The sequence below is a fragment of the Prosopis cineraria genome, unplaced genomic scaffold (assembly GCF_029017545.1).
Source record: "Prosopis cineraria cultivar Desert tree isolate PC_DT_omini unplaced genomic scaffold, ASM2901754v1 PC6, whole genome shotgun sequence".
NCBI lineage: Eukaryota > Viridiplantae > Streptophyta > Magnoliopsida > Fabales > Fabaceae > Prosopis > Prosopis cineraria.
Genome location: NW_026555337.1, coordinates 32,443,172 through 32,515,260, shown reverse-complemented (window position 1 = coordinate 32,515,260; position 72,089 = coordinate 32,443,172). Strand labels below are relative to the sequence as shown.

The window sequence follows — 72,089 nt, the reverse complement described above, 5'->3', positions numbered from 1 at the left end:
GTGCTTGGGACTAGATTTCTCTCTCTAAAGTGTTTTTGTTACTGAGTGAGTAGAGGAGATGGTAGGAGAAATCATAGGTATTAGCATTGATGAGGGTGTGGCAGGCTCTCCAACATTTGGAATGAGTTGACCAACAAGTTTGGTAAGACTCATATCATCAATATCTTTAAAAAGCTCCTCAAATGATATAGTGTTTCTATAATTTTAGCTGTATCTAAGGATTTTAATAGAGAGGGAATATAAGGGAGTGGCATATCATCAAAAGGATGAATGGGCTTTGAAGTGCCATGATAGCTTTGATATTCAGGTTAGGAATTAGTGAGTTGAGCTGAATTTAGAGGTCGGTATTTTAGGTAAAGGTGGATGGATGACCCTTGATGTCTTTGAGAAATAAGATTTTTTGCTCTTGAGAAGAAGGGTCAATAAGTGAGGGCATTCAGAATGGAGAGTGAGGTAGATTGATTAAAGTGTGTTTTGGAGGTTGAGGATGAATCCACTATGTGTACTGAACCTTCTCTAAATCTTGAAGGACCAGCCTCATCTTCTTGTCCGACAATCCTTCCTTGTGTCTTTAAAATTCCAAGGTGATCCATGATTCTATCCAACTTGCCATTTAAATATAGCATCATGTCACCAAGTTTCTTAATGTCATTTTGAAGATGAAGTATTACTTGGTCAAGCTTTTCTTTAATTTCATTGAGGATTTTATAAAGGAAAGCATTTGACATGTTAGGTGGAGTGGGCATCTAAGGAGGAGGATGAGATGAAGAAGCTCTAGCAGCTTTATGTGTTCCAGTAGTAGCTTTCTTATGTAATTTCCTTTTCTTCCTTGTTGTAATAGGATCAGCGAGCTCTTCTTCCTCTTTTGGAACAAAATTGTTCCCTTTTATCTTGAATTTCATTTTATATAGAGCAGTATCCTTAAATTCTTCTAGCTCTAGCACTGCTCCTTCAGTGTATTTGACTGAAAATATTTTTAGAATGGCAGATATGACTAATGCAAAATAAAGATTTCTGTCTTTCTTTTATTCCTTCTTCCTCTTAGCATTAACTTTAGAAACATGCAGCATCTTAGTCAATATGTAGTGACACATTAATTTTTTTGCTTCTTAATCAATCTAGTCAAGAACTCAATCTCGAACTCAGTGTAAGTGTTAAAGGTGTAAATGCCCTAAGAAGGGAGTGAATTAGGCTAATTGAAAATTTAAATGAATTACAGTAATAATAAGTGAGATGAAAGAATGAAATCACCAATCACGAGAGTTAGATAAGCAAAGCTTGACACAAGTGATTTATCCTGATTCGACTCCTACTACTTGAGTCTATGTCTAGTCCACAGGAACCTCCTGCGATTTCTAACTTTATTACCAAGATTAATTTGGGCTCTTAGTTGCCTCAATACATCAACAGACTTCTTAATAAGTCTGAAACTCTCCCCTTTATAAAGGTAATGATAAATCCCCTTAAACTCCCTGAGCTTAAGTTTCTCTTTTGAAAATGTAAAATAAGGATAAATAGAGTAAGTTCAAGAATGAACTGCTACTACTTTTAAACTCTCTTTAAGAGTAAATATATAATCAATGAAGCTCTTTATCAATAAATCATATATAAAAGGTGGGTAAACTTTAATGCTCAAATAAACATAGAATGTTCTTATTGGTTTATGTTGTTCCTCTGCTTCTTCAGGTTTCATAAAGGGGTCTATTTATAGTTGAGGATCATAAATGATTCGTTAGACTCATAAATTTTTTCATTGGAGGTTTCTTGTGATTTGTTTCCTTCTTGCTTTGTGTTTCCTTAGATATCCAAACTTCTCTAAGGTTCTCCAATGGATTAGGCAATGGACCAATGCTTTATGGCAGAGAATCCTCTTTTGTACAGTAACGGCTAAAAACATTAAATGCTTCTGACAAAAGTGGTTGAAGCTTATACATTTTGGTATAACAGAAAGCAAGCTCAGTGATAAGATCAAAGATGAGAAAACTGAATAACTTCAAGAAAATAATTGTGTTTAAATATCATCTGATAAGGATAAAGAGTGAACACAATTAATTTTTGATAAAAAAAGGATTAATAGATGAGTTCAGGTGACCTTCAGAATAGATATGAAAAACAGAGCAAAAAGATTTATAGTAGTACCAGGGTTATTGTGTCCCAACAACAGTGTTACAGTGATGACCAGACTTTGAAAGAAGGTCATGCTACAAATGTTTTTTGATAATTTTTGAGAGAATAAGGATATTTTTGAAAAGATTACTCAGCACCGATGTTAGAAGGAAATAACACTAAACTAACATAATCAATCAAACTTCTTCATAGGACAAGAGAAAGGACAGTACTGGTGTTAAAATGTTAGCATAGGTGTTACATAAACTGGAACAAAACTTAGTACAAGTGCTAACCAAGTAACACAAGTGTTGTCTTAATTCAACCAAGGATAAGTAAAGAATAAGACTGATGTTAAATAGATAGTACCAGTGTAAGGAAAAAGGTTCAAATAAGAGAGAATCAATTGCACAAATTTAAAGGAACAACACTAGTGTTAGAATGAGTAAGACCAATATTATATGAAACACGAATCAATAAAATAGTAAAGATAACTGAGGTAGCACCAGTGCTAGAAATACTTAGAAACACTTTAGAGCAAGATAGCTTTAAGCACAAAGATTATAGTTAAGTCAAATAATTAACTAACAAGATAGCATACCTTTTGTTATGTATAAGCTCTCACTTAGTCAAATGTGATTAACAGTAAGCCAATTTACTTAGATTTAAGTTAAGAAATCTTAAAACGCACAAAACTTCTCTTTATTTTGTAATCATTAAAACTAGGATTCAACATTTCTCCCCTTTTTTATGATGACAAAACTCAGATGCAAAGTGTTAGTTCTCAGAGAGACTTTGGTCTCTACTTCTTAAAAGAGATAAACATAAATTAACATAGTAGAAATATACATTATATATATTCAAAAGATGTTACAAAGAGAATATCAGAGAGTATTCAATAGATAAACTTACAAATAATTAAACAAACACTCAATTCACTTTTTAAAGTTAGTACTAAAGAAATCCATTAACTCATGGAATTTCTTGGTGGTGGGAGATGAAGGTTTGGGTATTTCAGAGGGTTGTGAGGATTGAGTTTTAGAGGTTTTGGATGAAGGTTGAGGCTTAGAAGTCTCTGAAACCTTTACTCTGAATCTTCTAAGTCTAGGCAAGCCACTTCTTGATCTTCTCGCAACAGGTTGACCCTTATGTTTGCCACTTCCCAAATCTTCAACCATATGCTTATCTAACCCACTATCTTGAACCTTATTGTGAACTTTATTGTTTACCTTGTTTTTAGACTATGTGTTCTTATTCTTCTCCCTTTTTTGTCATCAACAGAAGGCTTAGATAGATCAACAAGCATAAAAAGATTGGAGGTAGGCGTGTAAGAAGAAGAGATGTTACTTTCAATCCAAACTAGTATGTTCTTAAACCTTGGTAAAGGCTTGAAAATTGCACTAGATTCTAAAATGGTAGTAAGTGGTGTGGGGGACAATACAAAATTAAGATTTCTCCTAATTAAGTCTTAAAAGGCTTCTATGTAATTGATCCCTAAGAAGAAGGGAGTAGAAGGTAGAGGTGAATCTGCAGACTCCAATTCTTCCATATCATTAGAGATCTCAATATATTCTCTAGCAATCTTAGCCATAAATAATATAAGCTTGTTGCTATCTGATGCATGTGACTCAACTCTTTCTGAATTATCTTTAAATATAGTTCTCGATTCAAAATCAGTAAAGCAAACTAGTCTAACCCTTAGATTTCTAATCTTAGAGAGTATCTGTAGATCACTGTCAAGTTCCTCTTCAGTCCCTTTCTTTAAAGTAGAGGTGCTGGATGTGTGTATTGCCACAAAATCATCAACAAAATTTGCTCTAACCTTCTCATATATAGAGATACTAGAAGGGGTATCCATATTAAAGGGAGAGTAATGCTCATATGAGTCCCTTGGTCCAGCTAGTCTACCTCTCAAACTTAAAACTTGAGCTTTCAGCAAGCTAATTTCTTTATTGAATTCTTCTCTAATCTCTTCAGAGGCTTTCTTGAGTTTCTAACTAAAGTCCTTAACTTGTCTCTTAAGACACAGAGTGAAAAGCTCAACTTGAATCTTGCACCTCCTATCCAACCATTTCATAGCATTTGAATCAAGATATACTCCTCCTAATGGTGGTAAGATAGATGAGTCATTTTGAGTAGGTTGAGACTCTTGTCTTTCTTAAGCATTAGGAGCTGCAATTGAGTGAGCTTCAGTTTGAGCACCACTTCCTCCTTCTTTCTCTTTAATAATCTCCATTTTCTTTAAAGTCACAGAGTTAATCTCCTCATGTCCTAAAATCTCATTGCCTTCTAAGTACATGGTCTTCTGATCTTCCAACATTTTAGAAATCACATTTCTATAGATGAGATACTTCCTATCTCTCTTTCTGCTCAACTGGACTAAGTTCTTGATCTTCATGAAGATGATAGAGGCAACATCCAATTTGAATCCTTTAATTAAGGCAGTTAGAAGCCTCAAGTCTTCATAGATGAACTTGTTTACCTTAAATCTTTTGCTAGTAATCAACCTTGACAGAATGTTGTAGATTACTCTATAAAATGTTGGCATGGACTTTGGCTTCTCCACTAGACCAAAACTTTCCTCCTAGGTTGGCACTAGTATTGTGAACATGATTGGCTTTTCATAGGACAAGTCTGACAATCTTATCAACCTTTATTGTTTGGAAAATTTAGAAGAGTGTTAAATAGTCTTCTATAATATCAAAAGACTTTCCTTGCATTGTTGCTCTCAGTACTTCACCATTGTGTAGAACTTGTAAAGAACTATAAAAAGCTCTTATAACTTTTGGACTCACAGCCATGTTAAGCTCCAACAGAGTCTTGTAAGGCTTTATCATTTCAATGACATCATTACCCTTCTCTTTGAGTTCTGTTAGGTTTAGAATCCAAGATTTACTAACTTCTTCTCTAGCCATTTTTAAGGCCAGACTTGGAATTTGCCCAGTGTGAAGAGAGTCAAAGCAAAACCCACAAAATCATTACTCTCATTTAATGCCTCAGTGATAGGATCTTTCCCTTTCCTCCTCCTCTATTCTTCAAGATTTGCAGAATGAGGTTGACTAAGCAATGTACCCTCGGGTGTCCTCTCAAAGGAGACAAATTGATACTCAAAAAGCCGAGGAGCTTTAGTTTTGTTTACTTCTCTTTAACCTTTTTGAGCAATCCTTGGCTTCTTAGGAATGGGATATGATGGTACAGTACTAATAGTTTCCACAGGTTCTTCATTGAGAGTTTTTGTCTTCATTCTTTCCTTTCTCTTGTTGACCTTCGCCACTTGCTCTGCTTTATTCATAACCTTATTGTATCTGCTGAGGCTTAGATTTCCTCATCTAGATCTAGCTCGCTTAAACACAATGTCTCTGGCTTGAAAGAAGTTAGATACAGAGAGTCCTTGAGCTTTCTGAGCCTCTTTAGTCATTTTCATTCGTGCAGGCTTCATCGAGGATTTAGTTTGTGTATTTCAAAGATTTGGATGGAGAAAATGGGTTAATTTGGATAAAAAATGTTCAAGTTTAAAGGAAAATAGGTATAATAGTAGCAGAGTGAAGAGGGAGTTTATGCGAGAGAGAGAGAGAGAAAGAGAGAGAGAGAGTAATATTGGTAGTTTTAGGGCAAAAGAGTAAACTAAGCAAGAAAGCACACCCAAGCGTATATATAGATAGATATAGCACCAAAATTGCTTAACATAGCATCGATGTTAAACTCAAAAAATAGAAGTTCAACAGTTACCTTATTTAAAATTGTAAATCAATTTGATCTTATCCATGTTAAGTCATTTTGAGGTGTCAAACTCATCTCCTGATAGTGTTGATGACTTTGTAATGCCTTTCACTAGCTTTCACAGTATAGGTGTTGAACAGTGTAACACCAATATTATTATCGAAGTTAGCTATCTACAATTGCTTAAAAGAACTATTAGTACTTATGTTGACTTTCTAGAACTAATGTTACCTATTTTTATAACACCAATAGAGAATTTCTTTAGACAAAGTCCTGCACTTTCAAACAACAACTCTGATGCCTTAGTTAGAATACATAATTTAGTAGATTAAAAATAAGAGTGAAAATAGAGTTGCTTACAATTTGTTGGGATTTAATAAATCCAACTCTCTTCTTATGAATATGAACTGCTCTGCTCCCAGAGGTTTTGTAAAGATATCAGCAAGTTGAAATTCAATAAGGATGAATTCCACTATGACATCTTTCTTTTGAGCATGATCTTTGATGAAGTGATGACAAATGTCAAGATGCTTAGTTTGAGAATGATGAACTGGATTTTTAGTCAAGCATATTGTACTGGTATTGGCATACTTGATTGGAATATTTGAGCTTGATTTTAAAGTCTTCAAGTTGCTACTTCATCTATAAGATTTGAGAACAACATAATCTAGCAGCTATATATTCTGATTTGGTTGATGAGAAAGAGATAGTATTCTTTTTCTTGCTTCCCCAAGAAACAAGTGAACCATAAAAAAATGGCACATTCCACAAGTTCTTTTCTCTCTGTCTTGCATCCACTAAAGTCAACATAAGAATATCCAATTAAGAACTCACTTCCTCATTTAGGATACTAGAGACCCAGTGAATTAATCTTTTAGATATTTGGAAATCTTTTTTACTATTGTCACATAGGATTCTTTTAATGTTGATTGAAACCTTGCATAGAGACCAATGCTAAAGGATATATCTGGATGACTTACTGTGAGATATAAAAGAAATCTAATCATCCCTCTATATGATTTGTAATTATATTCTATTCCAATGGCATCTTTATCCATTTTGATGGTTGAGCTCATTGGAATATCAATTCCATTAGCTTGATCCATCCCAAATTTTTTGAACTTCTTTCTAAGATATTTAGTTTGACAAACAAATATATCAACCTTCCTTTGCTTAATTTATAGTCCTAAAAAGAATGCCAGTTCCCCCCTCATAGACATTTCAAATTGTCCCTACATTAACTTAAAATTCTTTACACAGAGATTCATCAGTTGCACTAAATATAATATCATTTACATAAATTTCAACAATTAACAATTGATCCTTTTTTCTTTTTATAAAAAGAGTAGTATCAACTTTACCTCGATTGAATCCTTTTTCTAAAAGAAAAGAACTCAATCGGTCATACTAAGCTCTGGGTGCTTGCTTGAGTCTATAAAGAGCCTTCTTTAATTTGAAAACAGCATTAGACTTTTGAGGATCTTTAAAACTAGGTGATTGTTCAACATATACTTCTTCAAGGATATAGTTGTTGAGAAATGCACTTTTTACATCTATCTAGTATAGCTTGATATCTTTTACAGATGCATAGGCTAGAAGTAGACAAATTGCTTCCAATCTAAAAACTGGAGTAAAAGTTTATTCATAGTCTATACCTTCTTCTTGATTATATCCCTTTGCCATGAGTCATGCTTTGTTCTGGATAATGATGCCTCCTTTATTAAGTTTTTTCTTAAAGACCCACTTAATTCTAATTATTGGATGATTTTTGGGTCTTAGTACCAAGTCCTATACTTGGTTTCTTTCAAACTAATTAAGCTCTTCTTGCATTGCATCTATCCAGTATGAGTTAGACAAGGCTTCTTCAACTATTTTTGGCTCTATTTCTGAAATGAAGGCTGAATGACTAGAAATGTTTTAGAATTTACTCCTTGTCTAGACAGTTCATTAACATTTCCAATGACTTGATCTAGAGGATGATTTTTATTACTTCTCCAAGTGACTAGTTGATGAATTTCTTTAATTTCATTATCTTCAGGTGGAGTCTCAGATTTTTCTCCTAGACCCTCCATTGAATTGTTGTTCTTTAGTTGAAGATCACACAACTCTTCAATGATATCATTGACATTAGATATCTTCTTCTTTTCTAGAGGAAATTCATCAAACACTATATGTATTGATTCTTCCATGATCTTAGGTCTAAGGTTGAATACATGATAAGCTTTACTCCTATTTGAGTATCCAAGAAAAATTTCCATGTCTGATTTAGGATCAAATTTTCCTAGATTCTCTTTGTTGTTATCTTGGATGAACACCTTGCTACCAAACATATGGAAATGAGATACGTTTGGCTTTCTTCCCTTGTAAAGTTCATATGATGTCTTGTTGAGTTTAAGCCTTATGTAAGCTCCGTTGATGATGTAACAAGCAATGTTTATGGCATCAACCTAAAATATTTGTGACACGCCATTGTCACTAAGCATAGCTCTGGCATTTATGTGAGTATCCTGTTCTTCCTTCTTACCACTCTATTTTGTTTAGGAGTTCTTGGTGTAAAAAAATTATGACTGATTCTATTTTCATCTAGAAGTTCATGAAGTCACCATTTTCAAATTCTCCTCCATGCTTAGACCTAATTGACACTATAGAAATACCTTTGTCATTTTGGACCTTCTTGATAAATATACTAAAGGCATAAAAAGTTTTATCTTTAGACTTAAGAAAGTAAGTCCAGGTAAATTCAAAGTAATCATCAACAATAAATAAAGGATAAATATTTTCACTAAAAAATTTTATTCTCACAGGACCCACCAAATCCATATGCAAGAGTTGAAGAGGTTTTTTAGATGAAATAAAATATTTTAGCTTAAAAGTTGTTTTAGTTTATTTTTCAAATTAACAAGCTTGGTATACTTTTTCTTTATCAAAGATTAAGAGTGCTAAACCAAAAACTAAATCATTTTGCAAAAGTTTTTCAATCTATCTTTTGTATATGTCACAAATTGCTTTCTTCAAATTTACTCAGAAAATAGGTTTGAGAAAGAGGTTCACAATCTAAATCAACAGTATAACAATTACCTTCTCTGTCAATATAAAGAAGTATCTTTTCATCAGCTTTTTGTTAGACAATGCATTCCTTTAAGTTAAAGATGATTTTGTTTTCTTTATCATAGTTTTGACTTACGCTTATTAGATTATAGAAGAGACCTTTGACATATAGTGCATCTTCAATGCTTACTTCATTTCCTCTTCCTACTTTTCCAATCCTAGCAATGTGACATTTTTTATCACCTCTAAAGGTAACATGGCCATCATCTCTCTCATGTAGTTCTATGAATTGATTTAAATCTCCAGCCATGTGCCTGGAATGCCTATTGTCTATATATCATTTTTTTCTTAGAGACACTGAGGTATACTTACAAATAAAGACTATTTCATTTCAGGTACCCATTTTTTGATGGGTCATTTCTTATTAGTTGGTTTCCTAGAAATATTGCTATTTTTAAGAACCCATTTCAAGGAGCTTCCAATGCCATTCTTCCTATATAGACAAGATTTGACGTGATGCCCTCTCTTGTTGCAATATGAGCAAGTAATAAATGGACTAGAAAAATACACAGAAGATTTAAAGTAGCTATGATAGTATCTAGCTACCTTTTTAGGCTTGTTCTAAGAAGTATTAATGATAGGATTATATCTAATTCCCAACCTATCAAAGATGCACCTTTGTGAACAAATCAAAATGTTTAGCATCTCAGCACCTCATGTAAATTTTGCTAAATTATTTTTCAGAATGTTATTTTGAGATTGTAATGATATGCAGTTTGTACACAAATCAGAATCATTTTGAGCAACATTTTTCTTTTTAAAGGAAGTTTTTAACTTATTTTCTAACATGAAAATTTTCTTTTTAGCATGCAAAAGTTGTTTTGTACTATTCTTTAAATAGATAGAATAATTCATTATATTCATCTTATAGAAGATTAAAATTTATCTCATCCGATAGTGTTTCAATCAAATCAATTTCTTGTGCTACTAGGCATAGGTTTATTGTTTCCTCCTCCTCTTCTTCATTATTTAAAGAGCTATCTCCCCATGCAGCAAAAGCCTTCTTCTTCTTTTCTTTTTTCTTCTCCTTTTCTTGTTTGTTTTGCTACTGAAGACAATCCTATTTGATATGTCCTAGTTTCTTGTACTCATAACATATCAATTGCTCCTTTTAATCTCTCTTATTGCTTGAAGATCCTTTTCTAAAGTTCTTCTTTCCTTAATAGAATCTTTTGAATCGTCTGACCATCATGCCAAATTCTTTATCTTTATCAGACTCTACTTTTAATTCATGTTCATCGACTTTCAAAGTAATGCCTTTCTTCTTTTTTGCCCATATCTTCCTTATATTAAAACAAGGTAGATTCATATTCTTCAAGGCTTTCGAAGAGTGTAGCTACCAAGCTGATTGATGCTCCTTGTGCCTTAGTAATGGCAGTGATTTTAAGTTGCCATTCCATTAGAAGATTTTGAGTATTTTCTGACTTGTTCAACTTAAGTGTAGGTTTTGCTTAAATTTATCAGATGGTTGATAATATGAATAAAATGTACTTGCATATCTTTAATTGCATCTCCTTCCTTCATCTTAAATGTCTAATATTCATGAATGAGACTACTCTTCTTATTTTCCTTAACACCATCAGTTCCTTCATGAGCTTGTCTTAAGGTATCCTATATTTCTTTCATAGTAATACAATGAGTGACACGATAATATTCCATTATGTTGATAGCACAAGCAATTATAATTTTTTCCTTTGCATCAAGATTCAATCTTCTTTTGTCCTCATCATCCCATTCTTCTTTTGTTTTTTGTCTCATGAAGCCATCATCTCTAGGGACTACAGGAACATGTGGACCTTTGGTAATGATGTCCATCATCTCAACGTCCTGAGCTTTAAAATACATCATTATTCTACTTTTCCAAAAGGGATAATCTTCTCCCCTAAATGTAGGAGGTCTCGTTGTTAACATACCTTCTCCTAAGTTGTCATTTGTAAAGTTAGCCTTAGTAGGATCTTTTACTCAAATAGTTAAGTCAAGAATGAGCAATCAAATTTTAATACCAATTGTAAGTGCCCCAAAAGGGGGTGAATTTGGCTAATTGAAAATTTAAATGAATTACAGTAATAATAAATGACATGAAGGAATGAAATCACCAATCATGAGAGTTAGACGAGTAGAGCTTGACAGAAGTGATTTATCTTAGTTTAACTCTGACCATTTGAGTCTACATCTAGTCCCCAAGAACCTCTTGAGATTTTCAACTATGTTACCAAGATTAATTCATGCTCTTGGTTGCCTCAGTGCGTTAACAGACTTCTCAATAAGTCTAAAACTTTCCCCCTTATAAAGGTAATGATAAATCCCCTTAAGCTCCTTAAGGTTAAGTTCTTCTATTTTGAAGATGTAAAACAAGAAAAAACTGAGTAAGTTCAAGAATGAACTACTACTACTTTTAAAATCTCTTTAAGAGTAGATATATAATTAATGAAGCCCTCTATCAATAAATGATACACAGAAGGTAGGTAAAATTTAATGCTTAAATAAACGCATAATGTTCTTGTTGGTTTATGTTGTCCCTCTCCTTCTTCAAGTCTTATAAATGAGTCTATTTATAGTTAGGGATCATAAATGACCCATTAGACTCATAAATTTTTTTCATTAGAGGTTGCTTAGGATCTATTTCCTTATTACTTTGTGTTTCCTCGACTATACGAGCATCTCTAAGGTTCTCCAGTGGATTAGGTAATGGAACAATGCTTTATGGTAGAGACTTCCTCTTTTGTATAATAATAGCTAAAAACATTAAATGCTTCTAACAAAAGTGATTGAAGCTTATACATTTTGGTATAACAGAAAGCAAGCTTGGTGATAAAATTAAAGATGAGCAAATTGAATAACTTAAAGGAAATAATTGTGTTTAAATATCATCTGGTAAAGATGAAGAGTGAACGCAATTGATTTTAGATGAAAAGAAGGATTAACAAATGAGTTCAGGTGACCTTCAGAATAGATAACAAAAATAGAGTAAAAAGATTTATAGTAGTACTGGTATTATTGTGTCCCAACACTGGTGTTACAGTAATGACCAGACTCTGAAAGAAGGTCATAGCACAAGTGTTATTCTGATAGTACCGATGTAGTCCAATACATAAAAGACAAAGATTTTTTTATAGTTTTTGAGATAATAAGGATATTTTTGAAAAGATTACTCAGCATCGATGTTAGAAGGAAATAACATTAAAGTAACATAATCAGTCAAACTTCTTCATAGGATAAGAAAAAGGACAATATTGATGTTGAAATGTTAGCACAAATGTTACACAAACTAGAACAAAACTTAGTATAGGTGTTAACCAAGTAACACAGGTGTTGTCTTAATTCAACCAAGGATAAGCAAAGAATAAGATCGATGTTAAATAGATAGTACCAATGCAAGGAAAAAGATTCAAATAAGAGAGAATCAATTGTGTAGGTTTAAAGGGATAATACCGGTGTTAGATGAAACATGAATTAATAGAAAAGTGAAGATAACTGAGGTAGCACTGGTGTTAAGGCTTCTAACACTGGTGCTAGAAACACTTAAAAACACTTTAGAACAAAACAACTTCAAGCTAAAGATTGTAGTTAAGTCAAATACTTAACTAACAAGAGCATACCTTCTATTACGTATAAGCTCTCATTTAGTCAAATTCAATTAACATTGAGCTAATTAACTTAGATTTAAGTTAAGAAATCCTTAAACACATAAAACTTCTCTTTATTTTGTAATCATCAAAATCAGGATTCAATAGAAGGTAGTCCTCTTATTAAGAAAGAATCTTACCACAACATATGCTAGCATCTAATGCTTAAATGGGAATGAAGTTGGTCTAAAGATAAGTTCAAGCTTCAAAGCTTCCTCAAGCACATCTTCTGTCATTATGATTACTTTGTATTTCTCTTCATTCGTGTGTTGTCTAGGAGAATTCCTTTAATTAGCATGATCAAACTCTTAAAGCTCCAGAACCCTTACTTCAAGACCAAGTATATTTCTTAAGTTCTATAGAGTGAAGTACATTGGATGCCCTTAGACATTGGCCTTGTAGGGCTTCTTGTGTTTATCCCATTAAAAGCTAGCATGGAAGGCTTTCACCATTTCAACTAAGTAAGAGATATCAAGCTCTAACAAGCCTTTATAGCTACTCAAATATTTATCTATATCAAATTTTTGATAGAAGTATTGATTGAGTCTAGACTAATGCTTAGATCTTAGAAGCTTTCCTTTTATAATACTTGCCTCTAAAACTTCACTTAGAGGCATATTGCTACTACTATAAGACAAATCTCGGCCAATTCTAATCAAAGCTTCTTCTTTTGATCAGTTGTAATAGGCTCTAATATAAAAGCAAGCTCCTTAGATTTTCTTGAAGTTCTGAGCCTCTTGGATGATTGAGAAAGTGATTTACTACCTTCTCCAATTAGAGCTTTTGTGAATTTTCTCTTCTTTGTAACCTCCTCACTGGTTTTCTTTCTAGTCTCCTTTATTCTTGCCATCGTAGATAATTTTAGAGAAGAGATGAATTTAGGTTGAAGGAAGAGATGAAATCAGAGTGAAGTGAGGGGTGAGAAGCAAATTAGAAGAGATAGGTAAAACAATTGGAGTACCAAAATAGCTAGAGAAGAATCATCGAGGCGGTTAAGAAAGAAAAATTGAGTAATGGTTAGAAAAATGAATGTTAATTCATGCGTGAAAATGAAAGGGAGATGAGGAAGATATATATAAATAATACAGGATCACAAGTGAGATGAAACTAGTTTCACACGTGATTTAGCACTTTTAGTTGATGTCACACCTCAAAAATAGAGGGTGACCAGCACGGTTGTAAATCACAACATATATTCTCATAAGTCTCAAATCAAAAATACATTCCATTTCTAAAATAAATTTTGATTTATTTTTAAATTTTAATATTCTTGTTAATAATCATTATAATAAAGGATTTAATATATATATATATATATATTAGAAATTTTGGCAGAACCTCCCCTGTGAATAGGATCTCTCAAAAGTTCTACAATATATTACCTCAAACGAAATATGATATCATTCAGGAGCTCAACTCCTTCTAACCAGCAGATGGAACATGCATCGAAATAAAGACCTAGTTATGGCATATGTGGAGCACCTAAAATTTAGTTCACAAAATACAATTTTATAATTCAAGTTTTTACATCAAAAGGTAGTTTAATCCACAGGTTCATCACTTCTTAATCATTAATAAACCCTTCAATGATCTGCAGGAGATTCAATGTTAGTTAATGAATCTGAGGTCAACAAAATTTCATTGAATAGCATCCCCAAAAATAGAATTTAAAAGTGTAAAATAATAAACTTAAATAATTGTGTAAAATAATTGAAAAGGTGATAATTCAATATGATGCACTTAATAAATCTATAAATATTAATCATAACCATAAAATGAGAGTGAACTAAAAATTTCTTTATTCCATCATGCTTAAAGAAAATAAATTATTCATATGTAAATCAAAGTGATACACTTACTAAAAACCATTGAAATTTCAAATACACAGTTAACTTAAAAATTTAAAAATTTTGAGGACTTAACAGAATAGGAAACAAACGTGGACACATAGTCCACGAGGGTAAACAACCAAACGCGGCTTATGCCATGAAGACAAACGTGGACACACAGTCCACAAGGATAATGCTAACCAAACGTGACCAGAGCCATGAAACAAACATGGACACACAGTCCGCGAGGATAATACTAACTAAACGCAACTCAAAGTCACGAAAACAAACGCGAGTACGAGACCCATGAATAACAAATGTGAGAATAGAGCTCACAAAAATCAAACTAGCTAGTCATTGATCATGGCTCGCCAAGGGCTACCAGGACTGTCGTTAGCAACCAGTGTTCTATATAAAGTCCTCCTTCAAAATTATTTTCAAACATGTGAGAAAATCATTACTATAAAAATACAATTTCCATTCTCAAATCCAACTTGCATGAAAAATTTTGAGCAATAAAAGCTTGCCAGAATAAAATTCCATAACCGATGTCCATACTTGCATTTATTAGAAAACCAAAATTATCAAAGCTTATAAAAATAATTTCACAAATCTTAAAAGTATCCTTCATAAGGAAAAACACATACATGTCATAATTCAAATGTTCTTCAACATCTCTTGACAATTTCCAAGATAAAAATAATTTAATTAACAAAGTAACTAATATATATCATAGTTGTTATAAAAATAATATACATAAAAATGTAGTAATTTTAATCAAAAATTTTTATTGATAAATTAACTGGGGTGCTATTCACTTACTTGAGATATCCCTAAGTACATAAAGTACTCCTAACCTGTTTCTTTTATAATATTATTTGCTTCTTAATTCCCTAACACCCAAGTGATATCTTCGTTATTTTCTTTATACATTTCACAAATCCAAAAATATATCATCCATTTTTTTTATCGAACACCTTAGGTACATCCCTTGACAAGTCATAAAACAACATCATGGTTTATAAATCATCAACAATAAAATTCCTAACATTCAATTTGTGGCATAATAATTTCATAATCAATTTCCTTTACAATTTTCAAGTTAAGTACCATTAAATAACACCCTCAAGTCAGTCACGCTTCTTATCATAATTAACAGAATTTTAAAAATACAAAATTAAGCAAACTTTCCAAACACTATTTTATCAAACTTTCACAAGCATTATAATATTTAAATTTTAATACTAAGCTCTTCTCTTTAAATTTCATTCCAACAAATATCCAACCATTCTACAACATCAACTCATCATACTTTCCAATCAAATTTTCTTACCATTTCTCATAAATTCTTCAATATTAGTCTATAAATTAACCTAGCCTCTTAGTATCACCCCTTCAACATAACTATTATTACATATATATATATATATATATATATATTGAAGAAAATCAGACCCTGTTTATGAGATACAAGAAATCACAAAATCGATGCATACAAGAAATCACAATCCACACATACAAGAAGTCGATGCAGGGAAGAAAAGAAATTTCTCACCTTAGAGCATTAATGTTGGAGACAGCATGAAGAAGGAAGGAAGAGGTGATGCAACGCGAAACAAGGGAAACTTAACACTGCTACACGTTTAGAGAAGAGGAAGAATCAATGGCACTGTCACAGTAACCAGTGGCGGACGGATGATAACAAAGGGAAAGGGAGAAGAAGATTGGAAGACCTACAATCATACAGCTAGAATGATGACGATAGCAGCGACGAACAGTGGAGGATAGTCTGATCTCTCTCTCTCTCTATCTCTGCCTCCCTCTCTCACACACATACACTCCATGTACTCTCTTCGATGACACATAGACAGATGAAAGGGAGTCCAAGACTAGACACACTCACACCCATAGACACAGCAACAACTCTGCACTTGTGAAGGAGGAGAAGTTGTCGCACGAGCGAGGAAGAATAGGGGAGAAATGTAGCAACTCTGTTGAGCATGCTTTAACTCGTACTATGTCGCTATGATGGAAGAGAAGCAGAGACAGAGAAGGAGGATGATAAGAGAGAGGAGAGGATCTAAGTTCTTCTAATAAAGCAAAGTGTTAAGTTAGTGAGGGAGAGAGAGAAAAGAAAAGAAAAATTTGAGGGAGGAAAGGGTAATCTAGTAATTTCACAAGACTATATTAAAAATAAACTTCCATTTTTGCTTTAGTTAGAATCGAATGGGACCTAAGGGATAAACCATCGGTGCACTTCTACTACACTAATATTCCTCCTTATTATAATTGCTCCCAACCATTAATAAAATACACTTAGAACAAATTATTATATTTAATTTATCCTTATTTTTATTTTTATTTTTATTTAATTTTCATTATTATTATTATTATTTACTTATAATTCTAGGGTTATTACAGCTGACCAATGCTATTTCTTGCCTATGACAAACCAATTTCACGTGAGATTTGACAGCAAGTATAATGTTCAAATAATGCACATTTAATATTGGTAAAGTCACGTGTGGTCACAAGTTGTTTTCATGCATGAAATGATTACTACAGAATACCATGCTCTCGGAAAGATATTTCATGCAGGTAAGCCTTCCTTCATTACGCATGATTTAACATAACTTAGGAAGAATGATTCACTAAGTGCTATTTCACACAAGCAGAACTAATATCTTAACGCAAGATTTAGCACAATTTAAAAGTGAAGATATCCTAAGTGATATTTCACCTGAGTGAGCAGACATGTTTCACGTGTGAATATGCAATCATATAAAGAGAAACACAAAATCGAGCAAATTCACGCAAGATATGGCAATTAAACTTACAGGAAACATTTTCTAATAGTAATAACCATTCTCTTAAACACATTATACCTGATCTTCTGACTTCTTTCTTTAAGATTTTCCTTGATTCATTCCAATGAAGTCAAAATTCATAGATTTATTCCTATAAAAACAACTTAAGACAACTCTGAAGTTTAAGTTAGTAAAAGATTCAAAATATAATTTAATTAAATTTAAAAATATTACAATTCATTGAGATTTATCATTCCCAACTCCCTTTTAATGAATGTAAATTCCTCTTCAGCTAGAGATTTGGTGAAAATATCTGCTAGTTGCTCAATAGTAGGCACAAATTCCAGTATGATATCCTTCTTTTACATATGATCTCTTATGCAATGGTGTCTAATGTCAATGTGCTTGGTTTTTGAGTGTTGGACAAGATTCTTGGCTAAGTTGATAGTACTGGTGTTATCTCATCTGATTGGAATTTAATTAAGATAAACTCCTAAATCTTTTAATTGCTATTTTAACCATAAAATTTGTGCACAATAGCTTCCAGCTGCTAAGTATATAGCTTCACATAATGATAAGGACACACTATTTTGTTTCTTACTGAACCATGATATTAATGAGCTACAAGAAAACTGACAAGTTCCACTAATGCTCTTTCTATCTAGTATCCTCTATAATTAACATCTCAATAAGTAATCAATTCAAACATTCCTTCTTTTAGAAACCAAAGTCCTAGCTATGTAGTTCCATTCAAATACTTAAAGATTCTTTTCATAGCCTTTAAATGTGATTCTCTTAGATTAGCTTGAAATCTTGTATACATAAAGACACTAAACATGATATCAAGTTTGTTGGCAATCAAGTAGAGTAGTGATCTAATCATTTGCCTAAATTTTGATTGATCCTCCTTCTTTCCTTTTTCATCCTTATCCATTTTGATTGATGCACTCATAAGTATGTTGCTTGGATTTAAATTTTTGAATCAAAACTTCTTTAGCAATTTATGAGTGTACTTGATTTAGCTTATGAAGATCCTATCCCTTATTTGCTTAATTTTCAATTCAAGAAATTCACCTTGCATAATCTTAGCAAATTTCTCACAAAGAACCTCATTCTCCAAAAATAATATCATCAACATAAATTTGAACTAAAAGGATGTCATTACCTTCAGTTTAATAAAATAATGTTTTATCTACTGTTCCTCTTTTGAAGTTATTATTTAATAGAAAAGTACTTAACTTGTCATACCAAGCTCTTGGTGCTTGCTTCAATCCATACAATGCTTTCTTCAATTTGTAGGCATGATTTAGCATTAATGGATCCTTAAATCCTAGAGGTTGCTCTATATAACTTCTTCATTGATAAGTCCATTCAAAAATACACTTTTAACATCCATTTGATAAAATTTAAAATCTTTAATGCAAGTAAAAACAAGTAAAAGTTTAATAGCCTCAAGTCTAGCAACAGAAGCAAAGGTTTTATCATAATCAATACCTTCTTCTTGATTATAACCTTTAGCTTCTAGCCTGGCCTTATTCCTTACCACAATACCAGTTTTATCAAGTTTGTTTTTAAAGACCCATTTTATCCCAATAATAGGATGATCACTTAGTCTTGGTACTAAGTCTCAAACTTGACTTCTCTCAAACTGATTTAACTCTTCTTGCATTGCTATGAGCTAATATTCATCAGTTAAGGCTTCTTTAATGTCAAAGGGTTCAATATTACAAAGAATTGCACTGAAATGGCATACTTCTCTAAGTGAATCTCTAGTTTTAACTCTATCACCAACTTCTCCAATGACTTGATTAATGGGATGTGACTTGCTATATCTCTAACCTTTTAGAAGATTCTTTGTCTCTCCACTTTGATTATTAGTCATGGTATCATTGTTGGTTTGATTTTCCTCCTTTTCTTTCAATGAGAGATCATTAAGAGGAAGATTTACAGTTTCTTCTTTGTTCTCATTTGATAAGGATTCATCAAATCTAACATGAATTGACTCCTCAATAGACAAGGTTCTTTTGTTAAAGACTCTAAAAGCTTTACTTTTATTTGAATAACTAAGAAATATAGCTTCATCACTTTTAAAATCAAACTTATCTAGATTATCCTTACCATTGTTGAGTATAAAAAATTTACAGCCGAATACATGCAGATGAGAGATATTAGGCTTTCTTCCCTTATAGAGCTCATAAGGAGTTTTGTTTAAAATAGGTCGAATATGTACTTTGTTAGTGATGTAGCATGCTGTACTCATGGCATCCACCCAGAAATATTGAGGAAGTTTCTTCTCATTTAGTATGGTCCTTGTCATTTCTTCTAAGGTTCTATTCTTTCTCTCCACAACTCTATTTTGTTGAGGTGTTCTAGGAGTTAAGTATTCATGACTAATTCTCTATTCTTCATAAAACTCAATGAAGTTGAAATTGTCAAAGTCTCCACCATAGTCATTTCTTATCTTTACAATTTTTAAACCTTTTTCACTTTGTACTTTGGCTACAAATGTCATAAAATATTTAAAGGTTTGATCCTTGTGAGACATGAAGATAGTCCATGTAAACCTAGAATAATCATCAACTATAACAAAAGTGTAGAGATTATCCCTAGACTTTTTACCCTTGAAGGATAGATTAGATCCATATGAAGCAATTTGAGAGGCCTTAATGTGGATATTACATTTTTTCTTTAAAATGTAGTCTTGGTTTTTTTGCTTTCCAAATAAGCATCACATAACTTGTCAGCTTTAAATTTTATCTTTGGCAGCCCAATAATGAGTTCCTTCTATACAAGTTTGTCTAATTGCTTCATGTTGACATGGGCTAATCTTTTATGCCACAGCCAACTTTTATCATTCACAAGGATGAGAATTTTGTGTTCAGTGAGTCATCATCACAATGATTTATTGAATATATATTCTGAACTCTCTTTCTTACTAAGATGGCTATTCCTGTTTGATCTCTCACAATGTAACATAGCATTAAAAATAACCTCATAACCCTTGTCACATAATTGACTTATGCTCAAGAGTTTATGTCTTAAGCCATCAACTAAATAAACATTATCAATACAAGGAAAGTTGGATATATTCTTACAAACCTTAGCTATACCAAGAATTTTTCCTTCTCATTGTTTCCAAAGGTGACAATTCCATAATATTTGGTTTCTACCATATATAGAAACATAAAGCTATCATCACTCATATGCTTGGAGCAGCCACTGTCTAGATACCACTTTTTATTTGTGACTCTCCTTGATACCTAATCAAAATGGCTTTTAACCATTAGACACATATTTGCTTCTTCTTCTTTTGCAGACTCCTAATCACTGTTACTCCAGATTGAAGAGAGATAAGCTTTGAATAATTAAATAATTTTTTATATAATATAATCATGGCTATTTTTTTATATTTTTAAAAATAAAAAGTACAGTTTACCGAAAAGTTATTAAAAAACTTTAAATTAATTAAGACAATGATTTTAAGTTAGTAGTATAATTGTGATTGAATTGAGATTAACTTGATTATAGTTAAAAATATATAATTTAATTAAAGCAATATTTAAATAACTAAAACATTAATTTATAAGTAAAGGAAAGATTCATGAATAAATTACACATAATATAATAAAACAATAATAGAACTACTCAAGTACAAAGTTGATAAGTTATTATTTTTTATTTTATTCTTTTAAAGTTAAAATAATATTTTATACTTAATAGAATTATTGAAAAATTAAAATTGGTTCAAAATATATAGATAAAATATTTTTAAAAAGTTCTGAATATTTAGGTCAGCCTGAATAAACTCAAAGCCTAAAGGTGTTAGGATTAGATTTAACTATATGAGCTTTTTAAAAAAAATATGATACTTTAAGTTTGATTTAAATAAGTTCAATTTGAATTGAGCTGACTCTAATAATCTTGGCCTATTTGAATTATCAGCTTTAATTGCACTGTTTATTAGTTTAAAATATTAAATGCTCATTGAAAATTAATTTAAGAACAAATATACCTTTGAATCCGATAATAATAGTTTTCTTTTATTTAAATCCGTTCTTCATTGTCCGAGTTTTCACTGACTTTTCGGGGTTCTCCCACTTGAGCTTCTTCACAGGCTTCCTGGAAACTGCCAAATTAGTCTAACAATTACCTGCCTCTCTCAGACTCAGACACACAAATGAGAAATCGACTTTAGATTCCAGAAAAAAGATGAAGAGACGGGCAGGTGAACAATGTAAAGAAGGTTAGTTGGGAATTCAGATTGAGACTTCCATTAAAAAATGTGAGGGACCCGCCGGCCCGCCCTTAATCAAGTGGGTTTAGGTTTCTAGTTGATGACTTTGACCAAGGACAAATTTGGCAGCTGAAAAAAAAATATAATACTTTTTTTATTTTTAAAATTAAAAAAATAATAATAAAATCTCTTTAAAATATATAAATAATAATTTAATTTCATAAAATATCATATTTTTTAAAATTTTTAAAATTTTTTTATTATTAATAAATTTTTATAAATTATTAAATTACTTTTATTAAAAATAAATAATTTATAAGTTTTGTTTAAATATTTACAATTTTTTTTTATATTTACAACAATATAATAACAGATAAAGAATTCAACAAGCGAAGTTATAATTTACTATTATATTATTATGAATATAAAAAAAATTATAAATATTTAAACAAAATTTATAAATTATTTATTTTTAATAAGAATAATTTAATAATTTATATAAATTTATTAATAATAAAAAAGAGTTTAAAAATTTTAAAAAAATTATAACATTTTGATAGATTAAATTATTATTTATATATTTTAAAAAAATTTATTATTATTATTTTTTAAAATTATTTCTATTATTTTATTTATCAAATCCTTTTTAAATGTTCTCTCATCCAAGTGGTAAGAGATTTCTAATCAAACTTCATATACTCATAAAAATAGTTATATCCTTATTTTCATGAACATGTTTATTTGGATGAAGTTCGTACACTTTCTCGTGAATTGTGAGAGCGCACGCGTTTCTTGAGAAAAAATATTTCATTTTAGGAGTGGAATCCAACTATCCAAGGTTGACTTGACCAAAAGACGACAAAGGGTACGGTGTGCTGCTGTACTCGTGCCCTATGAAAGATCTTGGGAAAAATTACATTAAGAGTCTTAAAAAGTAAAAAATTACACTACAGGTCCAATAGATTATGTTATTACGCTACAGGTCCAAAAGCTTTTGTTGTAATTTTTTTTAAAAGTGAAAATACAATTTTGTCCTTATATGATTTGAAAACTCAAATCATATACAACTTAATATTTATGAATGTACAACACGAACTTCATAAATATATAACATGATATTTATACTTGTCCAGTTGATTTGCAGATTGAAATATACATCACAAAAATCATATATAAAATGATATTCATGAATATATAATATGATATCTATATATGCATAATATGATATTTATGAATTCTAAATAAAATATTCATGTGAGTCACTGTATGGACATTTAATTGAGAATACATAAATATTATATTATACATCCATGAATATTATATATTCTCTGCTTTATTTATACCTACTAACCAATTAAACACATATAGATATTGTATTGTGTATCTATTGACATTATGTTATATATTAATGAATATTATATTGTGTATGATTTGAGTTTTTAAACCACATATGAGCAAAATTGCGCTTTCGCTCGGAAAAATTGCAACAAGAATAGGCCTGCAGTGTAATTTTTGCTTTTTTAAAGCGTTAGTGCTATTGCCCCCAAAATCTTAATCACAGTCCGCCAAGAGGATTCCATTATTGAGAGTTTTCGACCCAAAACATTGCCTTCTATCAATTTTTCCCCAAGAGCCCTTCTTCTGGTTCATCACTTCATCTACTCATCCAACTCAGCCGATGCATTATCACGTTTTCCTGAGCTTTAGAGGGCCAGATTCTCGCAAAACTTTTACCGATCATTTATATGCTGCGTTGGTGCGGAAAGGTATTGTAACTTTCAGAGACGATGAAGAAATTGAGAAAGGAGAAGCTATTTCAAAGAAACTCCGCGAAGCTATTCGGCAATCTCGGTATTTCATTATTGTCCTCTCTCAGGAATTTGCTTCTTCCCCATGGTGTTTGAATGAATTGCAGGAGATCGTGGAAACCAAACAAGAGCAAAAAGTTTTCCCAGTTTTTTATGATGTACAACCTGGTGATATTGGACGTCAACGAGGAAATGTTGCCCAAGCTTTCGCTAAGCTTAAAGGAAAAAATTCAAGTGGAAAAAAAAGACGATGGCATCAAGCTTTATCTAAGGTTGCTGAATTCTCTGGTTAGATCACTAAAGATATGTAAGATTTTGATCCCTACTAATTATTTTATCTTTTACGTTACGTTCACATACTAAACACAAGATTTGGATTTATTTTTTCAAATTATAGATGAGATTCTTGATCATAAAAGAAGTTAGAGTATTTCCATTATATTTGATATTACTCTCACTTTTCGGTTCTGTAATCCTTTTATTCGGAAAAAAAATATTTGGAAAAATAGAACTTTGGTCTCTGAATATATATATTTTTTTTAATTCGATGTCCACAGACATGAAGCAAAACTAGTTGAAGAAATTGCCTCACACATATGGAACAAATTATGTGATCAACTGCCACCTAATTTTGAGTATTTAGTTGGGGACATTCAGTCAAAAGTAGAAAGGATAATCTCCCTTCTAGGGATAGGACTGGATGATAAATGCTTCATAGGAATATGGGGCATGGGCGGTGCAGGCAAAACAACTCTGGGCCGAGTTGTTTACGAGGCTATCAATAAAGAGAACTTTGACTCTTGCTGTTTTCTTGCCAATATAAGGGAGGATTCAAAGAAATTTGGCTTAGTTCACTTACAAAAGAAGCTTCTTTCTTATCTTCTTAAACTAGAACCAAATATAATTAAAGATTCCTTTGATGGAGCAGAGAAATTAAGAACTTTTTTATCAAATAAGAAAGTTCTTATTGTTTTTGACGATGTGAGCCATAGAAGTCAACTAGACAATTTGGTTAGAAATAAGGAGTGGTTTGGTGACGGAAGCAAAATAATAATAACTACCAGAGATAAACACTTGCTGACACAATATGAACATTTTGGTGAGTATAAAGTTGACATGTTATATCATGATGAATCCCTCAAGCTCTTGTGCCAGAAAGCATTCAAGAAGGACCAGCCAGAAGAAGGTTTTTCAAATCTATCAGACAAAGTAGTTGGATATGCTGGTGGACTACCTATGGCACTTGAAGTCTTGGGATCATTTCTTTGTAGAAGAGAAAAATATGAATGGAGATGCACAATAAACAGGTTAAGGCAAAATTTAGATCAAGATATTTTAAGCCAACTTCGCATTAGTTATGATGAATTGCAAGAAAAGTACAAGACAATATTTTTGGATATTGCTTGTTTCTTTAACAGGGAGGCCAAATTTAAGGTGACAAATATGTTGAAAACATGTGGTCTTGATGAAATAGTTGGAATTAAAGTTCTTATTGAAAAATCATTGCTAAGTTCCTCCCAATTAAATTTGGAATCAAGAGAACGTCAGAACGTGTATGATGGCCTTCAAAAGATGAAAGTAGTGAAAAACACTGAAATGGAAGAATGCCTATCAAGGTGTCGGAAGAAGAGGCTTCAAAAGAATACCTGTACATGCATGATTTGCTTCAAGAGATGGGAAGGAGCATTGTCTTTCAAGAATCTCCCATTCATGCTGGTAGACGCAGCAGATTGTGGTCGTTAGAGGATATCGATCTTGTTTTGAAAGAAAACATGGTATATATATATATTTATTTATTTATTTATTTATTTATTTTTTTCGGTTGAGTGTGCTGAAGTTATTTTATATATTGCATTATTTGCTTGATATCATTTTATCTTTCATCATGTTTAATCTTTGTGCATGTACATTAGGGAACGGACCACATTCAAAGTATAGTTATAGAGACGCAAGAAGGTTTTAGAGCCGATTGGGACCCTAACTGCTTTTCAAAAATGATAAATCTTAGATTGCTGGACTTGAGTAAGGTACGTTTTTTGAGAAAGCTCGAGTCTCTTCCAACTGCATTGAAATTTCTGAGATGGGATGATTATGCTGAGGATTGCCTACCGTCAATTGAAAGATTATGTAACCTTGAAAGCCTTCAATTGTGCAATAGCAAAATCAATATACTATAGGGAAAAAAATCGGTTTGTTTTTCTTCGACAATCTTGAATAATACACGCATAAATGTTGTCATATATATCCTGCCACTTCACTTTGAAAATACTGACTGATTCTGCTTGCTATTTCCTATTTGTGGATCAGGTTTTAAATATGCTGAGGATCATTGATATGAGTGGTTCTGAATGTCTAACTGGAACCCCAGATTTCAGTGGAACACCAAACCTTGAAGAGTTGTTACTTAATGGTTGCAGAACATTGACTCAGGTTGATGAATCTTTGGGACAGCTGAAAAAGCTGGTTAAGTTGAGTTTGAAAGAGTGTAAAAGTCTTGTAAAGCTCCCCGCTAAATTGGAAACGAATAGTCTACAAGAGTTCATTCTAATGGGATGCATGGGGCTTGAGAAGCTGCCCGAGTTTGGTGAAGAGATGGGAAGTCTGTGCTTCTTTAATGTGAGCGACACTGGCATCACAAAAATTCCTTCAACCATCAAAAATTTAAAAAATCTCAAGATTTTAGACTTGTGGAACTGCGACCAACTTAAGTCCCTCCCTGTTGATCTTCCTCCTGATTTAATTGTATGTGCAAGCAACTCTCAAATGCTGAAAGACGCAATAGCTCAGCTTAATCTCCATGTGTCGCCGTTCCAAAGGTAGTCATATATCCTTATCTCTTTCTTTGTTTCTCAAACTATTTTTCATTGTGAACAGTGTTGTTAAAGGCACTTGCCTTTGCACCTTAGACGCCAGGCGAGGCGCAGAACAGACTCATCGCCTCTCGTGTGAATAGAGGCGATGGGTCCACTAAGGTGCTCGCCAGGTGCCTTTCTCAAGCTAAAAAGGTGAGCACTTTTTGGCTTCTGGTTGCAACTTCCTTGAGTGTTTATTCATAACTAGATTTTTATTCCATGCGATGCATAGGTAAGAGAGAGTGATTGTAGAATTTAATAAAAATTATACATTAGATTTCAATTTTAAAAAATTGATGGATGTTTGTTTAAATTTAATGATGTGGTAAAATTATTTTAACTTCAATTGTTTAGAGTTCAAAATATGCATTTTAAAAAATTTAGAGTTCAAATCATCTTTAAATCTATAGTTGAGGGTTTAAATCCCCAATTAACCCTATTAAAAAATATTTTAATATCTTTAAAGTAAAATATATTACTTTTCCCTTTATTTTATCTTAATTATAAAGTTTTTTTATTTTTAAAATCTATATGAATCCCTCTTAAAATTAATAGTTAAGAGTTATAAAATACAAATATGCTTTCTACATTTAAGTTTTTATTTTCATCTATCAAATCATTAGTTGATAGTTAAGTCACATATGTTAGACTAAAATACCATTATTAATACATTCTTTTAAATTTTTATTCATATTTTAAATTTATTAGTCATACAAACTAATTTATTTAGTGTTTTTTAAAAAATTAAATACATACTCCATCTTTTTAAAAATGCAAGGTAATTTTAACCAAACCTCACACTCAACAAAATAATTATTCCTCTAGTCCTATTCATAAGTCATTTCCAACATGTTTTACTAATACTAAAAAAAATATTAAAACTCATTAATTCTATCTTAAAATTTAATAAGTTTTTAGCTTTGCTTCTATTAATTATATATTTTAATAACATATTTTCTCTCTCCAATATTCAATGGAAGGTAAAAGAGGAAATTTATAATGAAAATTTAACAATGTGACTTATAAATAGGATCAAAAAAATTTTCTCTTTTTTCCTTCTAAATAGGATTAGAAGGAGTACTTATTTTTAAAATAACACTATCTTTTCATATTTACTATTTAATTGGGTATTTTACTCTAAAATAAATATAAAATAATTTATTTATTATGGACACTTTTGAAAAAATGATTACACTAAAATGCCTTATATTTTTTAACATCCAACCCCTAAGAAATAACTTTAAAAATGACTTACATATTTTAACTAGGGGAGTAAGTTTATGAAAATAATATTTCAAACACGTATGTGCAGAAAAAAGCTTAATGGAATAAGAGAGAAATTAATCAATATAATTTATGTTTTATGTTTATTTAAATTTTATAATTTTGATAAAATATTTTTAAATTATAGACATAATTAATTGTTAAAATTTTTTTTTTGCCTAAAATTGTTTGAAATTCCTTAAATTAGGAAGCAAGAGGATAGAAAAATAGATTATAGGGGTAAATTAATAATTTAAATTTTTTCAACATAAATACAAATAATAAATCAAATATTTTAGAATATTTAACATAATATTCCTAATCATATTGAAAATAAAGCTAAAGTATAATTTTTTAAAATAAAGAAGAAGTCTTTATAATTCTAACAAAACAAGAGGAATTCTGATGTATTTTACTCCATAATGTATTAATTTGTGAAAATTAAAATCTAAAGAATATTTTATTTTAAATTTTTTTGTCCATATATATTAAAAATATAAATCATAATTTATTTAATTTTAAAATGTATTATCTAATATAAGTTAAAATTTAATGAACAATTTCTTCTTCTTTTTTTCCTAAAGTATCCCCATAGCTGGTAAGTATGAGACTAAAATTTTAATAGGATGATACTTATAAGGAACAACTTCTATTTTGTAATGAGTTACTTTTACACATAATAAAAAATATAATTGTTTTTAACATTTATCACCTGTTGCAATTTGAAATATAATCTAGCTTGTTCTTTTTCAAAATGCATTGCCCAATGTAACACTTTAAGAAAGATAAAACATATACTATAATGATGTCTTATCTAAAATTTTAACATTTATAAATGAAAATTTGTTTGGCAAATGGTTTTCATCTCACATAAATAAATTTTATTAATTAAATCAGAGGTCCCACTCACATTTTTTAATGGTAAGTCTGACGTACTTTTCTATAACACACTACCCAATTGTTTAAAAATTAAGTTTGTTAAAATTTAACATTATCTCCATTTTTTTAGAGCCTCAATGCATATTAAATTTAAATTATCTAAAAAAAATTATAGTCGAGCCCGACTCTTGACATCTCTAACTTTTAAATTTATTTAGATTGATTTAATTTAACTACTTCAAATTATTTAAAATTATTTTTATTTTATTTTCTCTTTATTAGTAAAAATCTTATATCCGCCTCTAATTTTTATTATAAATCCTATATGATCTTTTAAAATATAAAAACTCTATTATTTTGTACATCTTATCTAAAATTTTAACATTTGCAAATGAAATTTATATGGCAATTTTTTTCATCCTGCATAAATAAATTTTATTAATTAAATTATAGGTCCCACTCACATTTATAAATGTAGGCCCTTGTCTTTGCATATTTTTTTGGCTAATTTATATATTTAACTTTTTAAAAAGTTACAAAATAAATACACTTAAATGATTTTTTGATCATCTAAATTATTTTTAGGCAATATTTATATTTAAATAAGGGTATTTTGGTTCAATATACATGACTTAATAGTCAACTAATGATTAGATGAATAAAAATAAAATTTTAAAAATAGAAGAAAAGCTTATATTTTATAACTATTCAAGCTAAGAAATGTTCATATGAATTTCAAAAAACAAAAGAGATGTATCATTAATTAAGAAAAAAAAATAGGATGATACTTATAACGAACAATTTTTATTTTGCAATGAGTTACTTTTATACATAATAAAAAATATACTTCCTTCGTTAAAAAAATATAAGGCTTTTTTAATTAAATTTCACTCTCAATAAAACAGTTATCTTCTTTCAAATTAACTTTATCTTTTCATATTTACTTTTATTAAACACTCTATAATAAATATAAAGTTATTATTAATAGGGGCACTTTTGAAAAAAAAAGTAATGATTACATTTTAAAAGACTAAAAATGCCTTATATTTTTTAACATTTAATTCCTCAAAAAATGCCTTATATTTTTGAACGGAAGGAGTAATTGTTTTTTAACATTTATCGCCTACTGCAATTTGAAATATGATCTAGCTTGTTCTTTTTCAAAATGTGTTGCCCAATATAACACCTTAAGGAAAATAAAACATATACTAGAATGACATCTTATCTAAAATTTTAACATTTATAAATGAAAATTTGTATGGAAAATGGTTTTCATCTCTCATAAATAAATTTTATTAATTAAATTAGAGGTCCCACTCACATTTATAAATGTAGACCCCTGCCTTTGCATTTTTTTTGGCTAATCTATATATTTAATTTTTTAAAAAGTTACAAAATAAATAAATTTAAATAATAATAAAATAATTTTTTTCATCATTTAAATTATTTTCAAGAAATATTTATATTTAAATAGGGGTATTTTGGTCTAACATACATAACTTAATAGTCAACTAATGATTATATCAATGAAAATAAAATCTTAAAAATAGAAGAAAAGCTTGTATTTTATAATTATTCACACTAATAAATGCTCATATATATTTCAAAAAACAAAAGAGATGTATCATTAATTAAGATAAAAATAGACAAAATATTTTACTCATTTTTAATTATAAGTTTCATATTAATAATTTATTTTTTTAGGTTCCACATGTACTTCTTTTACTATAAGGCTCATATTATTTTGTACCTTTTTTAATGTATCATATTAAAAAAATAACAAATCAAAATAAAAAAAGTCAAAAAGTCGGATGGTACGACAGTCCCCCAAAAAAATTTAAGAAAAGTGAACAGTCAGATTGACAAAAAAAAAAAGTGAAAAAAGTCCGACTGTAAATACAATGCATTATAGAGGTATAACACACTTTTTTAAAGCATTTATATGAAGGCTAAGTAAATTTACACATATCATTTTATCGTTGATTTGTTGTCTATACCTTATGCAATTTCATATGATAGCGCCTTGCTTCACTCAGGCATGCTCCTATTTAGTGCCTTGCGCCTAAGGCTTTGTTCCTTTCACCTTTAACAACACTGCTGTGGATAGATTTATTATTATTATTTTTAGGATGTCCAAGTGTGTGAACATGAGTTGATTTAGGAAGTTACATATTGTATAGAGTTGGGTTTAATAACTAATATATAATGTGGAAAGACTTACAGATTCAAGGTTTGAGATTGAGTTCAGATGTGATGTTATTATGTTGTTCTGGTTCATTTGTTGCTCCCCCCGTTTTTGGGTGGTCTGTCGCCATTCTTAATGATTTTTTAATGCAAAAGATAACTCTTTTGGCGCAATTGGCAATGTTCTAAATTAATCTAACTTGTTTGCCAGCGTCCTGGGGATCTACAGGGTCCCATTCACATTTTTGGCGACTTGAGAGCAGGGGCCAGAAACTTTCAATGGTTCGAATGTTTGGAATACTATTGGGGCAAGGATCCGTTAGGTGAATTTCTAAGCATAACAGCGGACATAACTCAAAACGAGGCTGCAGATTCTAATGAAGAATGCATGGGAGTGGCTATATGCCTTTTTCTTAAATCCTTATCTCAATTGCAGATTCTAAAGATCCAAAGTTACATAGTTTGGAAGTTCCAAGACCATTGCCATGCCAATAAAACTAAAATGCATGGAATGCTGAAGACGGATGATGATTGGGGAGTCTATGTAGGATTTTACCCTTTTAAACATTGTCAACCACATCTCAATTTCACTCTTTCTGTTCTAACAACCAACACTGCTAGGAATCTCCATGATGTGGCGATAATGGGATGTCGGTGGCGCCTGGCAAGTAAACATGATTTTGATAAATGGTCGGAAGATAGAGCACCATCACCCTCTGGACATGCCTCCCATAATGACTGGTATTATTGTCAAATGCTTCTCACTTTAATTTGTTATCCAAAGTTAACTTCTATTATTTGTTTTTGGGAGAATGACAATTAAGGATCTCATGATAAGATTATTGTCAAATCAGAATTTTTAAAGATTAATGTCTAGCGCTGAAGCATAATAGACAAGAGTTCTGAATTTGGGAACTTTAATTGTGAAGAGATCCTAATTTGGTATTAATTGTCTTATGGGGTCTTTACTTGTCATTTGTGCTTTGTTTTCTTCTCTTGCCAAGCTTTTCTAATTAACCGTTGACGCCTATACTACTGTCCCTGAAATTTGTGCTTAAGGTGCTTAATAACCCATTTTGCCTTTTCATGTCATTTTTTGGTCGGTACTAAATACTCTGTTCATTAATTAAATTAAAAAAAAATTAATTATTTGACTCCTTTAATTTTAACTTGATTGTAACTCAGTCTTGTCAGAACCAATTATCTATACAAGTTGTGGAAAGTTAAAAATTAATTATTTGACTCCTTTAGTTTTTAACTTGGTTTTAACTTGGTCTTGTTAGAACCTATATACAAGTTGTGGAAAGCATTTTTCATTCTTAAATTACAAAGAAAGGGTAAAAAAAACAGAGAGAGAAACAAAACATTCTTCACAAGCTTAAAATTTGACTCATTTTAACCATTACAAAAACATGGTCTTACCGTACTAGTATGGAAATAAAGGTAACGATGACATCTATCCAAAAAAAAAAAAGAGGAGTGAAGATGACACATTCACATTCTTTTTTTTTATTCACTCCTTTTTTTTTTCCGAGTAATAGTACTATTAATATATTTGTTTTATTTGTTATTGCAGGGAGAGGGGAGAGAGTAGTAATAGCGTTACTAAAAGGAAAGGAGAAGGAAGATATCAAGAAATCCAGTAAGTTCTCTGCCCGAGCTTTTTTTCAATTCAACCCTGGACTTTGGCCCCAAAAAAAAAAAAAAAACAAAAACAAAAACAAAACCCCGGACAATTATACTAGTCTCCATGAAATTAATTAATTGTTATCTAAAAAATGAAATTATTTAGCTAGCTAATCTGAATAACTATTTTGTCTGGTGACTTGAGGATTTTACTATTTTGAATTTTTTTACTAGAAAAATTGCAAAGGCAAGGACTAGATGAAAAAAGAGACCGAACTGTATATAAAATATAGGACTGGAAATATGAGGTCAAAGTTACCCTAATGTATCTATATATAATAGCTTGGGCTCATAGTCTAATTAGAATCAATATATCTATCATCATTAAAAAAAATCAATATATCTATGCGAACTAAGATTGTTTCAATTAGTAAAGATTTGATTCATAACTTACAAAGTTGTGAGACCAAATCTTATTATTGATATGAAAACCTTATTAATAAATAATTTGTAAATACTTTTGTAAGTATTTTTTGAGCCTAGAGACATGCTTTGACTCTATTGAGTCTCTAAAACTTAACTTATCTAAATTTTTATTTGATAGATATAAAAGAATCAATATATCTATACAAGTAGTAGAAATCATTATTCACTCTTAGCTTATTTAAGGGAAAAAAAAAAGGAAAAGAAAGTATTGTTTACAAGCCTAATTAGTGGCTCATTTTGGCTCGTGTAAATGCACAAGGCCTTGCACTATTATAAAAATAAAGCCAAAGATGATGATATTATTTACAGATGATTTAATTGCCTGTAGTTATTTATATCCATTTAATTTTTTTTGGTGTATTTATATTATTCATATATTTTTAATATGTCAAGAATCATTTTTGAAAGCAAGACCTAACATCTCCTAACAACGTTAGCTTGCTTTCTTTTTTGTTCCCGCTATTCAGGGAGATAAGAGAACGTAACAATGGCATTGCTAATGAGAAAGGAAAAAGAAAATATCCAGAAATTGAGTAAGTTCGATCTCTTTCAAGCTTTTCAATTCAACGCTAGACAACTATTTTCACCATAAAGTTAATTGTTAGCTGGAAAAAGGAAATTAATTATTTCTTCATCACTAATTCGTGACTCGAGAATGTTTACAATTTTTTATGAAAAACTAGAAAACATCCTGTGTTTCATGGGTATCTGATGATCTGATGCGATGCATGGTATATAACAGTACAAGGATTCTCAACTTTATGAAATTTATGGATTCCCAGCTTCAGAGTCCATTTCCTAACAAGTCTATATCTCATCAAGTGTTGTGGTTGGTTGCATGGATTGCATAATGCCATTATACATATATGCATATATAAGATGAATGAGTCAAGTGCTAAAGTTAAGCAAGTTTCTCTTGGATCGGTTCCCATCTGTATCCTTAATCACGATATTAACTATTCTCTCCAGATTATAATATAAATCGTTTTTTAGAAATATTTCTTGATTTAAAATATAAGATATTGGGTAAATTTTATTTTTTTTAATATTTATACCCTTACTTTATTTTTTATTCCTTGTCTTTAATGTAATTCATGGAGAAGTTTAAATATTCCACTCAACGGCATAAATGAAAATATGTGAATATTTTTAAAAAATTAAGATGTTAACCAACTTTTTTTTTTTAAGTGTGAGTTAGTTAATAATGACTTATATTATGGTATAGATAGAGTATATTATTTCTAATTTCTCTAGACATAATGGTGTCATTCGAGATGCCATTATTTTTCGGTCCTTTATAAATCGAATCCAAGTAGAGTGGGTTCTATGATATGATGTATAATTTTATGTTTTTTCCAATAAAAGTTGTCCAATCATTAAAAAAAAAAAAAGAGGATGAATGAACATATATATTTTTAGAAGCTACACTCGTCTTGTTACATATGCAGACACTAGAGGGCTTGATAGCAAATTATAGGCAAACTTGTTTTCTTCAATAATTGTAGAACCATATTATTTTTCAGTTTGGTTGTGTCAAATAATTAAGGAGGAACAGATAACTTTTCAAGTAGACAACAGGAATCCTTTTAAATAAATATTTCGAAGCGTAGTATCATAATTTTTCAATTAATTTTTCAATCATAATTTTTCAATCAATTAGTTGGATTCACCTTAGCGTGAGTACTTTAATTCAGCATATTGAACTTTGGAAGAAAATTCAATTCAGTGAAAAATTTTCAATTCTCTAACTGCATTATCTATTCTCTTTAATTATATATACACTGAATTTTTTTTTTTCTCTGAATTTTATTTCAACTTCATCCAGATTTCTATTCTTTATCCTACCCTGATCTTACAATAAATATAAGTTTCCAATTTACTCATCAATCGCAGGTCAACAAGAAGGAATTATTCACTAAGATCTCAAAAAGCACTCAGAAGAAGATAGCAAGATTGCAATGTAAACATGAGAAGCTGCTTTGAGTCCATCGAGGGTTACAAGTTACAATCGGAAGCCATGAAGATGTTGAGTAGATAAGGGAAAATTACTTTGAGGTCTCTCATCACGTTTAAATACTACAAGATCAATTCACAATGAATCTTGTGGTATTTAATAAAAACTCCCTTTTTAATCCCTCGCTGATGTTAGAGAAGGATCTTGTCTCTCCCTAATTCATTGCTAATGTATCATTTTAGAGAGCGAAGAAAATCTCTTGCTAATTTTCTTTGCTAAATGTAATTTTTAGAGACATCAAAATTATTTCTTGCTAAGTGCTTGGCTAATTTGTCATTTTCATGATGCCCCTTGCTAATATTATACTAGGCAATTAAATTGCAATTCCACGTTAAATTGACCTTTTAGCAATGAATGAAGGAATTTTGTTTTTTATTTTTTTTTTGTTTTTGCATGCTAGGTTTGGCCACTGAGTCTTTTAAAAATGGGCTTGGCTAGTCTTTTTATGCCCAGTATTTTTCTCCTGATAGCATTTACTTGAAATTCTTGAAAATTATTTGGTTAAAAATGTTAATATTTTACAATACTATAGTTAAAATTGTTTGGTTTGCTTTAATTTTTGAAAAATAACAAAGTAGTTATTATCTTAACAATTATAGTAATTTAGCTTCAAGGATTTATAAACTTTTTAATTAATAAAATAAATTTGAAAAACTTAATTGTCATTGGTTAAGCGTTTTGTCATTTGGTAAAAGAAAGTTGTTTTTGACTTAACCTTCATAGGCATTCAGCTATAAGAATTAAAAACCTTGTAGATTGATATAATAGATATGATAATTAATTATCACTGGTTAAGTGGTTTGTTGTCATTCGCTGAAATAAAATAGTCTGTGCTTTAACTATTATAATTATTTAGTTTAAACTTTTAGGGACGCATTGTCCATTATCGTCTAAGCTTCGGTCGGCCGTCATCGAAGCTTCGGGAATAGGCAATGGTGGAGTTTTTTTTAGATGAGCAATATAATCATTTCTCAAGAAAACTTCATGCGAAAAGAAATAATTTAAAGATTTCGGAGAAATTAACACATTTTATGATGGTTCATCATTGTTAAGAAAATTGGATATCGATTTTGAAATAGAATTGTATAAGATAATGTCAAAAAAGAAATAAATTTGCATATGTAATTATATATACTATTTATATACTGTTTCCAACATATTTGTGATTAGAAGATAAAAAAATAATATATTTATTTTAAAATTTGTTATTCCATTTATAATCAAATATAATAAAAATTAATTTAATATATAAATTAGGATTGCATATAGGTATGGTCGGGCATGGTATCACCCCTGCTCAATACTCAACCTGGTGTGCAGTTTATTTTAAATTATAAAATATTATAAATTGTAATGCCCAAGAAAATTAAAAATCTATAACATATATCTTATTTTAGAACTTATTTCTTTTAAATTGTAAAACATTTTGTTAAATAATAAGAACTGTGACCCACTAATTTTTTCAATCTACCGTTTCAGTTTTTAAAACATTAATTTACCCCATGCATATAAAAATATGTTATTCCATTGCATATAAAAAAATAAACAACTATTTGTGTTTTTTTCATACAAATTATTTTAGAATTTGTTAGCCTATTCAAATGTTTGATCTCCACATAAAATTAATTTTTTTATAGGAAAAAAATTAAATTTTAAATGATATGTTTTTGTTTAAAATTTATTACTTGTAAGTATAAATAAAGATTTATTTTATTTTAGGATTCCTTATACATCTGAGTGCACATAAAAAATACACTTCATGTGATATGCCAATTTGGATTCCTCAATCCTCACATGTCATTCACCCATTCGCCAACTTCCTCTTCCTTCTTGTCCTTGCAGGTCGCTTTCACCAACTGTGGCTTCACACGTCACAAGCTTCAAGAATGATTCATCTTGAGAAACTTCGCCATGATGATCCGATCCAAAGCAACACCATCGGGGATTTTGGAAAATCTTTCTAAACCCCACAATTCTCACATTTTTCTTCAACGCTACCTTCCCCATCATCGACATTTCCTGATCTGGCTTCTCTCCACTGACGGAAATCTCCCTACCATCTTCACTGATTGGAAACAGGGGAATACCGGGAAGAAGACAGGGAAGAAACAGGGTGGGGACAATCGCTTACTTCAATGGACGTTGACTGTTTGTTGGTGGTCCGAATGAAATCGCCGGCAACCCAGCGGTTCCCGTCATGTCGTCGTCTCTGAGAATGGTTTTCGTGAATTGAGCTGGCGGCAACAAATTCGAATCGAAGACTTTGATTATATCGAGCACGCAAAGATCTTGTGAGAAACTGATTTTTAGTCGTATGAGAGCTTTTATTTCAGGGACGAATTCATCTTTTTTACAACGTTTTTCCACGCAGAGCCTTTTTCCCCCCATCGTGATTTGAGGGATTTTAGGCTTCCAGAGGAAAGTGCAGAGTAACTTTCCTGGAACAACCAAACAAGCCACGTCCCTTTTCTTCATCCTATTTTCCTTAAACCAAACGGATCCTTAGAGTCTTCAATGTCACACATTAGTGCTGCAGGTCCTTACACTCGTTCGACCTCCCCCGTGAATTATCATGTTTTCTTGAGTTTTAGGGGAACAGATACTCGCACGAACTTTACTGATCATTTGAATTCTGCGTTGGTGCGGTAAGGAATTGTCACTTTTAGAGATGATGAACTTAGAAGAGGAGGAGTTATTTCAGAGGAACTCCTCCAAGCTATAGAGCAATCTATGTTTTCCATTGTTGTCCTCTCTCAAAATTGTGCTTCTTCTTCATGGTGTTTGGAGGAATTGGAGAAGATCATGGCATCCAGACAAGACCTCGGCCAAATAGTTGTCCCAGTTTTTTATGGTGTAGACCCATCTATTATTCGACACCAAGAAAATCTGGTTGCAACAGCTTTTGAGAAGCATGAAGTAAGATTTTCATATTATAAAGTGCGAAGATGGAGGGAAGCTTTGACCAAGGTTGCCAAATGCCTAGTTATCTGGTTGGTATACAAGAAATAAGTAAGATTCAATCTCTAATATTTATATTGTCTTTTATCTCTTTTCGTCCTTTTTTTCCCTTTTGGTTGGGATTCTAAATGAAGGTAAGTATGATTTTAGGCCCTTGATTTTCAAAATGCAAACATACTTTAAAAGTAAAATGAAGGTTTGTATTACATCAACATAATTAAAAGCTTAACAAAGTTGACTATTATAACTTTTGCAAGTAGTGAAGATGTCAAGTACTAATAGTTGTAAATTTGAATAAGTCTGTCGAGACTTCATGATTTAGGGAAAATAATATTGAAATACATTGGACAATACAGGAATGTTGCAAAATGACACTTACTGGACATTTCATCCCGGTTTTTTTAATACTTATTATTAATCTAAAAGTATTTGGAGTTATTCTATGTGATTATAGAAGGTGTCTGGATGATTAACTTAACCCTGTAGCAATCAATCAGGTAAAAATATAACACTAAATGAAAGTGTAATTTCTGTAGTTGCTAAGAAAGAAAAATGTGCTTCTTTTCAAATCCTTTGTATCCTTTCCTTGATTTTTATTGCCATGTATTTTTAACTTACCAAAACATTAATAATTTGATCTTCACAGACATGAAGCAGAAATTGTTGAAGACATCGCTAAATTTGTATGGAACAAATTATGCGAGGTAATCCCATCAAAATTTGAACATTTAGTTGGGGACATTCAATCGATGGTAGAGAGGATAGTCTCCCTTTTGAAAATAGGATTGGATGAAGTATGCTTCATGGGGATATGGGCGTTGGGTGGCATAGGCAAGACAACTCTTGCTCAAGTTGTTTATGAGGCAATACGAAGCAAGTTTGATGCTGCTTGTTTTCTTGCTGATGTAAGGGAAGTTTCAGAAAAGGAAGGCTTAGTTTTCTTACAAAAGCTACTCCTTTATTATGCTTTGGAATGTCTGCCATTAATTGATCAATTATATGAACTTGAAAGCCTTCAACTGTGTTGTAGCAAAATCAGAAAACTGTGGAATGGGACACCGGTATACTTTTCTTCCACAGTCTTGAATAATATATGTGTGTTTATCTATATATATCCTACCTCTTGACTTTCAAAATATTGATATTGCTCCGTTGTTTTGTGTCTTATATATCGGTCAGTTTTTAGGCAAGTTGAGGATCATTGATTTAAGTGGTTCTGAAGATCTAAGTGAAACTCCAGATTTTAGTGGAACTCCAAACCTTGAAAAGATGCTTCTTAATAATTGCCATAGCGGGTTCGGGTTCATGAATCTGTTGGGCAGTTGAAGAAGCTGGTTGAGTTGAGGTTGGCGAAGTGTGGAAATCTTGTAACTCTTCCAAGTTATTTGGAAATGAATAATCTAGAGCAGTTTATTCTTGGAGGATGCTTAAAGCTTGAGATGCTCCCTGAGTTTGGTAAAAATATGACAAGTCTATTTTTCCTTGATGTGGCAGAAACTTCAATCACCGAAGTTCCATCCTCCATTATTCATTTAATAAATCTCAAATATTTAGACTTGAGTTCTTGCAGGAGATTGAAGTCAATTGCAGAGCTTCCTCCAAATTTAATGATTTATGCAGGCAATTGTCTCTCGTTGATACCTGCATTCGCGCTGCAGGATCTCTATGTATCACATGCATCTAAGGTCCTTGATCATCATCTCCTCCATTTCCTATACTATTTCTTTATTCTCACCATATTAGATTGTGAATAAAGGAAGAATTTTGTCCATCAAAAAAGAGGGGGGAAAAAAACCATTGTCTCTTGAATTTTGTCATATAAAATCGGAACTCAACTTGTACCCCAAAAAAGACACTCAAATTGGTCTGCCAAAGATAAGTACTCCTAGATAGATACTCCAAAAACTTTTTTTTTTGGCTTTGTTTTTTTTTTTAGTCTTAAATATATTTGCCAATTCAAAATGGTCCTTCTAATGGGGAAATTAAAATTGTGTACATGACTGTCCACCAGTAAAAATTAAGCTTGGAAAAATAGCCTTGTTTTAAGCTTGACGATGTTTGAATTTGGATATAAATTAGTTGATAGTCATGAATGATAGATTTTTTTCACACAAAAATTGAGGAATCATATTGTCACACACCCTGAACTTTTAAAGTGTGACCAGGTAGAATATAAGAAAATTCATATTTCATAAGCCTAAACCCCTATAATATTTGACATATTAATTACCCAAACTCATCATATAATTGTCATTATATTAAACAACTATTAGTATTAACAAAATATTTAAACTTGTTGTAGAAATTTCTGCAGAGTCTCTCCTGTAAATTGGACTATCCAAAATCTCTACAACCTATCAAAAGAATATCCATGCAGCATTTGAAATTCTACTCCAATATAGTATATATATACAATCCTAGAATAATTTAATCAAGGATCCTACTTATAAGATTCGTGGAGCAAATCTAGAACAAAATCAAAATACTTAAATATTTACATTAATCTACAATCTGGACGGAGCAACAAAATATTCCTTGTTTCAAGGAGTCCCACGAGACCAAATGAAAAGCAAGTACACTTCTATTATCTAAATACCCAAAAATTCTTCCAGTAAATAACGTTTCCAAATAATAATAATAATAATAATAATAATAATAATAATAATAATAATAATAATAATAAACAAAATGATAATTATAAATATACAATAGGAAATAAGAGACTAATCTAATTATAGAAGGTATTAGAAAATAATAATATAATTTAATCTTGATAATTGAGTGAATAAAATAGAAAAGGGAAAGTAGAGAATCGTGAACAATTATTTAGAGATGAACTTTTTATATAAAACAAATCACAAACTGCAATTATTAAGAGCAAGAATATGACTTTGAAAAACTTATTTTCTATTAGGACTTAAACAAAACGAATAACAAGCGTGGACACATAGTCCACGAGGGTAAATAACATCCGATGTGGTTAGAAGTCATGAAAAAACAAGTGTAAGCATAAAGCTCACGAATAACAAGCATGGATTATGTTCACGAAATTACACCCTCCGTTTCACATGTGTTGGCCGATGCACGAGGCTAGCACCTCCAATGTACTCTGCTAACTAGGTGTGCCATGGCACGACAAAGGCTAATGATACTATCGTTAGCAACCAATAGTCTATATTCAGTCCTATAAAATATTTTTGGTATACATGGAATCTATAAACTCTTGTAATTCAAATTGTTCTTTAATTTGAAAGATATAAACGATCTTTTCACTTGTAATTTATCTGATCCGTGCATGTATGATATATATATATATATATATATCTACATTTTTAAAAATAAAATACTATGAAAATACTTACATGATTAAAGTTGAATCATAATCAAACTAATTACCTATGAATGAACTAAATCTTAATATAATTTTTTTTAAAAAAATCTATTCAGAATAATTAAAGTAAATAAATAAGGTAAAAGAAAGATCATTGCTTCTATATCTTAGAGAATGTTATTTACTTATTTGGTATGCTGCCAAGTTTCTAAAATTCTCTTCTCTCAACTTCAATTAAGTTTCTCCTCTTCTGGAATCCTTATTAGATATAATAAAACTTTAATATATCTTTCTACAAATTAAATCAATTTTTCATATATCCTCTTTTATGCCTCCCAAGTCCTCCATTTCTATTCTTAGCCAAACTAATTGCATTGTTATTATTATATAATCCTAGTTATACTTCTTAATCATACTTTGCCATGTATTAACATAAATATTATAACACACACTCATATCATAATTTCCTTGTTCAGCAACAAAATTCAAGCCTTCAATTTAATATTAATTAAAGAAACAACTCTCACCTTAATCGTACAGCTCTAAATCAAAAGGACAAGAAAAGAGTTAAAAATTTGACATCTAAAGCAAGAGAAATATTAATATTTAGTACACACACCAGCAACACAAAGAAGAGAATGAAAAGTTCAATTAGCTAACTTAGCATGGTGGAATAGAGAATTGAAGAAGACATCAATAGCATAGAAAATAAGAGAAAATAATCATTAAGCAAACCTCCAATAATAGCAAATCTACTATTCAACCTTCACAAACGGAAAGAAGGGAGGAGGAGATCACGATTCTATCAAGCTTTCAGCAGCAGTATATATATATATATATATTTATGACTGCACCTACCCAGACTAACAAAATGGAGAAGAAAAAGAAAGGACGAGCCAAAGAAACAAAGGACTTGATAGAGATGAATGACAGAGGAAGAAGAATGGAGAGCGAAGGTTAGTGAAAGCTTAAAGAATTCTCTACTCTGTCTCTTATTCACTCTGTTTTATCCCTTTTTATCGACAAAGAGGAAGAAGGTTTAAGTCAAAAGATAATGGGGGAAAATTATAGGAAAAGACCCAAGCTGATTTGATAAAATTACAAAATAATACCCACCAGATTTTTTTATTTTTATTTTTATTATTACTACTACTATTATTTTTTTTATTATTTTGGGATTATTATATTCTCCCCCTTAAGAAATTCAATCCTTCAAATTTTGAACATACATTACCTTAACCTTCGAACAAATGTGGATATTTGGCATGCATTTCACTTTCAATTTCCCATGTAGCTTCTTCTTGAGAATGGTTGCGCCATAATACCTTTATAGAAGCAATCTCCTTCGATTTGAGCTTCCTTACCTGCCTATCTAGAATGGTTACAAGAACTTCTTCATGTGATAAATGTGAGTCTATCTGAATTCCTTGAGTCTCAATCACATGTGAAGGGTCGTATAAATACTTTCATAGTATTGACATGTGAAACACTGGATGAATACTTGATAACTCAAGTGGTAATGCTAAGCAATGAGCATCCGCACCAACTCGCTCTAAGATTTCAAACAGACCAATGTATCTTAGGCTTAACTTAACTTTCCTTCCAAATCTCATTATGCCTTTCATTGGAGACACCATAAGAAACACTTTATCCCCGATCATGAACTCTAAATCCTGACATCAATTATCAACATAGGATTTTTGTCGACTTGGAGCTATTTACAATCTTTCTCTAATCACCTTCACTTTTTCAATGGCATCTTGTACAAGATCAGGTCCCAAAATTCTAGCATCACCAATATCAAACCAACCAATAGGAGATCTGTACTATTTGTCGTATAACGCCTTATATTGAGCCATTTGTATTCTAGCCTGATAATTGTTATTATAAGCAAATTCCACTAATGCTAAGTAATGATCCCAACTTCCCCTAAAGTCTAGAATACAAGATCTCAATATATCTTCCAAAATTTGAATAGTCCTTTCTGATTGACTGTCAGTTTGCGGATGAAATGTAGTGCTAAGATCCAAACGAGTACCCAACACTTATTGAAATGACCTCCAAAATTGAGAGGTGAACTGAGGACCTCTATATGAAATTATAGACATTGAAACTCCATGCAATCGAACAATTTCATTAATATACAATTGACCATACTTATTTACATTATAGGTTGTCTTTACTAGAAGGAAATGTGCTCACTTAGTCAATCTATCAACTATCATCCAAATGGAGTCATATCCTTTAATAGTACGAGGTAACCCAGTAACAAAATCTATCATGATATTTTCCTATTTCCATTCTGGTATGGTGTAATCCTATTGGCTTTTGAGCTCTGCTTTAACTTGCTAACATACTAAACAATGTGAAACAAAATCAGCTATGTCTTTCTTCATGCCATCCCACCAATACAATTTCTTCAAGTCTTGATACATCTTTGTTGATCTTAGGTGGACAGTATATGCAGAATTATGAGCTTGTTCCAATATAAGCCGTCTCAAGTCTCCCATTTAGGATACACAAATCCTATCATTATATCTTAGTATTCCATCTTGATCAATTGTAAAATTAGTACTACTCCCTTTCATGACTGCCTCTCTCAACTTGCATAATTTTAAATTAGAATGTTGAGCACTCTTAATTTGGTCAATCAAAGAGGAACGAGCAAGCAAGTGAGCTGGAAATGCTCCTTTATCCAAAATCTAAAATTTAACTCCACTTTGCTCTACTTTATGAATCTCTTGTATCAGAGGCCTTCTTTCAATAGCTAAATGTGCCAAACTATCCATAGATTTCCTACTCAAAGCGTCGGCCACAATATTAGCTTTACCATGATGATATAGGATTATGAAGTCATAATCCTTAAGCAATTCCATCTACCTTCTCTATTAGAGATTAAGATATTTTTGTTGGAAAATATATTTAAGGCTCTTATGATCTGTAAAGATCTCATAAGTTTCACCATACAAATAATGATGCCAAATCTTTAAAGCAAAAATAACTGTTGCCATCTCTAGATCATGTGTAGGTAATTCATTTCATGTTTCTTGAGTTTTCTTAAGGCATAGGGAATTACTCAACCATTCTACATCAATACACAACCCAACTCAATACGAGAAGCATCACAATACACAGCATACCCCCTATTCTAGTTGGCAGACTTAACACTGGAGCAAAAGTTAAACATTCCTTCAATTTCTAGAAATTCTCTTCACACTCATCATCCCAAACAAATTTTACATTTTTCTAAGTCAATCTTGTCATCGGAGCAGCTATTTTTGAAAAGTCTTTGACAAAATGGTGATAATAACTCGTAAGCCGTAAGAAGCTCCGAATCTCAGTGACATTTGTGGGTCGTGGCCAATTTTAAACTACTTTCACTTTACTTGGATTTACTTGAATACCATCTTTAGAAACAATATGACCCAAGAAAGTAACTTTCTCAAGCTCAAATTCACATTTAGAAAACTTGGAATACAACTGTCGTTCTCTCAATTTCTGTAACACCAACCATAGATGTTATGCATGTTCTTCCAGACTCTTTGAATATACCAGGATATCATCAATGAACACAATTACAAACTTATCCAGAAATGGCTTGAACACTCAATTCATCAAGTCCATGAATGCTGCTGGTGCATTGGTTAACTCGAAAGACATTACTAAAAATTCATAATGATCATATGAAGTCCTGAATGCTATTTTAGGAATATATTCCTTTTTGATCTTCAATTGGTGATAACTTGAGTGCAAATCTATCTTGAAAAAACATTACACCCCATGCAGCTAGTCAAAGAGGTTATCAATACGAGGTAACGAATACTTATTCTTTATTGTAACTTTATTAAGTTGCCTATTATCAATACAAAGCCTCAATGACCTGTTTTTCTTCCTCACAAATAGTACTGGAGCTCCCCAAGGAGAACTGCTAGGTTGCATTTTTATCTAGCAATTCTTGCAATTGATTCTTCAATTCCCTTAACTCAGAAGGTGCCATTCTATAAGGTGGAATAGAAATTGGCTGAGTACTAGGAATGATATCAATAGCAAATTCTACCTCCCTATATGGAGGTAAGCCCGATAACTCTTCTAGAAAGACATCCGAGAATTCTTTGACTATTGGCATCTACTCTAAATTGATAACTTGCTTGTCAATATCTTTTACTAAAGCCAAGTACCCCTGACAATCTCTTATCAGCAAGCATTAAGCTTTTATAGCAAAAATAAGATTATTCAGTCTCTCTAACATACTCCCTTATAAAACAAAAAGAGCTTCACTAGGCATATCAAATTTTACCACTTTCAAGTGGCAATCAACAGTAGCATAACAAGACACTAACCAATCCATTCCCAAAATAACATCAAAATCAATCATATTAAGGATCATCAAATCAACAAGTGTTTCTCTAGCATCAAGAGACACTTTACAAGATTCATACATTTATGATACTAATAAAGACTTTCCTATAAAGTAGCGACCATAAAAAGATTATCAAGTCTAGTAGGTTCCTTACTCAATCTCTTAGAAAAGTAAGAGGAGACATATGAATGCATAGATCCAAGATCAAATAATACATAAGCTCTTTGAGAACAGACTGAAATAGTACCTATAACCATGGCATTAGAAGCCTGAGCATCCTATCGAGTCATTATATAGCCTCGTGCTTGACCCTATCTTGAAGAAGTCTGCCTATGTTTTGCTGATAGTTTTGCCAGTGTACTTTTACTAGCAAACATAGAAGTTGCTCCTGTAGACGGAGTAATTGATAATATAGGGTGAGGAGATGGTTGAACAGACCCTTGACTTGATACTGACAGTGCCATAGGACAGTCTCTTTTTAAGTGGCCTGTTTGACCACACCGATAGCAAGCACCAGTGGCCTTTCGACACTATCCTGAATGAAAATTTCCACAGCTAGTACAAGGAATTCTGGAATAACTTGGCTGAGACACCACAGTTAAAGGTTGAATAACATTTCTAAAGCTAGATCTTTACACTGAATTATTTACTGAAGAAGAAGTAGATGGCCTTGATAGTAGAAGTATCGGACGATGTTAACTCTGAGGTCATTCTTCCCTAAAGAAACTACTCTTCCCTTGAAGTCTTACATCCATCTTTATCTTACGCTTTTCATTAGAAGGCTCCTCCTCTTTTTCTCTAATTTCTAGCCCCAATGCGCAACTAGCTGCATCTGCATATGATGTAAATTGACTCATCTGTGAGAACATAGTCCAATATATATGTAAAGGTAACCCCTTAAAAAATCTTTTAATTCGTTCTTTCTTAATTGGAACTAAATGAGGTGCATAATGTGAGAGCTTTGTAGAAAGAACCTCATATTGTGTGATAGACATATTCTTCCATTTTAATGTCTCAAACATAGTAGCTCGTTGTTCTCAAATGCTTTATGGAAGGAAACGGTCAAGAAAAATTCCTTTGAATTCTTCCCATGACATAAGAGGATGGCCAGCTTGCCTTCTTGAACGAATTGATCAAATTCAAATCTCTACATTATCCTTCAACCAAAAAATAGCAAACTCAACATACTACTCATCAGGGCAACAAGTACTTAGCAAAGCTTCTCAATATCATCAAGATATTATTCTGTATCTTCTTCAACATTAGATCCAAAGAAAGTGGGAGGTTTTAATTTAATAAAATCTATCAAGCTCACTCTAGCAACCTTTTCTTCAACAATCATTTGAGGTCCTTCTTCAATAGTTAGGACTGATGATGTTGCAACTTTAGTAGATCGAGAATGTTTTGACTCATTTACAGGATTAACATTTTTATGAGGCCTAGTACTTCTACTACCCTTACCTCTTCCTCTTCTATAACCTCGGGCATGACCCCAACCTCGGCCTTTAGGGGGTAAAGGATCAGCTTGAATGGGTACTCTATTAGAAGCTTCATTTCTAGTGGACCTACTACATCGCACCTGACATCTTGGGGGCATCCTTTCTATAAAAGAAACATTAAGAATCATTAAATTCAATACACTTATCTATATATGTAAAAAGATAGACTCAAAATCAAATAAAACAAATTAGAATTACTAATAACCTATAAGGCCTTCAGTAATGCCTCAATTAAAATTATGCTCGGATTCATAATGATAATTGAGACCTTACTGAAGAACACTTGCTCCACAAAATTATAGAAAAACATATGCTCTGATATCAATTTGTCATACCTTGAACTTCTATGTTAGAATATAAGAAAACTCATATTCTATAAGCCTAAACCCATATAATATCTGATATATTAATTACCTAAACTCATTGTATAATCATCATTTGTATTAAACAACTACTAGTATTAACAAAATATTTAAACTTGTAGAAATTTTAGGAAAGTCTCCCCTATAAGTTGGACTACCCAAAATCTCTACAACCTGCGAAAAGAATATCCATGCAGCATTCGAAGTTCTACTCCAATATAGTATATGTATAAATTCCTAAAATAATTTAATCAAGGATCCTGCCTATAAAATTTATGGAGCGAATCTAGAACAAAACCAAATACTTAAATATTTACATTAATCAACATCTAGATGGAGCAATAAAATACTTCTTATTTCAAGGAGTCCTATGAGACCAAATGAAAAGCAGGTCCACTTCTATTATGTGAATACCCAAAATTTTTTTTTAGTAAATAACATTCTCAAATAATAATAATAATAAACAAAAATGATAATTATAAATATATAATAGGAAACAAGAGACTAATCTAATTACAAAAGGTATTAGAAAATAATAAAACAATTTAATCTTGATAATTGAGTGAATAAAATAGAAAAGGAAAAGTAGAGAATTGTGAACAACCATTTAGAGATATAACTTTTTATATAAAACAAATCACAAAATACAATTCTTAAGAGTAAGAATATGACTTCAAAAACTTATTTTTTGTTAGGACCTAAACAAAACGAATAATAGACATAGATACATAGTCCATGAGGGTAAGTAATATCTGGCGTGGCTGGCTAGAAGCCACAAAAAAATAGGCATAAGCATAAAGCTTATGAATAACAGGCATGGATTATGTCCACAAAATTCCACCCTCCATTCCACATGTGTTGGCCGACGCACGGGGCTAACACCTCTAGTGTACCTTGCTAGCTAGGTATGCCAGGGGATGCCAAGGACTAACAATGCTATCGTTAGCAAACAGTGTTCTGTATTCAGTCCCATAAAACATTTCTGACATGCATGGAATCTATAAACTCTTATTATTCAAATTGTTCTTTAATTTAGAAGATATAAACGATCTTTTCACTAATAATTTATCTGATCCATGTATGTATGATATATATATATATATATATATCTACATTTTTAAAAATAAAATACTATGAAAATACCTACATGATTGAAATTGAATCATAATCAAACTAATTACATATGAATGAACTAAATGTTAATATACAATTTTTTAAAAAATCTATTCAGAACAATTAAAGTAATAAATAAAGTAAAAGAAAGATCATTGCTTTTATATATTAGGGAACATTGTTTACTTATCTGGTATGCTGCCAAGTTCCTAAAATTCTCTTCTCTCAACTTCAATTAAGCTTCTCCTCTTCTGAAATCCCTATTAGATATAATAAAACTTTAATATATCTTTCTACAAATTGAATCAATTTTTCATATATCCTCTTTTATGCCTCACAAGTCCTCCATTTTATTCTTAGCTAAACTAATTGCATTGTTATTCCTAGTTATACTTCTTAATCATCCTTTTCCATGTATTAACATAAATATTATAAACAACACCTATATCATAATTTTCTTGTTCAGCAACAAAATTCAAGCCTTCAATTTAATATTAACTAAAGAAACAACTCTCCCCTTAATCGTACAACTCTAAATCAAAAGGGCAAGAAAAGAATTAAAAATTTAACATCTAAAGCAAGAGAAATATCAATGTTCAGTACACACACCAGCAGCATAAAGAAGAGAATGAAAAGTTCAATTAGCTAACTTAGCATAGTGGAATAGAGAATGAAAGAAGACATCAACAGCATAGAAAATAAGAGAAAGAAATCATTAAGCAAACCTCCAATAATAGCAAATCCACCACTCAACCTTCACAAACAAAAAGAAGGGAGGAGGTGATCACGTTCCATCAAGCTTTCAACAGCAGTGTATATATATATATATATATATATTGACTGCACCTACCCAGACCAACAAAGTGGAGAAGGAAAAAAAAAAGGAAGAGCCGAAGAAACAAAGGATTCGATAGAGATGAATGATGGAGGAAGAAGAATGGAGAGCGAAGGCCAGTGGAAGTTTAAAGAATTCTCTTTCTCTCTTGCGCTCATTTGCTCTACTTTGTCTCTTATTCACTCACCAGATTTTTTATTTTTATTTTTATTATTACTATTACTACTACGATTTTGTTTTATTATTTTGGGATTATTACACATATCTTTGAAGGACCCATCAAAAGAAGAGTAATATATGTTGGGGACTAAATTTAGAAAATTTATGTTTGCCAAAAAGTAAGAGAATTTATGGATAGAAGTTCAAGAGAGTATTATGCTATTATTTCATGGATAAATCATGCTTATCATCCATTTACTCATTAATTAACAAGATATTTCTTTTGTTACAGCATGCCAGGTCTGTACAGGGTCCCCTTCACCTTGTTTATGACCCCCCATGGGAATACCTTTGTTGGAGCGAAGGAATCCCAAGAAGGTTTGGACAGGGTGAACATTGTCGATGTCGGGGTGAATCAGGAGAAGTAGTAACCATAACAGCGGACATGCCATGTGACCTTGCTGATTATGAGGGAGATTGGTGGGCAATTGTTGTGTGCCTCGTTTTTCAAAGCCTATATAAAGAAGCATGGAGAGGTTTCCGCATAGACTGGATGTTCCAAGGTTATTGCCATCCTTATAAATATTGTAGATCTTGGATCGCTCCTGGTAGTAAGGTTGAGTTTCGAGTTTATGTAGGATATTATCACTTCCATAAAAAAGACTGTCGACCACATCCAGGTGGTGTAGGCACCCAGCTTGATTTAACCCTTTCTTTTCCATTAACTAACATTGATTGCATGCAAAGATGTTATGAGAGCTTGAAATAGTAGACTGTCGATGGCGTCTGGTTTGTAATAGTGATTTTGATGCATGGAGAGCAAGTTCTAGGGGTAACCCTTTTTTAAGGTTAGATTGTGGAAGTGACTACGATGCAGGAAGATCAGCACCATCATCTACATGTGATTGCAGGAGCAAGTAATTAGGCAATTACCAAGTGCTTCATACTGTGTTGTACTTGGTAACTTGATGAATTGCTCTCTTCTCTTCCGGTATTCCCATGCTCTTGCGTATAGCCCTTGACAACTAAATTACTATCCGCTGAATCATTTAACTACTGGCAAAAAATAAAAAAAAATTGAAAGTGCTTAATTAGCTCATTTGGATCATTACTTCATGACGTAAGCATGCTATGTTTTTTCATTTTTTATGTGATATGCACTTTTTCATTAAAACTTATCACTTCTCTCTCTTTCGTATTGCAAATTTTATGGATTTGTCATAACCTAGAGGTTAATTGCATTTGTAAGTTGAAGATTGGTGCTTGTACTCTTCTCTGCTTGATCTATTGATGCTCTCATACAGGCGCCAGTTTGATATATTTAAGTATTTAACCCTTCTTTCTTAGTTCACTGCTTATTCATGAAGATGAATGTTTGTAGGAGGAGGCTCTTAAATTATTGGAAAGAGTTTTGCGCTTGTTATGCCGGTAATGTTGGTGAAATGAGTTTAAATTCTTGGCATGAGTTTTTAACTACTCACTCAGGTGATAATGGTCATGACGACGACGACGACATTATTTTTTTCCATGATGAAGTCTGCAGGTAAACTTCCTCTGAACTTACATTGTTTAATGTATTGTTTGCAAGAGAAAAAAAAAAAACGTCCAATGTACTATTCGGAAAACACTCCCGCTCTTTTACTATTTGATTTTGTTCTTGAATTTAAGGAAAAAGGCTATTGATTTCTTAAAATTTGCAGCCCTGGTTACAGAAAAGAGGCAGTAATTTGGACCAACCTTGACAGGCCAGCCCAAATCTGCCCGAAAAATGTTGGGACAGGGCTTAGCTTTATAAGCTTTTTTAAAAGAGTAAGATTTTTTAAATTCGATTTGAATAAGGCTAACTTGAATTAAGCTCGACTATTACAATTTTTGACTTTATATGTATGTAAAATAGATAATTTTGACCAAGCTCAACGAGCCAACTTGAACCTGTCCAAAAAAAAGTTAAGGCCGGATTTGACTATCTAAGCTTTTTAAGAGAGTAAAATATTTCAAGCTCGATTCGAATAAGCCAAACCAAAATTAAACCTGACCAAATAAGTTTGACTTACCTGAATTACCGGCTTTACGGAGAATGATGAGGAGGATATCAAACACCTATTGTTGCATTTCCTTCTTCCTCAAAGTACAAAATTCAGGCACACTAAAATAAATTATTTTTAAAATTTTTATTTTCTATTTTTTTATTTTTCAAATAAGATTAAAATCCTGTGTGAAAGGAACAAATCTCTCGTTATAATTATAATTGCATTTTATTAGGTAGAAAATTATGACATGGAGTGCTTGTGGGGGAGATGTTAGAGATGTTGAAGGCAAATGGATTATGGGGCTTCTCTCTCATTTTAACCATATCCTAAGGGCTAAAGGGATAACTAAGGGAATGGAGCTATGTTGGGATCTTGGCTGCAGACAAGTCGAAGTGAGCTGGGATTGCATTGACAGCATCAACAATCATCCGTTTCAGGAAGTTATTTTGGAAGCTAGGGAGTTAATCCAGAGAAATTGGTTTCTTATTTTTAATTTTACTTTTGGAGAGGCTAATGAAATTATGAATATTTTAGTGAGTTCTTCTCATGATTCAAAGTACCCATTTTGGGTTTTTGATCGATCATCTTCCACCTTGTTGCTGGAAGGTGGTGCATGATGAAATAGTGACTAGAGTTGCTTGAGATGTGGTTACTTCTTGTTATATACCTCTTGTTAGTTATTAGATAATATATATACATGTTTATTCACAGAAAAAAAAAAAAGAAATTTATGATATGCATGTTGAATCACTTGTATAGTATTAGTTTTATTCAATGACTAATGCAAATCATTGGAGGGTTGTAAATTGTTGATCCTAGCATCGAAGTTCTTCATAACTAAATTCTCAGCATGGTAGTTTAAAATAAAATCTGGTTATTCAAGCAATTTCACCTCAACCATCACCATGCAAGAAGGATTAATTGACCTGTATTCCCTTCCGTCATAAAGGAGTTATCAAGTAAATCCTCAAGCAATTTATAATTTTGCATGGTTTTGAATACAAAACTTTACAAAATGCTGCCCAAGATGTAATAGCTGTGGGGGGAAATATTCAATGAATTGAAAGAAGCCTAAAAAGACCAAAAAAAAAAAATCCTCTTACTTCACCAAGTTTTTTGGCCAATATTTTCCCCACAAGCTTAATAAACCTGCAGGGCTATAAAATCATTAACATATCATTATATGACAAATTGAAAATCTCCCTGTTATCAAGAGGTTGAAACAATATGAAGAGGGATATTTAATCAGAATAATAGGAAAAAGTGAATGTAAGTAAATAAAACAAGAGATAATGTAATGTTTTGTCTCTCAAATTTATTTTAGTTATTAATTTAGTCATTTAAGTTTAATTTTTATCGATTTAATTTCTTAAATTTATTTTGATTATCAATTTGGTCTTTGTTATTTAAAAAGGGGGTAACATTGATAGAATTTATTGGCATGATAACAAAATATTGATAATAATAATGTAGAGTAATTAAAGAATTAAGGATCATTTTTACTCTTTAATTTTACTTGAAAGGCCACCAGAAACTCAACTTATATCGCTCAATGTTAAAGATTCTCCCTTTTATCACTTTGATATTAAAAACACTTAATGTTCATCAGTCATCAGTGGTTCTCACTATTTTTTAATATTTTTTTATTAGGTTAATGATTAATTTTGTCCATCAACTTTTATTTAAAAGGTTAGTAGGTACCCTCAACTCAAATATTTTATAATAAAAAAATATTAAAAATGTAATGTTGAAAAAGAAAGGAAAGGAAACCAGTTTCAGAGCTCATTATATAGATAAGCACCGAAACTCAACGTCCCTGCATCTTTTAGATCTAATTTTCATAGTTCATATTTACAATTTTTCAACAGATATTTATTAAATAATTTTTTTTTTGAAAACTAATCATTAAGAGATTGTCTTTATTTCAGATTCTATATCCATTAAATATTTTTAAAAAAAAAAGTAAAAGTAAAAAGCTGTAAATATGGACCATTCATATTAGATCTGAATAGTTCAGAGGTGATAAGCTCTCAATGCTCATTATCATTGTGTGATGAGTATTGAAACTGATTTTGAAAGAAAAGAACATCACAAATATATGAAAAGATTAAGAAAATTTTCTTATCATTTTCTGTGATTTTTTATGTCCTTATTTGTAATTTTTAGATCACTTCTTATAATTTTTTTAGTTCATTTCTATCATTTTTTAATTAACTAATAATTAAAACTAACGTTACAATGCAACTTTTTTAAAAATTTATGAGAAATATAATACAAAAATGAGTTTGAAATTGCACGTGCTCGAATTGCTAGATAGTCGCATGTGACATGTTGTCAGAGCGTTTAAAAGTTTGCTTGGTTCGAGAGAAGGGAAGGGGAGATAAGGGAAGGGAGGAGGAGAAGGGGGAGGAGAGGAGAGGGGAGCTCCCCTCCAATTTGGAGGGGAGGCTTTGGAGGGGAGGGGGAGAAAATTTAAAATTTTCCCTCCCCTCCTCCTAGTCAAAGGAGAGGAGGAGAGGGGAGGGGCTCCCCTCCTCCTAACCAAATGAGGGGAGGGAAGAGGAGCCCCTCCCCTCCCCTTCCCCCCAATCAAGCAGGGTCTAAAGGTGTTTAGATCATTTCCATACGTACGAAAAATAGCTTTACAAACTTTATATTTTATATTTATTAATTTTATTTTTATTATTTTTGATAGAAAAATGAAGGTTAGTTTTTTTTAATTAATGGTAAATGAATAAATTAATTTCTAAATTATAAATCTAGAAATATTTAAAATCCTAAACTCATTTTTTATGCAATATTTTATTTTAATTTTTAAAAATATACAATCTAATCTTTGTTGTTAATAAAAATTAATCTTGACCATTAGTTGATAAGAAAATAATAAAATATAATTATAAAAATTTTAAAAAAATTTAAAATTACAGACAAAAACTCAAAAATTACTCTTGTATTAAATATTTCTAAAACACTAAATAAATACGTTTACAAAATGAAAAAATAAAATATTTATTAAAAAATTATTATACAAATATATTTGCTTTAATTTTTTGGATAATTTGAATACTTTTTGGGAAATATTTATATATAAAAAGGAAGTATTTTGTCCAATATATATAATTTAATAGTCAAATACATATGATTAGATAGATGAAAATAAAATTTTAAAAATAAAAAAAATGTTTGTGTTTTGTATTCATATAAAAGATGTTTGTATGATTTTTAAAAATAAAAATAAAGTATGTGTAATTAAAATGATATGAAGAAGATTTCAGAATATTTTACTCTAAAATTAAAAGGGCATAAACTTGAGCCTTTCTGCTTTTTAACCAAACGAATAAATACCGATGCGTAGGTTCATGTGAATCAGCTCCACCCTTGAGATAAGACACGTGTGGAACGCTGGCGACGATGAAGATGGGGCCTTCTACTTCCGTCTTATTTATCGAATGTGGTTTGCACTTTCTTTGGCCAAAAGAAGAAAGTGGTTTACACTTTACACTTATTAGTTAAAAAACAGAGAATGACATATTGTGACCTGTGCCAATTTTTTCTTAAATTAATGGGTAAAATTAAAAGATTAATTCATGTTTTTTATTTGATACCTTATAATTTTGATCACTTTTTATTTTGGATTAAAAAGCAAAACTGTATGTTCAAATGTATCTAAAACTTTAAACTCATCTTTTATATATATTTTTGATTAACATTGAAAAGTGAAACAATGTACCGCTTACCATAAACAAAAATACTTTAAACGTTAGTTTATTAAAAAAATAATAAAAAAATTTAAAAATCATGTAATTTGAGAGGTTCTTTGTTCTTGTTTGTAATTTTTGGATTCTCTTATGTAATTTTTTTATCATTTTATATTATTTTCTAGTTAACATCATTAAAGTTAATATTTATTAAAAGCAGTAGTTACATTATGTTATTTTTAAAAGTTGAGGGAGAATATTATATGAAAAAAATGAATTTATGGGCCACAATGATAAATTAAAAATGTTAAAGTAGCAAATTTGGCTACAAATTATCTTTTGAGGAGCATCTAAACTATCAAATGGTGTAAAATAAATCATGAATTTTTAAAAATGGAACATTAGTAACTCGTCGTTAACTTTAGCTAATGGAAGTTATGTGAAACCTACAATGACACGTGGCACAACATGAGCACAACACATCAGCATCGTAAAGGTGCAAATTCAACCACAAATTATTTTCTGATGAGCACTATGTAGCCTCTACCATAAAAAATGAACCATAAAAAAATGGATCATCTAAAATCTTTTCCTCAATTTTGGTCAAATACTGTTTATTTTCATACTTACGAGACCTATAAAACATTAATATCTCCAATTTCCGTGCATTTATTCTCAATATCAACTCTAAAAGAAGAGGTTTAATGAGTTTTTATCTGAAGACATTCATAAAGATGATGCCAATGAAGTATAAGCTTAATTTTACTATGCCTGAGAGAAGCTTGATTCTAACTTAGTTTAGTTACAAATTATATTTTTTACTTTGTTAGTGTTGTCTTCGTGAATATCTTCAGATAAGAACTTTTTAAACTTCTTCTTCTCAATTAAGATTGAAAATGAAAGTAAGAAGATTGGAGAGATTAATCCTTTATGGACCTCGTAAACATGAAAATAAGCAATGTTTGGTCAAAAGTGAGAGGAAGGTATTGGATGGTCCCTTTTTTAATAGTATAAGCCACCCAGTGCTCTTCAAAAAATAGTTTGTGGCTAAATTTATATTTTTACCATGTTAACGTGTCATGCACATGTCGTGCCACGTGTCATTGTGGGCCCCACATAACATCCATAAGTTGAAGTTAACAGCAGGGTGTTAGATACTCTATTTTTAAAAGTTTGAAATTTTTTTTATACTATTTAATAATTTAGGCTACTAGATGATCCTTGAAAATTAGTTTGTAACCTTTGCTACTTTACCCAATTAAAAAAGTGTGTGCATGAATCATCAACTCCTGTCCAGTTCCTAGATAGCTGTATGTGTAATGTCAGATATGTTCAAATCATTTCCTTATGTATTATTTTGTTTTTATTATTTTGGTATAAAAATAAGGTTAGTTGTTTTTTTAATTAATAAAGTTATATAAGTCTCACAATTTTAAAAAAAAAAGGTGACTATGCAAAAACACATATTAATAACAAAAATTGGTCAAAATGATAAGAATATAGATATAATTTATAATGTCATGGGTTTAGATCTTAATAGCGATATGAAAAATTTTGTTAGGAGATAATCTATAAATAATTTTATAAACGCATTTTAAATTTAGAGGTAAATCGTTGTCTTAGCGGATTATATAGACCTAACTAACGTAAACTTTCAAAGAGAAAGGGAAAAAACATGCTACATAATTGTTATCAATTTTTTTAACACTTTTCAAATACACAATTTTATATGCAAGTTTTTCGGTCGTGCGTATGTACAAGTGGATTCCCTTAAAGAATATTTGATTTTTTTTTAATTTTATATAAAGCTTTAGTTTAGTCATTTAATTTTATAAAATTTTTGTTTACTCCTCTAACCCTAACCCTAACAAAATTAATATAAAATAATTATTTTTTGTGTTAATCATTATTATTTTAAAAAATTAAATTTAATATGTCAATGAGAATATTTTATCAAATTTAAATTTTCAGTGTAAAAAATTTGTGTTAATAAAACCACTGGTGTTGCATTAGAAAACAAAAAAAAAAACACATTATAAAATTCAAAAAAAAAATCTTATTCAGGGATTGAAAATGCAATTTAAGCCTATGGACTCTCATTCACTTTCTTATATAAAAAATAATTATCTCATACCAGTGGACAAACATTGCTGCGTCGGTTCACGTGACACGGCTCCACCCTTTAGATAAGACACTTGTGGAACGCTGGTGATGAAGGTGGGCCTTTTACATATATATATTTTTCTCCTTTAAAAAATATAAAATATTTTTACTATATAAATATATTTATTCTATCATTAAAACAAATTAAATTACTCCATCCATCTTTATATATAAATATTTTTAATCGAATCTCACATATTAATAAAGATTTGTTATTTAGTTGAACTCATATAAAAATATAATGATTTTTTAGTTTTACCTCTAATAATATCATAATTAATATCATGATGGTGGTAGAAAAAATTATAATTAATGATATATTCTATTTTTTAAGATAAGGATAAAGTCATCTAATTACTCAAAAATATTATTGTCAATTTAGAGATAAAATAAGCTTTTAAAAAATACTTTATATATAAGGATGAAGGGACACACTACTATTGTCTTAAAGGAAGAAAGAATAAATTAAATAGATGGCATTTCAGCAGTGAGGTTTTTTTATATATTTTAAATACTAAATTCAAATTACACAGATATTAGTAAACTCATTAATTATTCCACGCAGGCATGATCTTTGGTAACCCCCCCCCCTCAACGGAGAATGACATGTTCAAACTTTAGATGGAAAAACTATATCTTATTATTGTCTCTAGCTCCAATATTATTCATCTTAGAATTTTATTTTTTTTAGAGAAAGAAAGAGTATGACGTGGCTTTCTAATATAGATATGCATTTTTTTATTAAAAATATATTATTCAAGACATTGTTGAATATTAGATGTGAATACATCTTTCTCTGAGAATTTCAAGCTTGGTTTATCATATTGTAAGGAACTAATCCTTTTTGCTAGATTGAAATTGAACCTGACGGTAGCTTTCTAATGTTTTAGTATTCATGAAAATGAACCTGTGTAGGGAAAAAAAACCAGCCTTTTAAAAAATAGAATAAAATACAATGAACTCCCTTTCATTTTTCTAAAATTACCAAGACACCACCTTTATTTTTAAAATCGACACTTTAATCCAATTTTCAATACAGTTAGAAATATTCAGTAAAAAATTCTACAAAAATTAATTTATTATTTATAATTATGTTTGAAATTTTAGAGTTACTAATTTGCCTTTATCATCTAATTATATATTTAAAGAAGGTATTTTGGTTTAATACATGTGACTTAATGGTCAATTATTGATTAGGTAGGTGAAAATAAAATTTTAAAAATAGAGAAAATGTCTGTGTTTTTATAACTATTCATACTAAAAAAATTCGTATAAATTTTAAATATAAAAATAGATTTATAATTAAATAAAATAGAGGGAATGTCAAAATATTTTACTCTGAAAAAATCCGAGTTCAGTCGTGATAAAACGGGGGGGAAATACTTCAATACCACGCATTGGCCTTAACAGACAAATGGTGCTCCATCGAGTAACATAACTGGGCTCCACCATTAAAGATAGGAAACGTGTGGAATGTGATGGTGAAGGTGTGGCCTTCACAAGGTATATTCAGTCCGGTTCAATTTATACAAGATGTTTGAGATTAAAAAGTTTTTTTCTTTTCTTTTTTGACCAACTGCCTAAAAAAGGTTATTATTTTTATTTTACTTTATTTGATAAAAGAACTTCTCAAATTTCAAATTGTGTCCTTATTAATTGAAAAAAGATTATGATATTTTGTTATTTGCGGAAATGTTTATTTAAATTAAATAGTAAAATTTTAAAAATATTTTATCTTTTTATTCAATAACTCATAATTAAGTTTACTTTTGTTTTTATATAAAACATCTTATAAATAGAATCAAATTATTGTTAGAATATATGTTATAATTCTTACGGTTATTATATAATTTTTATGAAAAATTAAGATTATTGTTAGAATATGTCTAATAATTCAAAGAAAAATTTAATAAATGTGACAATGTAAAAATACAAGCTGCATATTTATTATCAAAATTTTTTTAAATATATTTTATTATCACATGCATGTTTTAGGTCGTTTGTGTATACATGGACTCTCGCTCGATCACTTTTATAAATATGAAAGTAATTATTTATTTTAATGTACTAAGGACATTTATGCTGTGTTTGGCTTGCAAAGAAAAATAGGAAAGAGAAAAACTGAGAGGAGAGAAAATAAAGAGAAGAAAAAAGTAAAGGGGTGTAATTTTAACCTTATTATTCACAAAAACATTTACATAATAGAATTTAATATTTTAAGATATTATATATAAATCAATCTTTATCATATAAAATTATTTTATCCAATTTAAAATTTTATTTATTAAATTATTAAATATATAATAATCTTAAAATTTGAAATTACAACCAAATATAAGGTACTCAATTAAAACTTAATCTGAAAATTTAGAATTAGTATTTATCTAATTAGTCTAAAAATTAAATATACTACTTGTTTAACAAAAGTTCATGATCAAAATCTAATTATAATACAAATATTATGACAAGAATATAGGAAAGCAAGAGGCCACAACAAAAAAATTGATAGATAAATTTAGAGATAAAATGTTCTCTTCAAAATATTTTCATATTTGGAGAGAAAAGTGGGAGGTAAAAATATGTAAGTCCCACGTGTTCTTTTCCTCCCAATTTTCTCTTCATAACCAAGTAAGAGAAAATATTGTTTTCCTTCCACTTTTCCCTTCAACTTTTCTCTCCCCCACATTTTCCTCTCCTGCCAAGCATGGTATTAAAGATTTGAGAGTCTTTCAAGTCAATTATATATTTGATAACAATGGTTCATAATTGTTTGGGCTAAAATTAAAATGTTGCTTACCAAGGGCCATAACCTCATATGGACTAAGTAACTAAAAAGTCAAACCCAATCAACAACTTAAACAAAAGGGCCAGCCTAAATCGACGCAGTTAGATAAACATATTAAAATCCTGTCAGTTGTGGACTCACCTCTTAGATCGTTGGTACATAAAATCACAATATCAAATAGGCCCAAATCTCGTGAAGGCATGGCCATTGGTCTCGAAATCTCAGAGACATAGACTAACAGTTAAATGATAACACACACTCTGAAGTGGACTGTGCATAGCCAATTCCTGATATTTCACAAATACATTCCAGATTCCATGAGAGCAATAGCCACTACTACAGAAAGAAAACATTTTATGTTCCTCAATTTATGTCACATTTTAATAAAGTGACATAAAAAATAAAAATAGTAACAATGTTATAAATTATTGTTGAATAGATATAAATATCTACGTCAATTTCATAAAAAAATAGATGTAGAAAATAATCCACGTCTCTTTTTAGGAAAAATGGACGTGGATTTAATTGTTTAAAAATCAAGAAATTTAATTTATATTAAAAAAGTCAACATTACTTTTATTAAAAAATAGATGTAGATTTTATGACTAACATATTAAAAATATAAATTTATAACATACAAAATCCACATCACTTTTTATCTGAAAAGGGGTGTGGATTTCAGTTATAATTTTAAAATATAAATTTTAATTTAAAATAATTCACATCTCTTTTTGTAAAAAACGATGTGGATTGTATAGAAAATAATTTTATTATTTAGTGGATTTGAGTGATAAAATTCAAAAAATAAATTTTAAAATTAAAATAAGACATGTCTCTTTTTTTATAAAAAAAAGGACGTATATATTATAGTTTAAATTTTAATATTTAGATTAAATATAAGCTAATCCACATTCCTTTCTAGCTTAAAAGGGATGTGGATTTGAGTGATAAAATTAAAAAAAATAAATTTTAAAATTAAAATAATCCACATCTCTTTTTTCATAAAAATGGACATGGATAGCATAGATCAAAATTTTAATATTCAAATTAAAAATATAAAATAATCCACATCACTTTTTGTCAAGAAAGGGATGTGGCTTTGTTTGCTAAAATTCAAAAAAATATTTGAACAATTCCATGTCGCATTTTAGCTAAAAAAGGAATGTGGATTTGAGTGACAAAATACAAAAAATAAATTTTAAAATTAGAGTAATCCACGTCTCTTTCTTTGTAAAAAAGATGTGGTTTTTGTAGTTCAAAATTTTAAGTTGAAGACTGAGAAAAATAAGCAATTCCACATCGCTTTTTATTTAAAAAGCCACGTGGATATGATTAATCACATTATTTTTTTCTTTAAAATTACATGATATATTTTCATTATCCACGTCACTTTTTTCCACGTTATTTTTTTCTTTAAAAATTACGTGATATATTTTCATTATTCACATCGCTTTTGTAGAAAAAGTGACGTGGATAATGAAATTATTTTAAACTCTGATAACCTCCCTCCTTCACGAATCCTTGTCTCTCATTTTTAAAAGTTGGAATCCTTTTCATTTTCTATTTTTCTCTCCCCATGGTTGAGGCGCTATAAAACCCAACCATGATAAGGCACTACAAAACCCAAACTAGGCAAGGCAAGATCCATGAGGAAGAGAGACCCATGGCAAGGTTAGATCTAGAGACCCATACCATCCTCTACATTCTTCATTTTTCCTCCCCTTCATTCGTTTGTTACACTGATTTAGGTTGTTGAACGTTGCTTTAGTTTAGGCGCTATTGGTTTTTCTTCTTCCATTCTATTTGAAATGTGTTCTTTGATGGAGATTTGATTTGTGAATCTTCCTTCACTATTCACGGCAGCTTCTTCTTCCTTTCTTGCATCAACTTCTTCATTGTCTTCCTTCCTCTATCACACTAATTCAAGTTTGAAGCTTTGAACCTCTTGTTAATTTTGTGTGTGGGTATTTCAATGGTTGAAGCTATGTAATTTTCTCCTTTTTGCTAAGTCTGTGAGTGGCTATGTCAGCAATTGGAACGCCAGATTATCCTAGCCGTGTTAGAGGGGTAGGAAAAGGAGTCAGTTTGAGGCAATACTTCGGAGCAACACCATGAAGATCGGGAGTTGTATCTAGAGCCAAGCTTCATGAGATTCTAGATAAGGTTACTCAAAAGTACGAGCAAGATCGTGTGTTGTTTTGTGAGCAGCTTCTTCAAGAGTTCAAATCCATGGTTTCCAACATGGGAACACAGGGAACTGAGTAGCAAGGACCCTAGGTTTTCAATTAGTTAAATATTCAATTTTTTCCATTTTTTCTATTTTATATTTAATCTTTTATTTATTTCTCCAAACTTCTCTTGTGCTCAAAGCACGAAAGATAGTCATAATCCACCGGAGCAACGCATATTGATAGTCCTTCAGTAGATGATGAGACTTCTTGTTTTCTTTATTTAGATAAGCCCATGAAGCGGGTAGTTACTACAGCTCGGGTATACATGCTCGGGAAAATAATCCATTATGTCACTATTCCAAACAACCAAGTTTCGGTGTCGGTTGAGGTTATTCTTGAGCCTCATGCGACAATGCCATTCTGCACTGATGAGGTTGTAAAATTAAGCCAAGCCTTAGGTTACTTCATTCTATGCCCTAAAAGACTTGTTGACATAGATAGGATGAGATATGTGGGTAATACTATTTTAGAAACAAAATTGCCATATTATCTGGCCCTAATTCTTGAAGGGCAAGTTGTTTATATTTATGCATATATATTATTCAGTTTGGTAATATTTTTCTTGTTTTCATATATTGATTATATTTCTTATATGTTGTAGTTATCACTAGTCTCTCTGTGTTGTCTGCCCATATTTGTACGAGATTTACTAGTTTTGCTCCATGGGCAAGCAACCTAGTGGTGAAACTAAAGATATATTTAACATGTAAGTTAAGGTTTTATAGTTTATAAACGTTAGTTTTTTTATATATTTAAATTGTTTTAATCTCTTATTTTTTTAATTTAAATTTTATTATAGTTCACTAAAGATATATCATATAACGGGAGAAGCTACCACCCACTCAAAAGTGGAATAAAAAAAATGGCCCACTGACTTGGATTTTTTTAAATGTGAGTAATTTTTATTCAAAGTTCTTCATCTACAATCATTCCATATATGTTATTGTTTATGCTCATCATTTGATTTTTATTTGACCAATGCCATCAATAGATATGAAGTACAGTGTGCAAATACTATATTATCTGTTATATGTATGAAATTATTCAATCCGATACTAATGAGAATTTACACATAGTATGTAGTTTAATCTCAATGAAAATTTAGAGAGGGAATATAGAGGCTTTAGAATTTTACTAGATCTAATGAAAATTGTATAAAAATTTGTAGCTTTTTGACAATGAGTACCCCTACACCAATGAAGAGATAAATGATATTCAAAATAATCTGGCAGGTCAACTTCTTCAAGAGTTATTTATATACTCCAAATTTTATAGTTTGTTTAATTAAGATTTTAGCTTGACTTAGAAGTTAGAAGGCTAGAAACTTTATTTAGTATATTATTGTAATTTGTTGAACTTTGATTGCAAATATTGAACACTTGAATATATAATAGCTTTAGTATTCCTTTAGTTTATATATGCTGCTGCTGCTATTATTTGTTAGACACATTGGATGTTGGGCTGCTGTTGTTGTGAAAATTTACAAGTTTATTGGCTGTAAAAAAAATATAAATTATATATTTAAAAAAATAATCCACGTCCCTTTTTTCATTATATGGGGCATGGATTATTCATAATCCACGTCCCTTTTTAACAAAAAGAGATATAGATTATTAATAATCCCTGTCCCTTATTATGAAAAAAGGATGTTGACTATAATAATCCACATCTCATATTTGATAAAAAGGGACATGGATTATGAATAATCCACATCTATTTTTTTCTTAAAAAGGGACGTGGTTTTATAATGAATTTAAAGCAAGGCGTGAAGGGGGCACTAACGAGACCATTTACTTCAATTTGTATCACTTTGTCCATTTAGCTGGTAGGCCTCTTTAGATAACTAGGACCACAACACATGCCTTCATTAGCACCACATTTAATAGTTCATAGCGCCTAAGTCCTAGCCTCCAAGCTGGACAATCCGTGCGAGTATATTGCTATGAGATCTATGTTCCTGGTGGTATTTGGGTTGTTCAAATACCGAGTGATTTATATCAATATCCTAGTCAAGGTGAAGTTACTTTTATTAGTGCCATTGTACCTCAATACATTTGCGTTTCTCAAGAATACCTTGTCACATGCCAAGTTAGACCTCAATTAGTTTTAAATTGATCATCATTTCTTGATTAAATTATTTATCACTCGTGTACCATAATGGGTAATTTCTAAAGCTTTTGTTGCAAGTAGGTATCATCTAAATTTTTAGAGAGTTAATGACATGTTATGTATTAGTTGCTACTTTAATCCATAGTCACATCTAAAGAGGCAGCTTTGAATACGAAGGACTATATCTAAGTACAAAACCCCTAAGGGTCACTGTAAGGACCTGATAAAGGTTGAGGTTTCATCCATTTGATGATGAGAGCAGAGTGAAAAGGCAAGTCTCGTGAGATGCATATTGTAGAAAATAAGAAATAGATTTAATAAATTTTATGTGGGTATATATGTCATTTACTTTTCTATGTATTATTTTAAGTCAGCACAACAATACTATAAATAACTTGTATACATTGGGTCTGTTGAATAGAGAGTATTATTCATTTTATCAAGATACGATGCATGATTTTGTCTCAATAAGTAAACTCTATACAACTTATAATCAAAAACTTTACATGGTATCCAGAGCATGGCTATTTTTGGGCCTCCTTTAAAACAAGATACACAAAACTTGGATCAAAGAATCCAAGATTCACATTCAAGATCTACTGAGGTGCTGAGCAGAGCATACCTTTTCAGCAAAATTAGATTGATAGAAGAAAAGACCTAAAGCAACCATATAGCTACATGTATCAAACTCGGGTCATTCTTCAAGAAAACCCTAACATTCTTTTAAGTCAAACACGAATGAATGAAGACGCGAGTGAAGAAAGATCATACATTCTCCATTCCTTCACAAGCCTTAAAGATGACGCTCAAATGCTGAATGAAGAGAAGAAAGCGGCATCGGTGACAACCATTAATTTCACCCATCCCCATCCTTTAAACATGCAAGTCGTCGTAATCATCCCTCATATTTTGACTGAAAGTGAAAACTATAGTATATGGAGCAAAGCGATGCAAATCCTATTGCTTGGACAACACAAACTGGGATTCGTTGATAGTTCTCGCATAAAGGAATCGCAAGATCCAGCCCTTCATGATTAGTAGGAACGTTGCAATGCTATGGTACTATTATGGCTTTTAAATTCTGTCACGAAGGGACTTTCTTGCGGTATGGCTTTCTCACAAAGTGCATCTCAAGTTTGGAATGAACTTAAAGAACATTTTGATAAGGCAATGGGGACTAGGATTTTCTCCCTTCATTGAGAAATCAACTCCTTGGTTTAAGGTTCACTCTCAATTTCCAGCTACTTTACCAGACTAAAAAAGCTATGGGAAAAGCAAGCTACACTCATTATCATCCTATCGTGTTAGTGTGGGACTTTGAAGGCTTATGGGGACCTGATTCAATAGTAAAAGCTACTGCAATTTCTAATGGGACTCAATGACACATTTAGTGTTGCGAGAAGCTAAATACTAATGATGACCCCCTTCTAATAGTTAATCAAGCGTATAGCATGATTGTTGAAGAGGAAGCTCAAAGATCTATAATGAACATAAACAAGCCTACCCCATTTGATAGAAATGCTATAATAGTCATTGGAGGATAAGGCTATGAAAGGGGACGTGGTCATAGAAACCTAAACGTGGAGTGTTCCCATTACAAAAAGAAGGGTCATGTGAAAGAGAACTGCTTCCATATTGTGGGGTTTCCACCCAACTAGAAGAGCAAAGACAACAAGGCTCTTGAGTAGCGCATTAATCAAGTGACAAGTAATAATACACGGGATGAAGCAAATGGTAGTGTAGCACCATCATTCACACAGGAATAGTATGAACAAATCGTCTAATTGCTCAAAAAGGATTTAGAGCCAATAAGGCATGCCTTGACTAGTACAGGTTTGAGTAATTATGATTCTAAATTGCATGTTGACTGGATTTTAGATTTAGGAGCCACCACCCATATGGTGAGCAGTCTTCATTATCTGGATAGTTATAGAGAATATAATAGACTAGTTAAAACCATTAAAATCCTTAATGGATAACGTGTTCAGATTACTCACATAGTTGACATCAAATTAATTAATGGTATTATTTTGAAGGATGCCCTGTCTTCTCCCTAGTTATGTTTTAACTTGATTTCCATATCTAGACTCACAAAGGAACAACAATGTATGGTAGCATTTTTTCCTAATATTTACCTTTTCCAAGACCTTTAAGATGGCAAGATGAGAGCAACTGGTAGACTAATTAAGGGATTGTATAGTATGACCATTGATAATAAACAATATGTTCTTACTGTTAGGAATTCTAATTTGAATAAAACAATAGATCATAATTAGCTTTGGCATTGTAGATTAGGTCATGCACCTAGCAATGTTATTAAACATTTACCTGATGTACACAATGCTTATGGAACTGATAATACAATTTGTGATGTTTGTGTTCAATCTAAACAAACCAAATTGCTTTTCTCTATTAGTATTGTTAGATTAAAGCTATCTTTCGAATTATTGCATATGGTCGTTTGGGGACCTTATAGAGAACTTTTACATATGGGTCATTAATATTTTCTTACTATTATAGATGATTTCTCAAGAGCAACATGGGTTTTCTTAATGAAGCATAAATCTAAAACCACAAATCATATTTAAAAAATTTTCTCTTATGTTTCAAACCAATTCTCTACTAAGATAAAGAAGATTAGAACTGATAATAAAAAGGAATTTGTTAATTTTACTCTTAGGAATTATCTAGAGGAAAAGAGAGTTGTTCATGAAACAACTTGTCCTTATACCCCAGAATAGAATGGAGTTGTTGAAAGGAAACATAGGAGTTTAATTCAAGTTTCTAGAGGATTAATGATACAATCTGGTATGCCTATTAAGTATTGGCAGAATGTGTGAAAACTGTAGCATACATAATCAACAGAATTCCCTTCAAAATATTGCAATTTGAGACTTCATATGAGTTGGTTTATGGTGAGGTTCCTCATTTAGATCATTTAAGAGTATTTAATTCTCTTGCTTTTGCCACTAACTTAAACATCACAGATAAGTTCGAACCATGATTTGTTCCTTGTGTTTTCTTAGGTTATCCACATAATCAAAAGGGTTTCATCCTACTTGATTTTACTACTAGACATGTTTTTGTCAGTAGGCATGTTAATTTCTTGAAAATCATTTTCCATTTAAACACATTACAGAAACGAATTAAGAATCTCAATGGTCTTCTAGTCACAATTAGTTTTGGGATGATGTTGAAACCATGCATTATAAGCCTGGATCAAATAGGTTTGAATACATAAAACATGTTAACAATCAAATGGAGTGTGATAATGATATAGGTGAGGAGGACATAATAGACATAAATACACCTGAACAACCTAAGATAAGACCTTTTAGGGAAAGAAAACCACCAATATGGGCAAAAGATTATGCTTTTTTTGCCTTTTCATGCACTAATTTTAGCATTAAGTATCCTATTCAAAATCATGTTTTGTATGCTAACATATCACATTCTTATCACTATTTCGTATCTTCAATTGATTCTGTTCATGAACCAACTAGTTATAAGGCTGCTAGAAAATAACAATACCTAGGATATAGTGCCATTACCTAAAAATAAACGTGCCATAGGGTCATTAAAATTAAATATAAATCTAATGGCAGTGTTGATAGATACAAAGTTAGGCTAGTGGCCAAAGGCTATAACCAAAAGGAGGGTATAGACTATCATGAGACCTTTTCTCCAATAGTTAAGATTATGATAGTTAGAATCATACTTAACTTGCTGTCCAAAATAAATAGGGCTTGCACCAAATGGATGTATATAATTCTTTCTTGTAGGGATATTTAAATAAGGAGGTATATATGAGGGTATCTTAAGGACTTCATAGTAAGGGGGAGAATACAACATATAAATTGAAAAAAATCATTGTATGGGCTGAAACAAGTTTTGAGGCAGTGGAATTGTAAGTTGTCTAAGGCCTTATTGCAAGATGGATTTAAACAGAATAGGTATGATTATTCACTATTCACTAAACAACCTAATGATGGTATAGTATTAGTGCTAGTTTATGGGGATGATATGCTTATAACTGGTAGTTCGCATGTAGGTATTGCCGAAATTAAAGACTTTCTCAATTCCAAATTTAAAATCCAAGATTTGGGGTCCTTAAAGTATTTTTTAGGGATTGAGGTTGCCAAGTCTAGTAAAGTTATAGTGATGAGTTAGCATAAATATGTCCTAGATTTATTATCAGATACAGGTATAAGTAGTTGTAAGCCTCTTAACATCCCTATGCCACAAAACCTGAAGCTTTTAGCATATGAAGAAGGTAAACATAAGGAAGAAGAATTGTTAAGGGATCTTGGAGAATATAGGAGGTTGATAGGAAGGTTGATTTATTTGACTATGTTCTGATATCTCTTTTCCTGTGTAGGTTATTAGCAATTTATGAACCATCTAATGAAAGCTCATATAGTAGCTGTGAAGAATATACTTCGTTACTTAAAACACAACCCAAGACTTGGAGTGTTGCTCAGCTCAAATAAAAACACAGATTTAAGTTGTTTTTGTGATTTAAATTGGGCTTCATGCAATACATCCTGACTATTACTGGCTATTTAGTTTAATTGGGTGATGGTCTAGTTTCCTGGAAAACAAAGAAGCAGCACATGATGTCTAAGTCCTCTGTAGAAGTTGAATATAGAGCTTTGAGTTCTGCAGTGTCGGAAGTTGTTTGGATTGTAAGATTACTTAGGGATTTGAACATTTCTCGTGTTCAACCTGTGAGTGTTTACTGTGATAGTCAAGCGGCCATACACATTGCTAATAACCCCGTTTTCCATGAGAGGATGAAGCACATAGAAGTGGACTGTCATTTTGTTAGAGAGAAGCTACAAGAGAAGATTATTCACTTGCATCATGTTCGTTCAAGACAACAAGAAGCAGATGCTCTCACCAAGGCACTAGGTAGAAAAGCACAAGAATATCTTCTAGGCAAGTTGGGTACCATAGATGTTTATGGCACCAACTTGAGGGGGAGTGTAGAAATGAGAAATAGATTTAATAGATTTTCTATGGGCACATATGTAATTTACTTTCCTATGTATTATTTTAAGTCAGCACAGTAACACTATAAATAACTTGTATACGTTGGATTTGTTGAATAGAAAGTATTATTCATTTCATTAAGATATAATGCATGATTTTCTCTCAATAAGCAGAGTCTATATGACTCATAATCAGAAACTTTACATATGATTGGTACGCGAATCGTGTGGAAGATATAGATAGCTACATCAATGCTGCATTCCGTGCACGCAGTACCAATGAAGCCTAGTTATTCATCAAAAATGAGTACGTGCTGGTGAATTATGCTCCAGGATCAACAAACGACAGGATTGTCAATGGTCCACTTTTGATTTGTGATGGCTACCATTCCCTTGTTGGTACAGCATTTGGAGAGCACGGAATAGACTGTGCATTTGACAATGATGGCACGGAAGTGTTCATCTTCTTTAGAAAACTTTGTGCCCACATAGACTATGCTCCGGGATCCACAAATGACGGAATACTCCACGGTCCTATGAAAATCTCTGCCATGTTTCCCTTCTTCAAGGGTACTGCTTTTGAGAATAGCATAGATGCTGCATTTAGGGCAACTGCAAGGAATGAAGCTTACTTATTCAAAGGGGACCAGTGTGCTCTTATAAACTACAATTCCAAGACCCAAATTGCCATCCGTCACATTAACCAAGGCTTTTATAGTTTGAGAGGCACTATATTTGAAAGTAGGATAGATGCAGCTTTCACATCGACAAACGAAGCTTACATTTTTAAAGGAGACCAATACGCACTTACAAATTTTGCTCTAGGTTCAACTAATGACTATATAATTGGTGGTGTGAAGAAAATCCTTGACCAATGGCCTTCTCTTAGGCCAATATTGCCTCAAGACAATCATAAGGTTGATCAGCATGATCATGTCGAACAAGAAATCAACCCATGCCATGACGAGCACTAAGAAGCTAGGAATATACTTATAGTATGGTAAGAAGATTGGAATACAAACATTTATTGATGATCTTCGCTTTCTACTTCTTAATGTAATGTGTATTTTTTTTTCTCCAGGTTTCGCATTACGTGTGTTGTTTAGATATTATATTCTATATTAATAAGCCACATGTTCTTGGACTGATGGTGAAGGAAACTCACTCAAACCATTTTGCAAAGCATTCCCTCTATTGTGGTGTCACAGGATGGAGCTTTGTTCACAGATTCTCTAATCCTCTGCCTCTTGCAATCATGCTTGACAACAAACCTTGTGGCACTATTGTGTTGTAACTTCCCAATGTTTTATTGTTAATTTGTGCTCTTGTCATGTTGTCCTCTTTGTTGATGTTTTCAGGTTTGTACATTTTATGTTTGTTTAATATAATGCATTCGCCCTATTATTAGAAGGATAGTGAATTATGTGGCTAGCTAAGACGAAATCCCATGGTTGAATTACCTAAATATCTAAAATAACCTAAATTGAAACTTGAAAGGCTTTTTTCTTATATTATATATGGGTTGACAAGTTTGTTGCTACTGATTATTGTGCGCAGACATTTGGCTCACTGTGTTTCAAGAACTCTGTTTCAGACCATTTAAAAAATACTCCTCTGGTCTTATTTATAGGGCAAAGATAGAAGAAAAAATTTGATTCTATTTATAAAGCACTTGTTAATTTTCAACGCTCTTCTTTAAATTTTTATCCTTATTAAATGCTTGAATAAAAATATCAATAATTAAATTTAGGAATATTGATTAGGGGTAAAGGTAAAAACTTGTTAACGTTTAAGATAAAGTTAATGAGATTTAAGATTTTCTTTCATTCTGGTGAAACATATTGAAAGTAACATATAAATAGGAATAAAGGAAATAAGTGTTACTACATGTATGATATTTATTTTTAAGATATGTCTTATGCTTTTAAAAACCAAAAAAAAAATTTGGATAAAGAACTTTTTAGATATCCGATCCCCTAAAAAAAAAAGATGTCTGATATATCTTTCTTTTAAGTGAAACAGATATTAGGAACTTTTTAGACTCTCATTAATCTGAATAAAGTTAAGTTGAATCATAACAGTGACAAGTTCTTCCAATGATTATTTAATGCTACAAGAAGACCCACTGGTGATTATAAAAGTGGTTGCTATTGCATGTTTGAGCAAGCAAATAACAAAGTTCGGCTTCAAAAAGAATAAAAAACCATATGACGTATAAATCAGTTGACAAATCTTAATGTAGGGGAGGCCCAATGTGCATATACACCGTGGGCCTCTCTCCTTGCAAGTTGGGGCGTGACAAATCTTATAAAGATTTCGTTTTAAATTAATATATAATTGTTAAAATTTATATTTTCTTATTTTAATTTCTTATGATTATGGGAGAATGAAAATTGAAAATCTTGTAAGGGAATTATATTAATCTAAGAAAATAAAGTGCATATATAATTTAAACTTCCAAACTTATAAAAAAATTTATATTTACAAGTTGAATGTTTTTATTTTATATTAATCTTTTTACAATGTCTTACTTGTTATACCCCGGATTCGCAACCCGTGCTCATCAGCATGATGAGCATGGCGTGCTCATCACCTTCAAGGGTGATCATAACCCTTTATTTTGTCTCAAAATGATCTTTTTCATTAATTTTAAATTAATTTTTAAATATTTTAAATATTATATTTGTAAAAGTAAAAATTATAGAAATTTTTAATATTAAATCTGGACTGCTCTCGGTGCTCATTACATGATGAACACTATCATACACATCACTCCTGGCAGGATCTAGACAATCCAGATTTAAATTTTTATTTTTATTTTATATTAATCAAAATAAAAATGCATAAAAAAGTTTAAATTTTCAATAAATCTGTTGATAATCAATCTTATCAACTCATATTTAATCTAGATGATCTAATTTAA

The 72,089-nt window shown here is 31.0% G+C and overlaps 4 protein-coding genes and 1 pseudogene across 9 annotated transcripts; all 5 read left to right on the top strand.

Moving 5' to 3' along the window:
• The first annotated feature begins 22,848 nt into the window (after positions 1–22,848).
• LOC129313344 (uncharacterized) lies at positions 22,849–34,822 on the top strand. 6 transcript variants are annotated; one of them, XM_054956344.1, is made up of 8 exons: positions 22,861–23,545; positions 25,152–25,427; positions 25,546–26,243; positions 30,628–30,960; positions 31,038–31,157; positions 31,993–32,058; positions 32,996–33,061; positions 34,422–34,822. In XM_054956344.1, exons 4-8 carry the CDS (start codon positions 30,941–30,943, stop codon positions 34,474–34,476), a joined length of 327 nt encoding a protein of 108 aa, XP_054812319.1. In that variant the 5' UTR covers positions 22,861–23,545; positions 25,152–25,427; positions 25,546–26,243; positions 30,628–30,940; the 3' UTR covers positions 34,477–34,822. The 6 variants fall into 6 exon arrangements, 2 of the variants coding, with proteins under 2 accessions (XP_054812319.1, XP_054812318.1); XM_054956343.1 differs by having other exon boundaries at positions 22,892–23,545; positions 30,628–31,157; XR_008593897.1 differs by lacking the exons at positions 30,628–30,960; positions 31,038–31,157; positions 31,993–32,058; positions 32,996–33,061; positions 34,422–34,822 and adding an exon at positions 23,796–25,013 and having other exon boundaries at positions 22,849–23,196; positions 23,346–23,545; positions 25,546–26,030.
• On the top strand, positions 23,109–23,531 carry LOC129314085 (disease resistance protein Roq1-like). The gene has a single exon (XM_054957461.1). The coding sequence runs from the start codon at positions 23,109–23,111 to the stop codon at positions 23,529–23,531; it is 423 nt and encodes a 140-aa protein (XP_054813436.1).
• A 1,537-nt stretch (positions 34,823–36,359) lies between the features above and the next one.
• On the top strand, positions 36,360–39,223 carry LOC129313345 (TMV resistance protein N-like). Its single transcript, XM_054956345.1, has 3 exons — positions 36,360–37,551; positions 38,147–38,561; positions 38,680–39,223. The coding sequence occupies exons 2-3, from the start codon at positions 38,250–38,252 to the stop codon at positions 38,824–38,826; spliced, it is 459 nt and encodes a 152-aa protein (XP_054812320.1). The 5' UTR covers positions 36,360–37,551; positions 38,147–38,249; the 3' UTR covers positions 38,827–39,223.
• Positions 37,057–37,551, top strand: LOC129314084 (disease resistance protein RPV1-like). Its single transcript, XM_054957459.1, has 2 exons — positions 37,057–37,078; positions 37,193–37,551. Exons 1-2 carry the CDS (start codon positions 37,057–37,059, stop codon positions 37,549–37,551), a joined length of 381 nt encoding a protein of 126 aa, XP_054813434.1.
• A 29,188-nt stretch (positions 39,224–68,411) lies between the features above and the next one.
• LOC129314083 (albumin-2-like) lies at positions 68,412–70,140 on the top strand (annotated as a pseudogene).
• The last annotated feature ends 1,949 nt before the right edge of the window (positions 70,141–72,089 follow it).

What these genes read in the sequence shown, in the direction of transcription:
- LOC129314085 (XM_054957461.1), top strand. Translation starts at nt 23,109, where the DNA reads ATGCATTATCACGTTTTCCTGAGCTTTAGAGGGCCAGATTCTCGCAAA.
- LOC129313345 (XM_054956345.1), top strand. Translation starts at nt 38,250, where the DNA reads ATGGTAGAGAGGATAGTCTCCCTTTTGAAAATAGGATTGGATGAAGTA. An exon ending in AACTGTGGAATGGGACACCG is followed by an intron (nt 38,562 to 38,679) that starts GTATACTTTTCT and finishes TATATCGGTCAG; the next exon opens with TTTTTAGGCAAGTTGAGGAT.
- LOC129314084 (XM_054957459.1), top strand. Translation starts at nt 37,057, where the DNA reads ATGTCACACATTAGTGCTGCAG. An exon ending in GTCACACATTAGTGCTGCAG is followed by an intron (nt 37,079 to 37,192) that starts GTCCTTACACTC and finishes TGGTGCGGTAAG; the next exon opens with GAATTGTCACTTTTAGAGAT.
- LOC129313344 (XM_054956343.1), top strand. Translation starts at nt 30,805, where the DNA reads ATGGGAGTGGCTATATGCCTTTTTCTTAAATCCTTATCTCAATTGCAG. An exon ending in CATGCCTCCCATAATGACTG is followed by an intron (nt 31,158 to 31,992) that starts GTATTATTGTCA and finishes TTGTTATTGCAG; the next exon opens with GGAGAGGGGAGAGAGTAGTA. An exon ending in GGAAGATATCAAGAAATCCA is followed by an intron (nt 32,059 to 32,995) that starts GTAAGTTCTCTG and finishes CCCGCTATTCAG; the next exon opens with GGAGATAAGAGAACGTAACA.